This window comes from Schistocerca piceifrons, chromosome 8 (genome assembly GCF_021461385.2).
Source record: "Schistocerca piceifrons isolate TAMUIC-IGC-003096 chromosome 8, iqSchPice1.1, whole genome shotgun sequence".
Lineage (NCBI taxonomy): Eukaryota > Metazoa > Arthropoda > Insecta > Orthoptera > Acrididae > Schistocerca > Schistocerca piceifrons.
Window position 1 is genome coordinate 106,735,935 of NC_060145.1, and position 72,089 is coordinate 106,808,023.

Sequence of the window (72,089 nt, forward strand, 5' to 3'; positions counted from 1 at the left end):
AGTAAAACTGGATCAAATCTGACAGTATTTCTGAATCTCCTTTCTTAAACAAAAGCTTAGCTTCAGCATATTTTAACCATTCAGTAAATGTTCCACTGATAAATGATTGGTTGCATAAATAAAATTTACTAAACTCAGAAGCACACTTTTTAATTAACTCTGTTGGTATTTTATAGTAACCACTAGAAATTTTTGATTTTAAAGATTTTGCTGTGGACATTGCTTCTGCTGGTGTAGCGAGTGCCATATTCACAGAGATGAAGTTATTTGTAATGACTGGCCTGAGATATTTCATGGGAGCATGTACTGAACTTGACAACTCCATCTTTTCAGTAACAGTTATAAGGTGGTTGAATGGAGGTAGCATACTGTAGGATGTGCAATCTGGTTAATGATTCACAATGTTTATACAGTTTACATAATCATCTTTGTAGCATGTTCTGAGAGATTGCTTCAATAGGGATAACTCATTTCTTGGTGTTCATAATTTTTGAACCAATGATTATTCCTTTGATAATGCACTCACTATGCTATATGTAACAACCATGCCAGTTGTGTCCCACAGACAACTCTAACACTACACAGCAAAAAAAGTTCAGTTCTTTACAAAACAGGGAAATGGGATCTATGTAGACTGCAGACTACTCAGCAGTTTCACTTCCCATCACATCAGAAACAAAAGAACCAGGGTTCATTTGTTAAGTTATACAATAATGCACATCTGACACAAGAATTGCATGTACTAAGAAAACTTCCCTCACCATATGACTCATTTATTTTAAAGTACTGATTTTCTACATAAGACTAAAACTGCAAAGTTTAAATATGAGAGTTAAAATATTCCAAAGACCTCAGTAGATAGCACACACACTGAGAGACACTGTGAACATGAGTAACACCGTCAACAGTGAAAAAAACTGTGAAGTCACTGTTTGCATATAGTTTAGTTTACTTCAGTAATTTTCGTGCTTCATAGATCATATTTGTATACCACTCATATGAATAACACGTTTCTTTAGCAGATTTCCAGGCGATAGTGCTGACACATCAAACCACACCCCTTCATTTCAAAACTGAAAGACTGAGCATCAGACCTCCTCCCTTAGCCATTAAGAGGATATGAGGAGAGATAAAGATCTCTTCCCCAAGGAACTAATAATTCTGAAAGCTAAGACAGTTTTGTGTATGGTATCTATTGGCAGTGCTAAAAAATTCACCTTCTGTAGGCAAGTACTGGCCAGATATTCTATCTTGGCACCAGCAAAAATTTTGCATTCTGTAGGGAAGTATTGGCCAATTTTCATACCATTAACCTTCATAAACATTTTATTTTAAAAAAATGATATTCTTATGGATTACAGTGAATGCATAAGGCAGAGAAGATTTTTCAAGAGAAGATATTTATGAGGAAGGATTGGAAAGCAACACACAACAATTTTACTACCAAAAATTTTAATAGGTAAAAAACAATAAAAATTTAAAAAAACTTACACCTTTTACCTATTTTTCTACATAGTCACCAACATTCTTTTAACACGTTTCTCCGATCGTGGTATAAGTTTCAATATGCCCTGTTCTCAGAAGTTCATTTGGTTGTTCCACTTCTGCACCTGTCATAAAGCACTGGCTGGCCAGGAATTTCTTCATGGAACCAAACAGATAAAAGTCCTACAGTGCACTGTCTGCACTGCACGGCAGATGCTGGACCATCTCACACTCAAATTTGGCAGTTTTCTCACAAACAGGAGCAGCAACATGGAGGCATTGTGATGAAGAAGTCTGACACCATCAGCATTAATTTATGGTGCTTATCACAAAGGGTACAACGCAACTTAATGAAAGTTTTAATGTAGGCTGCAGCATTCCCAGTGGTCTGGTGTTGAGCAAAGTCCACCAATAATACACCATGCATATCCTGTCACAAGCACTTTCCTAACAGACTGAGTCATCTTGAATTTTTTTTCATACTGGGGAACCATGCCTACACTCCATAGCAGTCTGCTTGGTTTCAGGCATGTAGTGGTATGCCCACAACTCATCACCAGTGGTGATTCCTTTCAGGAGGTCATGCCTTTCTGCAGTGCAACTCATTAAGTGATCGAAGCTTGTCATCATTTGCTGGCTCTTGTGATTGTCAGGTTCTTAGGCATGCTGTATGAAATTTCAACATTTCATGAACAATATAATACACCACACAGGAAATGATGGACTGCTGCAATAAGATTCTCAGTTGCACATGTAGGTCGTTCAGAATTGCTGCATCAATGGCTCCAACATTCTGTGTGGTTGCAGCTGTTACCGGCCACACGGAGCATGGTGAATCACTAAGGTTCACATGGCCTCTTGGAAGAATGCACACCATCTGGAGACCTTGCTATGGTACATGCAGTTGTCCCGATACATGCCACACACGTCCCTGTGAATTTCATTTGGTTTATGACCACTGGCCCACAAATATTGAACTGCCGTCTGCTTCACGTCTGCTGTGCAGCGAGCTACCTTAATTTAAGTATTAACTGTATTTTTCTTACTTGTCACTTCTTCTTCCATGTGTTTTTGCTTTTAGGAAGCTTTAATTGTCGAGTGCTAGTAATAGTGTTCCATAGATTTCGTGTTTGTTTTGAATACAGTCAGAGAGAGTCCCTTTAGTCAGATATAGTGCCAGTAGTGTCAGTGTCGTCATAACTGCCATCTGCTTCACGTCTGCTGTGCAGCGAGCTACCTTAATTTAAGTATTAACTGTAATTTTCTTACTTGTCACTTCTTCTTCCATGTGTTTTTGCTTTTAGGAAGCTTTAATTGTCGAGTGCTAGTAATAGTGTTCCATAGATTTCGTGTTTGTTTTGAATACAGTCAGAGAGAGTCCCTTTAGTCAGATATAGTGCCAGTAGTGTCAGTGTCGTCATAACTGCCATCTGCTTCACGTCTGCTGTGCAGCGAGCTACCTTAATTTAAGTATTAACTGTAATTTTCTTACTTGTCACTTCTTCTTCCATGTGTTTTTGCTTTTAGGAAGCTTTAATTGTCGAGTGCTAGTAATAGTGTTCCATAGATTTCATGTTTGTTTTGAATACAGTCAGAGAGAGTCCCTTTAGTCAACCATAGTGCCAGTAGTACAAGTGTTTTTTTTCAATACAGTCCAGAGACAGGTAGTGCTATTTTCATTGTTTTCTACAAGAAGTGGCTAGCAATCACAGTTTAGTCAACAATCAGCCGCCTTTAGTGAATTAGCAGTCTAGTTAAAAGTTGATTAACTCTCTATAGTAAATTGATTCCTTAGGATGGATAGGATGTGTGACTGCTGTGTACGGACGCAGGAGGAGCTGGCCACTGTTCGTGAACAGCTGAGCGTGTTGATGGCCACGGTCAGCCATCTTCAGGCTGCTGCCTCGGAGTGTAGCGGCAGTGGGGAGTCTGGTGCGTCGCATGGTACACCCCAGGTGTTACATGCTTCACCCACTGTCCCTGCTGTCAAGACCTCTTCGCGGGTACCGGGCGCGGTTGGGCCACCCTCTCCCCATGGGGAGTGGCAGGTTCAGCGGCGTTCGCACAAGGCGGAGGGTAAATGTGGAGGCTGGCCGTGTGGCATCGCCCGTTCTGCCTGTGAGTGGACATGTGGCTGTTCTTTCAGCAAGGTCCGAGCAGGCACACAGGGGGAGGGGTTTATTAGTTATTGGGAGCTCCAACGTTGGGTGGGTGATGGAGCCCCTTAGGGAAATGGCGGAAAGGTCGGGGAAGAATGCCAGTGTTCACTCTGTCTGCTTGCCGGGGGGTCTCATCCGAGATGTGGAGGAGGCCCTGCCGGCAGCGATAGAGAGCACTGGGTGCACCCGACTGCAAATTGTTGCTCATGTCAGCACCAATGACTCCTGCCGTCTGGGTTCAGAGGTCATCCTCAGTTCGTACAGGCGGTTGGCGGAATTGGTGAAGACGGAAAGCCTCACTCGTGGGGTGGAATCAGAGCTAACTTTTGTAGTATCGTTCCCAGAACCGATCGTGGTCCTCTGGTTTGGAGCCGAGTGGAAGGCTTAAACCAGAGGCTCAGACAATTCTGCGGAGATCTGGGGTGCAAATTTGTCGACCTATGCTATCGGGTGGAGAAATGTAGGGTCCCCCTGAATAGGTCAGGCATGCACTACACGCCGGAAGTGGCTACAAGGGTAGCGGAGTACGTGTGGAGTGCACATGGGGGTTTTTTAGGTTAGAGAATTCCCTCCCTAGGCCCAACAAGACCCCTCCTGAGACGCGGCAAGGTAGGAGTAGGCAAAATGCAACAGGGAATAACAATATTAATTTGCTAATAGTAAACTGCAGGAGCGTCTATAGAAAGGTCCCAGAACTGCTCTCATTCATAAACGGTCACAATGCCCAAATAGTACTAGGAACAGAAAGTTGGCTGAAACCAGACGTAAACAGTAATGAAATCCTAAACTCAGATTGGAATGTATACTGCAGAGACAGGCTGGACAGTGAAGGGGGAGGCATGTTTATAGCGATAAGAAGTGCAATAGTATCGAAGGGAATTGACGGAGATCCGAAATGTGAAATGATTTGGGTGAAGGTCACGGTTAAAGCAGGCTCAGACATGGTAACTGGAGGTCTCCATAGGCCCCCTGGCTCAGCAGCTGTTGTGGCTGAGCACCTGAAGGATAATTTGGAAAATATTTCGAGTAGATTTCCCCACCATGCTATAGTTCTGGGTGGAGATTTTAATATGCCGTATATAGACTGGGATGCTCAAACGTTCATAACGGGTGGCAGCGACAAAGAATCCAGTGAAATTTTTTTAAGTGCTTTATCTGAAAACTACCTTGAGCAGTTAAACAGAGAAACGACACGTGGCGATAACATATTAGACCTTCTGGTGACAAACAGGCCCGAACTATTTGAAACAGTTAACGCAGAACAGGGAATCAGCGATCATAAAGCGGTTACGGCATCGATCATTTCAGCTGTAAATAGAAATATTAAAAAAGGTAGGAAGATTTTTCTGTTTAGCAAAAGCGACAGAAAGCAGATTACAGAGTACCTGATGGCTCAACACAAAAGTTTTGTCTCAAGTACAGATAGAGTTGAGGATCAGTGGACAAAGTTCAAAACCATCGTACAATATGCGTTTGATGAGTATGTGCCAAGCAAGATCGTAAGAGATGGAAAAGAGCCACCGTGGTACAACAACAGAGTTAGAAAACTGCTGCGGAAGCAAAGGGAAATTCACAGCAAAGGTAAACATAGCCAAAGCCTTGCAGACAAACAAAAATTACGCGAAGCGAAATGTAGTGTGAGGAGGGCTATGCGAGAGGCGTTCAATGAATTCGAAAGTAAAGTTCTATGTACTGACTTGGCAGAAAATTCTAAGTAATTTTGGTCTTATTTCAAAGCGGTAGGTGGATCAAAACAAAATGTCCAGACACTCTGTGACCAAAATGGTACTGAACAGAGGATGACAGACTAAAGGCCGAAATACTAAATGTGTTTTTCCAAAGCTGTTTCACAGAGGAAGACTGCACTGTGGTTCCTTCAATAGATTGTCATACAGATGACAAAATAGTAGATATCAAAATAGATGACAGAGGGATAGAGAAACAATTAAAATCGCTCAAAAGAGGAAAGGCCGCTGGATCTGATGGGATACCAGTTCGATTTTACACAGAGTATGCGAAGGAACTTGCCCCCCTTCTTGCAGCGGTGTACCGTAGGTCTCTAGAAGAGGGTATCATTCCAAAGGATTGGAAAAGGGCACAGGTCATCCCAGTTTTCAAGAAGGGACGTCGAACAGATGTGCAGAACTATAGAGCTATATCTCTAACGTCTATCAGTTGTAGAATTTTGGAACACGTATTATGTTCGAGTATAGTGACTTTTCTGGAGACTAGAAATCTACTCTGTAGGAATCAGCATGGGTTTCGAAAAAGACGGTCATGTGAAACCCAGCTCGCACTATTCGTCCACGAGACTCAGAGGGCCATAGACACGGGTTCACAGGTAGATGCCGTGTTTCTTGACTTCCGCAAGGCATTTGATACAGTTCCCCACAGTCGTTTAATGAACAAAGTAAGAGCATATGGACTATCAGACCAATTGCGTGATTGGATTGAGGAGTTCCTAGATAACAGAATGAAGCATGTCATTCTCAATGGAGAGAAGTCTCCTGAAGTAAGTGTGATTTCAGGTGTGCCACAGGGGAGTGTCATAGGACTGTTGCTATTCACAATATACATAAATGACCTTGTGGATGACATCAGAAGTTCACTGAGGCTTTTTGCAGATGATGCTGTGGTGCATCGAGAGGTTGTAACAATGGAAAATTGTAATAAAATGCAGGAGGATCTGCAGCAAATTGACGCATGGTGCAGGGAATGGCAATTGAATCTCAATGTAGACAAGTGTAATGTGCTGCGAATACATACGAGGGTTATTCCAAAAGTAAGGTCCGGTTATAAAAAAAAAAATCAAAACTAAAATGTTTTTTCAAAACAATTGTTTTATATACATTCCTTACATCTTTATCTATTTTTCTACATAACTTCCATACTTATTTAAACATTTGTCACATCATTCAACAAGCTTTTGAATGCCCATGTTATAGAAATCGGCCGCCTGTGACGATAACCAGTCCTTAACTGCTTCTTTCACTTCATCATCTGTGTCGAAGCGCTTGCCGCCGAGAAACTCCTTTAAGTAACGGAACAGGTGGAAATCACTTGGCGCCAGGTCCGGACTGTAAGGAGGATGGTCCATCTGTTCCCATCCAAATTTCTTGATCAGAGCTTGCGTTTCATTTGCAGTGTGGGGTCTGGCATTGTCATGCAACAACAAGATTCCAGACGACAAAAGACCACGTCGCTTATTCTGGATTGCGCGTCGAAGTTTAGTCAGGGTAGCGCAGTAGGCGGCTTTATTAATCGTTGTTCCTCTCTCCATAAAGTCGACTAACAATACTCCACGTCTATCCCAGAACACAGTCGCCATAACCTTACGTGTTGAGATTGTCTGCTTTGCCTTGACCTTGACTGGCGATGACGTGTGACGCCATTGCATTGACTGACGTTTAGACTCTGGAGTGATGTGAGAAACCCATGTCTCATCCCCTGTGACAACATTGTCTAAAAGACTGTCACCTTCCTTATGATATCGCTCCAAAAAATCAAGAGCAAAAGCCATTCTTTTCATTCGTTGGGGCTCAGTAAGCAGCCTGGGAACCCAACGGGCACACAATTTGTGAAACTTCAAATGTTCAGACACAATTCTGTACAAAGTTGTTCTACTCACATTCGGAAAATGCATGTCTACGTCTGTAATAGTGAATCGGCGATCTTCACGAATTTTTTTGTCAACCGCATTGACCAAATCGTCTGAAATCACTGATGGTCGGCCACACCGTGGTTCATCGTGCACATTATCCCGTCCTTCATTAAAAGCTCGCACCCACTTGCGCACTTTATTGTCGCTCATTATGTTAGGACCGTACACTTCAGTAATCTGCCGATGGATTTCCGCCGCTGAATTGTTTCTTGCAGACAAAAACCGTATCACTGCCCTTACTTCACAATCGGCGGGCTGATCAATTGTCTTAAACATTGTAAAGTGACACTGTGAACTACACTCAGCAACAGTAACAAAGCGAATGGCGGCGTTTGACGCGCAAGGCTTGCCGGGAGTCGGCGCGCATGCGTGTTTTGTCATTGGCGCCAAATTTCAATAGTTACGGCGAATCGGACCTTACTTTTGGAATAACCCTCGTAGAAAGATAGAGCCCTTATCATTTAGCTACAAAATAGCAGGTCAGCAACTGGAAGCAGTTAATTTCATAAATTATCTGGGAGTACGCATTAGGAGTGATTTAAAATGGAATGATCATATAATGTTGATCGTCGGTAAAGCAGATGCCAGACAGATTCATTGGAAGAATCCTAAGGAAATGCAATCCGAAAACAAAGGAAGTAGGTTACAGTGCGCTTGTTCACCCACTGCTTGAATACTGCTCAGCAATGTGGGATCCGTACCAGATAGGGTTGATAGAAGACATAGAGAAGATCCAACGGAAAGCAGCACACTTCGTTACAGGATCATTTAGTAATCGCATAAGCGTTACGGAGATGATAGATAAACTCCAGTGGAAGACTCTGCAGGAGAGACGCTCAGTAGCTCGGTACGGGCTTTTGTTAAAGTTTTGAGAACATACCTTCACCAAAGAGTCAAGCAGTATATTGCTCCCTCATACGTATATCTCGCGAAGAGACCATGAGGATAAAATCAGACATTAGAGCCCACACAGAAGCATACCGACAATCCTTCTTCCCATGAACAATACGAGACTGGAATAGAAGGGAGAACCGATAGAGGTACTCAGGGTACCCTCCGTCACACACCGTCAGGTGGCTTGCGGAGTATGGATGTAGATGTAGATGTACACTTCACTGCTCTTCACAAGCTAATGACAGTAACACACACGCTATGCTAGTTTTGTACTTCAGGCTCTTCTGTCTAGAGCTGCACGTGAAAATAAAATATCCTCTTCAGTGCAAACTTTAAACTATATCACCATTAAATTTAAACACTCTAGCTGTAATACCAAGGGAGAAAAATATTATTGTGCATTACTTTATGATCCTCCCCCATAACTTATTAATGCATGTTGTAATGGTTGCCTAGTCGTTGATATTGCTAATTGCTGTAATCGCACTATTTCACTCCCATTTACGGAGCTTGTTAGCACTTGATGTTTGGTTTGCGCCATTAAAATGCGTTGTAGTAATCGCTGCTGCGTGCTGGATCGCTGCTGTGTCTCGATGCTGATGCTGGCTCTAAATCTGGTTGTCTAGGGTTAAAAACATGAGGTCCCGTGTTTTTTATGTGCTTTTGATGATAAAGAACGAGCAAAACCAACAAATATGTAACCTTCAAATATTTATTACTCTGGTGGCCATCTTAATTCCACTGTCCACCAAAGACCATGACACAACACAAAGTAGTACTTCCATTACATGATCTTTGCATTGTTTATCCACCTCAAACAATAACACACAAACACACTTTACCAAAGTGACATTCCGACTACCCCCCTCGACCCTTCTTGCTGCTTGTATTTATAACATTGTCAAAGAACTACTAAAAAGAGATATAGTTTATAAGTCACATGTACATCTGTTATCATAATTTGTGCAGATAAGTTATTAATTTGCATCGAGTGACATAATTTAACGTTATGAAAATGACAGACAGATTTGTTGACTTGACAGAATAATTCTCTGTTACAAAAAGGCCATTTTTTAGAAGTTTGTCAACTGACTTCTCTAATTTGCATAAATAAGTAAGTAACATGAATTATTAAGAATTACATTGGTTTACGTCTAAAATAGGATTGATTACGTGAATACTGAGTGAAAACGCTCCTAGTGAACAAATAGGTTTCACTGGGTGATTTTTATTTAAGGAGATCCAAAATACCTAAGTTGGCTACTATTTTTCATACTTCATATTAATTATTTAAGATAAACTTAGTGTTTTTACATGATGACATTTGCTGTGTCAGTGATCAAGTGATATTAACTTTTGTGTGGGTCAGTTATTCAGTATAATTTAATGGGTTGACTGTTTATGGAGACATGTTGTGCAATCATTGTTAACATACACAATAACTCTTCTATAATCATAAATACTCGTTAAACTGGTTGAATTTGGAGGGTATCACATACTTCATTAAAGTAAAGCCTTTAATATGTTCCGTTACAATGTGAAACTGTTTTATTATGCCTGTCTGAACCACACACATTGTGGAGAAAGTGGAAATCATTCTCCTCTGGAATACTATTGCATTCTTATATTTTGGGGACCTAGAATGGTTAGAGCTCTTAAGAATGTGCACTGACACATATCTATTCCTGTACACAAAATCATTGAATGTTTTATCACCAATCAGTTTGTACGTCCCTTTGCCACTAAAAGAGACAGAGGATCCAGCAGTTCTCAAATTAGCCAGCTGTGCAGACTACGATGTAGTTGCAAAGCTGTTCAGTTTTCTTAATTTGGCAGTTGTATCAGAATTTATGTATCTCTTTCCACCAATAGAGATAAACTATACTACTCTTCAATTCTATAAAGCTAGTAAATAACTTAATGGTCAGTCCAATACTACTACTTTTTCCACACTCCACACACACTCACTTCATCCATGTTAACCAACATTTTAAAAAGCGATTAGCAGCATAACAAGCCAATCAGTAGCAAAATGTGGTACAGCATTTACACAGAGTGAATATTTATTGTGAAAGCTGAAATACAGCAACTGTAGCCATACTTCAGACTCGATACTGGACTGGTTGTGTGACCAACCAGAACTGACACTAGGAAGTCAGTGTAAAGAAAACTGGAATTGGAAAACCATGTAAAAACAGTGAACATGAGACGAGAAATATAATTTATAAATATTTAGTAATTGTTTCCTGATAGGTATATTTTGTATAATATAAAACAAAAAAAATACACTCTCAAGTATAAACACACTCACAAAATTTTAAAAAGTTGCACAAGCATTACTTTGCTCATAAAATTATGACGGCATTTTCCACAAAATTCAATTGTTCAACCAAAACAAACAGTGGACAGTACCAAATAAAAATCAGTCCAAAAAAAGAGCCGATCATACCCTGCGGAAACTGACTTTGTAATTTTGATTTCTTGTATACAATTATCAGTATTCACTGTTGGAGGAGTAGGGTTCTGTGTCTACAGCTATTTCTTCATAATCCTTCTCCAGGGCACCCAGATCTTCACGAGCTTCACTGAACTCCATCTCCTCCATACCCTCTCCAGTATACCAATGGACAAAGGCACGCTTCTCAAACATTAGGTCAAATTTACGGTCCAGCTTCTCCCACGCTTCTTGGATAGCTGTGGTGTTGCTTAGCATAGACACAGCACGATTTACCTTAGCCAGATCTCCACCTGGTACCTCAGATGGGGGCTGGCAGTTTATTCCAACCTGCAAGAGATGCAGGAAGACATTCAAATGTTATCACACTGTAATCATACAAAATTCTTGGATCAGATCAGGTACTGCAATAATAAAATTCATGAATCAGATCTTGCCTTGTCCAAACTTACACAGCTAGCAGTAATGATAAAGAAAATAAAATTAATTATGATTTATGCTGTTAGATTGAAAAGGCATGAAAGAGTGGTCATTAGTGCCTGAGCTAAGTTGTTATTGTGGCATAGTAAAATATACAAATGCATATTTTCATGATGATATATACTGATAAAATTTTCTTGGGCTTCCAGCAACGTCCAGTGGTTTTATCAGGCCATAGTAAAAGTGTTACCACTACCACACACTCTACCAGTGGTCAGACTGTTATTGTATCCTCTGAAGATAGAAAACAGTCTATCTGCAATATAACATAGGCAAAACCCAAATAACTTTGCATCCAGGCACAGAAAACTACATGGTTACTCTAAACTGGATGACACCCCTCCTTTCCATTAACAAACAAGTCACAAGTGATGCAATAGCACAGTTACCTAATGCTGTAAATATGTGCAAACACAAAAGAAATAGCTATGAAATCACACATGAAGGTCAACTGACATGAGGCCAAAAAAAAGGTTCAAACATTCTCAACAAGCATTTTCTCCCACCAATTAGCACCAGCTTGCAAACAACAAGACCACTTAGCAGCTCAATGCACTGCTTCATGACGAGGGCTTTGAATCTGAAAGGCTAAATGAGAAAGATATAGGCAATATATTTCTACAGCTGTAAAACAAACATTGAAGTGGCTGGGGTGGGTTTAAAGCATAATAATTAAAATGCACAAATATTGTGGTCAAATAAATTACATATATATCTCATCAACTGTAGCATTAAATAATGTGCATTTTCCAGTACACTGAGAAAAGGAGCACAGATAAAGAAGGGTTAGAGGAGTAAGCATCAAAATATAGATAAATATGTCTGAGTCCCACGTTTAGTAAGATTCTTGAATCAGTGATGTTAGTGCAACTTAGTACCTTTTACATTAGAAACAATTTACTCACAGAAACCCAACAAGGATTTCAAAAAGACTGCAGTACCACAACAGCTGTCATAAAATGTGTACCACAAAGTCTGTAGCTTCCCAGATGGAGAGAAGAATGCCGTGGGTGTGTTTTTAGATCTCACAAAGGCATTTAATACAGTCAACCATGCACTGCTATCACAGAAACTGACTGTTTACAGTATCAGACACACATATATTGACCTCCTGTCTACTAACCTAAAAAAAATAAAGTGCACAAATGTAAATGAGACAAACTGAGACAAGCGTACTCCCAGATTGCACCCCATGGACTTTGTGGCTGTTAAAACTGCCAGAGAGCATTCAAACAGGGATGCTCACATACAAGGACACTCAACTACATTTCAAACTATGTCTCACTGACAGAATGCTAGTGTTCAGACGGCACCACTCATTGATTAATTCTCATTATAACCATGCTACAGCTGACAGCATCCCAACCTGTGCTCTCAGCCTCTACAGCACACCTCCTACTGCGTAGACACCGGTCACCCAAAGTCTACCGGGACTCGCTGAACCTTAACTAGCTGGCACCCACTATTGCTCCATGCAGTCTCCCAGGTGATGAGCATAAACAGATGCCTACAGTGCAGATTACCACCAGCACTCCTTCACCTGGTTACTGAGCTATGCCTGCCTGTCAAAACAACGTGAGTCAGCCAGGCCCTTACGCCTGCCTGCACGTACCACCTCTGCTGATTCTACACTTGCTTCAGCTCCAACACACTGCATAGCAAGCAGCCTTGCTTATATCAAAACCGATATCATGGACTGATACCAATGTACCAAGTCACTCGTCCTCTTTCAAGTTGCTGCAGATCATCACTTCACAACAGTGCCTTCAGGTTTCACACATGAGCAGGTGGCTCTCGCCACTTCATTTACAATGCACAACTGAATTCTTACCCTCTACCTGATGCCGGAGCTGACATCAGCATGATTCCACCTTTTCTCACTCCCACTACACTTTCATTTTTGCCAATGAAATTACACACAGCTAACGACTTTGCGATGCTGATGGTTGGTATGCCTCCATCACTCTTGATCCCAGCAGCCATGAAGCTATGCCCTGGATGTTCTTGGTGGCTGAAATGGTGGAACTCGTCTTAGGAGTCAACTTCCTCATACACTACTGTCTAATGCCAGATCTAAATTGCACTCTGCCCCTGCGTCATGATGGCTAATGGTCAGTCAATGGCAAGATCAGTGACTCTCTTCCTGCCAATGATACACTGCCATCTCCTATTTGCAGTCAGAAATGCCTTTCAGTCTTATCTTGAAATGTCAAAACACTTCTGGATGAGCTCTGCATGAGATCTGTTGAATGCTCCAGACTCTGGCATTCCAACTCGGATATGCGAGCAACAAACGACATTCTCTCCTCATGTTTTGCTGAGACATCTAGTGAGCTTTATATGGCTCAACAGCAACTCACTGTTCTGAAACATCTACAAGCACTGCTTGATGACAAAGATATTACTTTGGTCTCAAAATAGGTCAGTCAAGTGCCATTACCTAATTGTGCTCACCCAACCATACCCAGTGTTATCGACACTGCCTCTGTGAGCGGGTTGTCCGTGGACGATCGTGTTACGATAATACCTGTTGCTATGCCCTCAGCCCCCACTTCACATCTGCCCATCCAGCCGCATAATATTTGCACCATCTGTGATGGGACAGTTCATCGCATCAACACCACAGCTGAACCCACTGGTCTGCCATCACCTAGCTTCCCACAAACTCAAAGCAGCAAAAGCTACCATGTACTAGCTCTTGCACACTGGTATTGTATGGTCATCTGACAGTGCCTGGGCTTCTCCTATCAAGCTCATCCTCAAAAAGGATAATACTTGGCAAATCTATGGCAATTATCAGTACCCCAATGCCCAGACTGTAATAGACAGCTACCCCATACCAAACTAACAATACTTCACACACAAATTTGCTGGTGCCACTATATTTGGTGTTAGTGAATGTAACAGGGCTTGTTTCAGATAGCTATGGCTGACAAATATCTAACAAAAACTACAATAATCACACCATTCATTCTGTTTGAGTTTTTATTTATGCTGTATCATTTTAAAAAATGCAGCACAGACCTGGCAGAGGTTTATTGATGGCCTCCTACTTATCACATCCTTCTGCTATGCTTACCTAGATGATGTGATAATTTTCTCACAGTCTCCTGATGAACTTGAGATTCATTTATGCACATTGTTGGACAAGTTAGTACCATACATAATTAATAATGATAAATGCCAACTATGGCAATCATGTGTCGTCATTGTTGGACGTTTGGTTGATGCTTCAGGAATATGCTCCATGCCAGAAAAAAGGGAACAAATCTGCCTCCTCCCTACCCTCTCGGACTATCAAGAACTACAATGTTTCCCTGCAGTCATCAGTTTTTACAGGTGTCATCTCCCATACACTGATGAAACACTCTTGCCTCTGACTGATCCACTGCTCAGCAAGAACACCACCAGCAAACAATGCCTGACATGGATGCCTGGAATGCAAACTGCCCTCGACAAGACAAAATCCGACCTCACACAGGCTATCACCCTCATCCTTCTGCACTGGATGCAAACTTTGTGATCACCACAGACGCCAGTGACCACATAATTGGCACAGTACTGCAACAAGATATTGCCAGCATAATACAGCCACTGTGTTTCTTCTCTTGAAAGTTAACCGATACTCAGAAGAAGTGGTCAAATTTTGATAGAGAGCTTGTGGCCATCTATTATGTGGTCTCCTTTTTGCAGGATGACATTAAAGGATCCCTCTAACCATTTACACTGACCACAATCCTCTTGCAGATGCAATCAAAAACCCTTCTGTTAACATCAAGCCAAGTGCTTTTGCCACCTTGACCTGTCTTGCAATTTACCACAGACATCAGATATGTTGGAGCTGCAGAAAATATAGTTGCAGGCTACCTGTCCTGCTTGGTGGTCACATCTACTCAGCTGGATTTATAGATCTTCTTGCTGGCACACTAACTACAGACCCCGACTTGTAACAACTACTCACTGGACAAGACACTGGCCTACAACTACGGCAATGCACACTGCCATGGACCACCAAACCTGTTTCATGTGATGTGTCGCATGAGAGAATATAACCAGTCATCTCACAATCATACAACTGTTTTTATTTTGGCTGCTGCAAGAATCTGAGAATAGATGTATAGAATTGGTGCCACCATTCAGTTGTTTTTTATCTATGTCAGAATGAAAGTCCAACAAAGCTGAAGCAACTTGATTGCATACTCTAGAGGATTCCATCTCCAACCAGGTGTAGAAAACAGTACTTTTATTCTTTTTTCCTGAATATGGATCATGATGCACAGATTGTGTAACCATACTAGTCTCATGGGTCACTCCTATTCTGTCGAGGAGTTCCTTGAAAAATTAAAATGATTCTTATTGTATTGTTGATTGCGTTTATTTAAACTTATGGATTGACTTTTTCGGGTACATAAACATTTATTTTTATCTGTTATTACTTTTATGTTATAATTTCATGTACTGACAGGTTCCATGACCTTGAAGATTTGCTCCTCAATTTGGTCCTACGGAACTTGATGTGTAAATAAATAAATAAATAAATGCTTACTGTACGACTAAATCGCAGGTGACGTGTGTGTGCAAACAGCAAGAACTGTTCAACATGTGTGCGCATCACGTTGGGGCAGTGACGGGGCGAGGGACTTTGGTATGTTGAACTGACAGCCATAATACTGCCCGTCAACCGACGAAAGGCAACAGGCAGTCCCACGGCCAATCGGAGCGGGTGGCGCCAAGTTTCCGTAGTTTAAAAATGGTGCGAGTTCGACCTACACAACATTAGTAATTTTGTTTTCTACTAGCATCAGCTATCCAGGTTTAAAATGTCGTGACAACTTTTCTCCACCCTGTATATTGACCATCACTAGGGTATGTGCATATGAACACGTTTGTACGGGCATGACTGGCAGGCTCAGCGAAACCGACTGAGATTTGATATAAGAAGTACATTGGTTAAAAGTTTAGCACAGTGACAAGTACAAAAACTCAGGGCTTTCGATGCTTTAGCGTTGTGTCAAAATTTCATTTTTGCTAGAGCATCAAAATAGCAAGTGAGCAGTGAGGCCAATGACACAGAATAAGTTTATTTACACAAGGATTCAGATTAGATGAACCAGTACATAGGCATAACGACTAACAATTCCTGTAATATTGTTCATCAGTTAAAGTATGCTCATTTCTGATTTATTTTTTATTCACACAGCTGAACATAGTACGAACAGAAACTTTAGGGCAGCAAAAGTACTGGCTGGAGGGACTACGTATCCTCTCCACCTGTTCCTCTCGCTCCCTCCACCTTCGTCACTTGCAGTAGTCCTCAGCTTTCGGCAGGGCACCATATTTGCTTCAGCAACTGCACGTCGACCTTTGAGATACTACAAAAACTTAGCATGCATTCTTGAACACGAGCGAGCCTTGCAGGCGTAAGATGTGTGAACCGAGTGCACTGTTACCACACAAGCCATCTTAGAAACAGACGTCTCTTCGGTACTATAGCGGCCTTCACGAAAATAGACACGTCGAAGTCATGTCGTCGTCCTATAGCATTGTCAGTTAGTGGTACTTTCAAATGCCAGTAAATTCTGAAAGAAATATTAGATACCTTTATTTTTAGTGTAGAATATGAAGGGGTATTTTTCAAAAGATAATTCTTGCCAGGTGCTGAAAAGATTAGACAAGGGTAGGAGGACTTTTTAAAGATAAATATTATTTTCACTTCGACCTGTCGAAAAAACAGAACTGAAAATAAAATATGAACATGCTCGTTGTTAACAGCCGCATGTGAATCATTTTTATCGTGAGAACATAACAGTAGTCAGAGATAAAAACTAAAGTACCGTCAGAGGTGTGAAACTGTTCCGCGTGTGAAACGAAAAGTGTAGTCGCTATTGAATTTGCGTTTTGTTGGACGTTATAGAAACTTCCAGCGATAAAGTTGTTAAGAAAACTAAAGTGCGTTTAAAATTAGTTGTGAGTTTTGGCGTTTAGCTCATCAGAGGGGCATGACGCCGTTGCCCAGGTAACGCAAATGGTTAGCCGTCTTTCCCTACCACGCCACCAGCAATTCGGTCGGTAAAGCGCCCCTGTTGACACTCCGTGGATAAACAGTACTGCGTGGTGTTGCGCGTTAGAGGCACCTACGTTCATTAGCTCTCATAGTAAAGTGACATTTTTTGGCGTTGAAGTGTTCTACAGTCGTCAAGTATTGTGAACAAGTGTTTCGTGTTGGTGCTGCATTAATAATAACAGTGTGGCACGTCTGAACACGAGATTCGCAATAAAAGTGGTCGTCCAAGAACACGTTCACCAGCTGTGAAGATAATGTTCTAGAGCAAAATATTCCCCCAAATCAGACAATAGTAATGGAAAATTTGCAATATCACTCGGTTGTGATTGATGCAGCTTCAACAATGCAGCGGAGGAAAGCGGCTATTTTTCTGTGGCTACAGTTGGATAGCTTGTGTAAGGGGAAGCCAGAAACTCCACGCTACCAGGTCGACCAATTGGCTAAGGCCAAGGGGCATACTTTAATCAGGCTTCCTCCATATTATGCTCATTTAAATCCGACTCAGAATATATGGGCCTAGGTGAAAAGTAATGTGGTAAAAAACAACAAGAAATTTACGCTTAATGGCGTTGAAATGCTGACAGAAGAAGTCATTACAAGTGTTACATCACAGGACTGGTATCAAGTCGTCAGCGATACCAAGAATGTAGTTGAGGAGACATGGATTTATGAACTGTGTCGAGTTTTGATTAATACGTTACTTCTTTTGTTGCTCTGTTAATATCTGCTTCTTTTGCCTAAACACAGCCGAGTTTACAGATACACATTTCACTAACATTCCAATGCAGTTGAAATTTTGACAGAATCCTAAAGCAGCGTATTATTAAACTAGCAGCTGAGGGCGAGATGTATCAGTAGTTATGAGAAAGCCCTTTCTCAGCATAAAAATCGGGTTGGGGATTTTCGCTGCCCGGAGACTGGGTGTTTGTGTTGTCCTCATCATCTCATCATAATTCGTGACAGTGGCTAGATTGGACTTTGAAAAAAAATTGGAGTGCGTAAAAATTTGGACTTTGCACGGGCGCTGATGACCGCGTAGCTGAGCACCCCACAAACCAAACGTCATCATCATCAGTATAAAAAAAAATTGCAGTTTCTTCACTTACATTGTTGCAAAACTCACAGCAATTCTCGTTTCACAGGCTATTGATGCTCCTTAAAAATTACATTATTTCATTTTTTTTTTTTTTTTTTTTTTAAATCTGTGGTTGCTTGAATATTGCGGTAGATAGGGAACTCGCAACTAATTTTAAACGCTCTATATAAAATTAATTTTGGTAACATCTCACTCATCATTACTGTATCATGCCACGTATGTACGCATTTTATTTATGAGAGACTTCGTGAGCGACAACGAACGACTACTAATATGCCGCCGCCATGGTTATAGTTATGACAGCTCGCTCGCATTAATACGACCGAGAATATTCCCCGAAAATGCTTTATTTGCTGCTGTTACAGACCCTTCGTCAGTGTACCCGTCACCCAGATCACAGATACACACTATAAAAAAGTAACTATAGGTACTTTGAGCCAGCCCGGCTAGCCGCGCTGTCTAATGCGGTGCTTCCCGAGTGGGAAGGCGTGCCGGTCCGATGCACGAATCCACCCGCAGATTAGTGTCGAGATATGGAGTGTCGACCAGCCTGTGGATGGTTTTTAAGCGGTTTTCCATCTGCCTTAGCAAATGTTGGCTGGTTCCCCTTATCGTGCCTCAGTTACGCTATGTCAGCGATTGCTGTGCAAACACCATTTCCACGTACGTGTTCACCATAATTACTCTATCATGCAAACATTTCGGGTTACACTTGTCTGGTATGAGACGTTCCCGGATGGGGTTGGGGGGGGGGGGGGGAGTCCACCGGGGGCCAAACCGCACAATAACCCTGGGTTCGGTGTGGGACAGTGGTGTGGGGTGGGTGGACTGCTGTGGCCTGTTGGGGGGTTGTGAACGACAGAGGGCTACAGCGGTATGAAGCATCTCCGTCATTTCTAGGTCCCCAGTTCAAATACACAATACACAATAGGCACTTTGAAACCCATATTTCCGTTGAAGTCGAGCAAAATACATTTCTTCATATGCTTTTGTGTACCTCAACTACAAGATTATTGTCCTCAGCACACAGCAGGTGCATATAAACAAAACTTCTTTCTTGCAGCTGTAATTTCTCCACATTCTATTAAAATTTTTTCTCCATTATTATACTTTCTGAATCAAACACCAAGAGAGCAGAGAAGGCAAAGAACGGAGATCTGTGACTCAAAATAATTATTGTTTTCAAAGAGATGACACTGAATTATTCTAGCCATTGCATACTCTCCTCTGTTGTAGTATCAAAGTACAGTACTACGCACTAACCTTTTGTCAAAATCGTCAAATTACGTAATTTCCGTTTTCATTTATATCCGTTCCATAGAGAATAAAGACATCTCCATCACCAATGTAAGTGCATTGTTAATACAGAGTATAGTCGATTCGGAAATACCACAAGGTTTTATTGTCATATTATGAAAATGGGCAAGATTTATATTACTTCTTGCTTCTTAACAGTTGGCCGGATCAGTAAAAAACCTTCAATACGTTTCATACGACAGTTTTAGGTGTTCCTCGAGTGTGCTTTCACCTTTTACGCACACAACCAGAGCAGCACTACACGTAAGCCTTTGCTCCTGCATTCTGCTCACTACCAAACATATGTCAATGTGCAGTTCCACGGAAGACTAAATCCGCACACGAACACACGATATCGCAAGGAAACAGAGAACATTCAGCTAGCGCTGACCTACTGCACTGTCCACTGGGCACATGCGGCAACAAAGCTATGGGGTGGGCGAATCACAGTGCTTAGCACCTGCGAACTGCAGGGAGTCGGTGTGACGTTGAGGTGTCTGGTTTCCTGACAGCCACTCTGCTCGTTTCTGTATGGAGCTGATCGAACGAAATGACACTGCGCAAATGACTGTGATAATAGTCGGCATTTGCAGTCGCAGGCTTTCCTATTTGTCTTCTTTTTGTAGGCAGACGATAGGAACACAAGGAATAAGAAAATTCACATACATATCTCAGTCATTTTTTAAACTTTCTCGCTCTTTCCTTCTTCTCTTTTTTGCCCCCATAGCCCTGCCTGTTCCCTTGGCGGAGGCCTATCTCACCACACTCTAAGCACGGCCCTGAAAAGACTAAAATAACATGTAACCAAAACATCAAAAAGAATATAGTACAAATTATCAATAAGAAGGAAAGTTGCTAGTCACCATATAGCGGAGATATTGAGTCGCAGATAGGCACAACAAAAGACTCTCACAATTAAAGCTTTTGGTGATTAAGGCCTTCGTCAACAATAGATAAACACACACACGCACACACACAGAAATGCAACTCATGCACACAAATGCAACCTCAGGTGTGAGACTGCACCCGTGTGTGTGAGTTGCATTTGTGTGTGTGTGTCTATTGTTGACAAAGGCCTTAATGACTGAAAGCTTTAATTGTGGGAGTAATTTTTTTTGTGCCTATCTGTGACTCAGCATCTTCTCATAATAGTATTATATTCCATCCTGGATTTTCCATTCTTAAATTAACAATGAGGTCATAGAAGCAGGCTATGAGTTTTTATAAGTGCCTGACAAAAAAGTGGAACACCCAGAAGACATTGTCGAATGTTGGTTAACTTCGTCCACATACACACCATCGAGTATGTAAATGATTAGAGTTGAAATTCTCTGTAGCAGGTAGAACGGCCACCACAGTGCATTAGTGTTGTTCGTGTTTTGTGTTGTTACCAGTCCTCGTAGGATGTATGAAGGGCGAGAACAGCGTCAGGTGTGAATGGCTCGGGGATGTCATGTGCTCGTATGAGGTGGCGTTATCAGCGCCTGACAGTTGAAAAGGGGCCTCACCATGGGCCTCAATTTGACCAGCCGGTGGAATTGTGCAGTACCCATTTTTTCAGACATTCGGTTGTGACAGTGGCACTCTGTGGGAATGTGATGGCAGGCATACCCGTCATACAGGCCTCAGTTGACCACATCTGACCACAAGGGAGCATGCCGTACCTCGCACCGTGCACATTGCCAGCACTTCCCATCTGCAGTTGCCATACGAGAATAAGTAATGGGCTCCCTGCAACATTCTGTCATCCCGTATCGTTGGTGGGAGACTAGAAGCAGCCACACTAAGCAGTTACCATCCCACACATATGTGGGACATGTGACCAGGGGAAGGGGTGGCAGATGGATAAAGGAAGTTGTGTATTTTATGAGTTCCAAGAGAAAGGAATGGAATGTGGGTGAACATGTAGCAACAGGATGTATGCGTACAGATGAAGACAATAATTCGTACAGATGTCTGGAAGAGGTTTTATTTAGGAGTAGATGCCGATTCGATGTCTGTTTGCAGTAACGTAACAAAAAGTAAAATGTAAATTCAAAACCAATTACCTAGAACGAAAAATAAGCGTCTGGCTTTAACACCTTTGGTTGTGTATGTGTACCACTATAAAGCAAAGAAATCATAGCTGATGACAATCTTTTAGCGAACAAGACAGTCCTTCTGCCAGTCGGTTGTAATTTTCTAGTCTTCTGGCTCTGATACACCTACTCATGCAGTTCTGTGCATCATGCAGCGTCCAAATAGTATACAGGGTGTTACAAAAGGGTACGGCCAAACTTTCAGGAAACATTCCTCACACACAAATAAAGAAATTATGTTATGGGGACATGTGTCCGGAAACGCTTAATTTCCATGTTAGAGTTCATTTCAGTTTCGTCAGTATGTACTGTACTTCCTCGATTCACCGCCAGTTGACCCAATTGAAGGAAGGTAATGTTGACTTCGGTGCTTGTGTTGACATGCGACTCATTGCTCTACAGTACTAGCATCAAGCTCATCAGTACGTAGCATCAACAGGATAGTGTTCATCACGAACGTGGTTTTGCAGTCAGTGCAATGTTTACAAATGCGGAGTTGGCAGATGCCCATTTGACGTATGGATTAGCACGGGGCAATAGCCGTGGCGTGGTACGTTTCTATCGAGACAGATTTCCAGAACGAAGGTGTCCCGACAGGAAGACGTTCGAAGCAATTGATCGGCGTCTTAGGGAACACGGAACATTCCAGCCTATGACTCGCGACTGGGGAAGACCTAGAACGACGAGGACACCTGCAATGGACGAGGCAATTCTTCGTGCAGTTGACGATAATCCTAATGTCAGCGTCAGAGAAGTTGCTGCTGTACGAGGTAACGTTGACCACGTCACTGTATGGAGAGTGTTACGGGAGAACCAGTTGTTTCCGTACCATGTACAGCGTGTGCAGGCACTATCAGCAGCTGATTGGCCTCCACGGGTACACTTCTGCGAATGGTTCATCCAACAATGTGTCAATCCTCATTTCAGTGCAAATGTTCTCTTTACGGGTGAGGCTTCATTCCAACGTGATCAAATTGTAAATTTTCACAATCAACATGTGTGGGCTGACGAGAATCCGCACGCAATTGTGCAATCACGACTTCAACACAGATTTTCTGTGAACGTTTGGGCAGGCATTGTTGGTGATGTCTTGATTGGGCCCCATGTTCTTCCACCTACGCTCAATGAAGCACGTTATCGTGATTTCATACGGGATAATCTACCTGTGCTGCTAGAACATGTGCCTTTGCAAGTACGACACAACATGTGGTTCATGCACGATGGAGCTCCTGCACATTTCAGTCGGAGTGTTCGTACGCTTCTCAACAACAGATTCGGTGACCGATGGATAGGTAGAGGCGGACCAATTCCATGGCCTCCACGCTCTCCTGACCTCAACCCTCTTGACTTTCATTTATGGGGGCATTTGAAAGCTCTTGTCTACGCAACCCCGGTACCAAATGTAGAGACTCTTCGTGCTCGTATTGTGGACGGCTGTGATACAATACGTCATTCTCCAGGGCTGCATCAGCGCATCAGGGATTCCATGCGACGGAGGGTGGATGCATGTATCCTCGCCAACGGAGGACATTTTGAACATTTCCTGTAACAAACTGTTTGAAGTCACGTTGGTCCGTTCTGTTGCTGTGTGTTTCCATTTCATGATTAATGTGATTTGAAGAGAAGTAATAAAATGAGCTCTAACATGGAAAGTAAGCGTTTCCGGACACATGCCCACATAACGTATTTTCTTTCTTTGTGTGTGAGGAATGTTTCCTGAAAGTTTGGCCGTACCTTTTTGTAACACCCTGTATAAAAGTTTTTAACTGTAGGTACCGGTCATTCAAATAGATATTTCGCATACGTTACACAGTAACTCGTCAGTGTACGAATGAAGAAACTACAAAAGGAACCCCCACTGTTTACCTGTAACACACATTCCACTTATTGTCCTCGATTTCATCAATCATTTTACAAGTACAATAAGATCTCTCTCATTTTGTTACACACGAATTATGCGTAAAGAATGATAAGAGTCGAACGCTAATCAGAAAAAGATGCGATATTTCTTTAATAGTTGGCGTTTTCTAAAGTGTTTGCGTATGCAACAATTCGGTAAGTGACACCGTTGCGATCAAAAAGTAGTACAAATAGTCATGTCGGTTACAGATATTTCTTATCTGAAGTTCGCGTTTTCGCGCAATAAGAAGACAATCTTCTGACCTTCACTGTGAACGGGCGCTGATGTAAAACTTTCATTTCTCTCAAACGATCCAGAGATTTTTCAAACTTTGTCAATACTATTTTGTCTGGGTGGATGTGGATAGGTTTATAAATTTCCATTTTCAATGTTAGTGGGGCTCAATTTTTAAGTAACGGAGTGCAGACCCATATGTATGGGGTTCTGTCCCCGTACAGTTCTAGAATTTTTGTATCACTTACTGCATTTTTAGCTTTCGGAATGAGTGTGACAAATGACGAGATGCACGGTGAATCTGAGTCTCTCTATAATTAGCTGCATAAGCCAATTCAGAGGTCTGAGGAAAGGAAAGGAAAGGAAAGGACACTTCGCTTTTAATAGGACCCTGCGTAGTAAAGCACCGTGGTGTTCAAACTAGTCGTTGAGTTGATGACTGCTTGAGGTTTACGCACCTCTCTGTACACCTCCGAGAACCACAAATGAAGTTCATGCATATATTTAAGGCGTGTACGTAACTGAATAGACTTGGGGCGAAGGGGAATTTGTGTCACAACTTAACTAGACGAAGGTATCGGCTGGTAGGACATGTCCTGAGGCATCAAGAGACCACCAATTTAGTTCAAAATGGTTCAAATGGCTCTGAGCACTATGGGACTCAACTGCTGAGGGCATTAGTCCCCTAGAACTTAGAACTAGTTAAACCTAACTAACCTAAGGACATCACAAACATCCATGCCCGAGGCAGGATTCGAACCTGCGACCGTAGCGGTCTTGCGGTTCCAGACTGCAGCGCCTTTAACCGCACGGCCACTTCGGCCGGCACCAATTTAGTACTGGAAGGCAGCGAGGAGGGTAAAAATCGTAGAGGGAGACCAAGAGATGAATACACTAAGCAGATTCAGAATGATGTAGATTGCACTAGGTACTCAGAATGAGATTTTCACTCTGCAGCGGAGTGTGCTTATATGAAACTTCCTGGAAGATTAAAACTGTGTGCCGGACCGAGACTCGAACTCGGGACCTTTGCCTTTCGCGGGCAAGTGCTCTACCAACTGAGCTACCCAAGCACGACTCACGCTCCGTCCTCACGGCTTTACTTCTGCCAGTACCTCGTCTCCTACCTCCCAAACTTTACAGAAGCTCTCCTGCGAACCTTGCAGAACTAGCACTCCTGAAAGAGAGGATATTGCGAAGACATGGCTCAGCCACAGCCTGGGGGATGTTTCCAGAATGAGATTTTCACTCTGCAGCGGAGTGTGCGCTGATATGAAACTTCCTGGAAGATTAAAACTGTGTGCCGGACCGAGACTCGAACTCGGGACCTTTGCCTTTCGCGGGCAAGTGCTCTACCAACTGAGCTACCCAAGCACGACTCAAGCCCCGTCCTCACGGCTTTACTTCTGCCAGTATCTCGTCTCCTACCTTCCAGACTTTACAGAAGCTCTCCTGCGAACCTTGCAGAACTAGCACTCCTGAAAGAAAGGATACTGCGGAGACATGGCTTGGTAGAGCACTTCCCCGCGAAAGGCAAAGGCCCCGAGTTCGAGTCTCGGTCCGGCACACAGTTTTAATCTGCCAGGAAGTTGCACTAGGTACTTGTAGATGAAGAAGCTTGCAAAGGATATGGTAGCATGAACAGCTGCACCAAACCAGTCTCTGGACTGAAGACCACAACAACACGTTTCGAGAAGTAAAACAAGTATATTGTATGTGCGGTAGATGTAGCCAGTAAATGCCGCTGGAGAGCGTTGCGGTCGCAGAGCACGTCGGTGAACGTCCCCCGCCCTCTCGTGAGAAAGACTCGACTGCGAGAAGATGGAGCCGTCACTCACCTTGAATCCCGTGGGGCACCAGTCGACGAAGCGGATGCCGCGCTTGTTCTTGATGGCGGCGATGGCGGCGTTCACGTCCTTGGGCACCACGTCGCCCCGGTACAGCAGGCAGCAGGCCATGTACTTGCCCGCGCGCGGGTCGCACTTCACCATCTGGTTGCAGGGCTCGAAGCAGGCGGTCGTGATCTCGGCCACGGACATGCCCTCGTGGTAGGCCTTCTCGGCCGACACGACGGGCGCGTAGGCCGCCAGCGGGAAGTGTATGCGCGGGAAGGGCACCAGGTTGGTCTGGAACTCGGTCAGGTCGACGTTGAGCGCGCCGTCGAAGCGCAGCGACGCCGTGATGGACGACACCACCTGGCTCACCAGGCGGTTGAGCGTCGAGTAGCGCGGCTGCTCGACGCCCAGGCACCGCCGGCAGATGTCGTAGATGGCCTCGTTGTCCACCATGAACACGCAGTCCGAGAAGTCCATGGACGCGTGCGTCGTCAGCACCGCGTTGTACGGCTCCACCACAGCCGTCGACACCTGCGGCAGTGCAGTTTAACAGAACACTTCAGCTCGACCACACTTGTACTACACTACTGGCCATTAAAATTGCTACACCACGAAGATGACGTGCTACAGACGCGAAATTTAACCGACAGGAAGAAGATGCTGTGATATGTAAATTATTATCTTTTCAGAGCATTCACACAAGGTTGGCGCCAGTGGCGACGCCTACAACGTGCTGACATTAGGAAAGTTTCCAACCGATTTCTCATACACAAACAGCAGCTAACCGGCGTTGCCCGGTGAAACGTTGTTGTGATGCCTCGAGTAAGGAGGAGAAATGCGTACCATCACGTTTCCGACTTTGATAATCGTCGGATTGTAGCCTATCGTGATTGCGGTTTATCGTATCGTGACAGTGCTGCTCGCGTTGGTCGAGATCCAATGACTGTTAGCAGAATATGGAATCACTGGGTTCAGGAGGGTAATACGGAACGCCGTGCTGGATCCCAACGGCCTCGTATCACTAGCAGTCGAGATGACAGGCATCTTATCCGCATGGCTGTAACGGATAGTGCAGCCACGTCTCGATACCTGAGTCAACAGATGGGGACGTTTGCAAGACAACAACCATCTGTACCAACAGTTCGACGATGTTTGCAGCAGCATCGACTATAAGCTCGGAGACCATGGCTGTGATTACCCTTGACGCTGCATCACAGACAGGAGCGCCTACGATGGTGTACTCAACGACGAACCTGGGTGCACGAATGGCAAAACGTCATTTTTTCGAATGAATCCAGGTTCTGTTTACAGCATCATGATGGTCGCATCCGTGTTTGGCGACATCGCGGTGAACGCACATTGGAAGCGTGTATTCGTCATTGTCATACTGGCGTATCACCTGGCGTGATGGTATGGGGTTCCATTGGTTACACGTCTCGGTCACTTCTTGTTCGCATTGACGGCACTTTGAACAGTGGACGTTACATTTCAGATGTGTTACGACCCGTGGCTCTGCCCTTCATTCGATCCCTGCGAAACCCTACATTTCAGCAGGACAATGCACGACCGCACGTTGCAGGTCCTGTACGGGCCTTTCTTGATACAGAAAATGTTCGACAGCTGCCCTGGCCAGCACATTCTCCAGATCTCTCACCAATTGAAAACGTTTGGTCAATGGTGGGCGAGCAACTGGCTCGTCACAATACGCCAGTCACTACTCTTGATGAACTGTGGTATCGTGTTGAAGCTGCATGGGCAGCTGTACCTGTACACGCCATCTATGCTCTGTTTGACTCAATGCCCCGGCGTATCAAGGCCATTATTACGGCCAGAGGTGGTTGTTCTGCGTACTGATTTCTCAGGATCTATGCACCCAAATTGCATGAAAATGTAATCACATGTCAGTTCTAGTATAATATATTTGTCCAATGAATACCCGTTTATCATCTGCAGTTCTTCTTGGTGTACCAATTTTAATGGCCAGTAGTGTATTGTTGTTGTGGTCTTCAATTCAAATACTGTTTTGATGCACCTCTCCAGGCTAGCCTACCCACTGTAACCATCTTCATATCTTTACAGCTACTACATACAACCTATATCCTTTTAAGCCCCCTTAGTGTAGTCAAGCCTTGGTCTCCCTCTACAACTATTCTTACCCCTCACAATTCCCTCCATTTTCACATCATGCCTAAGGATGTGTCCTGTCAAGGGATCCCTCCTTTCATTCAAGTTGTGTCATTAATTTCTTTCCTCTGTGATTCGATTCAACAGATCTACTTCATTAGTTATCTCGTCCATCCATCTAAACTTCAGCATTTTTTTTTTCAACGTCACAACTGAAAAGCTTCTGTTCAGTTGTCTGAGCTGTTTTTTGTCCTCGTTTCCCTTCTGTACAAGGCTGCATTCGAGTCACATATTTTCGCAAAACACTACCTAATACTCAGAAAAAAAAGAAATGATTGAGTGGCATTGTTGGCTGGGAGACCACATCCGGGGAAGTTCGGCCGCCGGGTTGCAAATCTCATTTCAGGTGACGCCACATTGTGCGACCTGTAGGTCGGTGACGATGACGAGAAGATGACGAGGACAATAAAACACCCAGTCCACAAGGGGAGAAAACCTCCAAACACGCTGGGAATCGAACCCTAACTCTCTTCATGGTAGACAAGCACGTCACAACGCAGCTAAGGAGCGGACACCTAGTACTTAAATTCACATTAGATGTTAAAATATCTTTCTCGGAATCACTTTCTTTCTGTTGCTAGTCTGGATTTTATGTCTTCTCTACTTTGGTCATCATAGCTATTTTACTTCCCAAACAAGTACTTGCTCTCAAGCACATAAATCCAAAATATTGGTAAAACAGTATGAGTTTAAGGATGTACTTATTGGAATATGAATAGACGTCCATGAAAGGCACAGATCTGAAACAGCTAGCCCAGAAATTTTGGCTGGCTGATCACTTACGTAATAACTGGATGGACCAACCAGCTTCTGCACACACTAACAGTGGCAATGGCTGTCTGTGAACTTCACAGGTCCCAAAAATCATGTTATTTCACGTTGCGTTTTAACAAACTCTTAATGAATATTGAAACTTACGTAGTAATCTTGGGGTTATTTACACTAATGGGTCCAGGCAACCACTGGCAGTAACCGCTCGAATATTTTCCCTGACAGTCTTGTGAGGTTTCGTTTGCTGGAAACAAAAATCAAAGAGTTCCGGGACTGTAGGAGTTGAGGAAGAACGTAGCACGGATACGACTCATCTTCTCCAGTACCGTCATCATGCATGCTACTGAGTACCACGCGCTGTGATTATTAGGACGTTACCTGGAGAAACCACTCAGCAGCCAACTCTATAGCGTTAGGAAGTGTTTTATGTTTAATGTGAACTAACCGAAGATGGCGTCGTTATAATTACATTCGATTGGAAGTTTTATTCAAGTACGAATAAGATACTGAAGTAATGGGACAAAGAAGCGTGAATTAGTTTACTAACAGAACAGTATTGTCAACATACGACCAAAAAGTTTTGTAGCAAGAGGAAACTGAACGTCAGATAAGTAGAAATATGAGGATTGCAACTTAAATAGTGGCAACTATTTATTCACAACATATACAAAAGAGTTACATGTTTGCGCCTGTTACTGTCCTTCAAAGTATTCACCAGCGTTGTGTAGAACCCGTTGCCAGCGATGTGGAAGGCGTAGTACACCGTTAGCATAGCCTGTTGTGTTCTTGGTGCGAATGGAGCGGTCTACTGCCTGTCGAATCTCTGGAACAGTTCTGAAGCGAATGACACGAAGCGGTTCCTTCATCTTTAAAATCAAATCAAAGTCACAAGGAATCAAGTCCGTAGATGGTGGATGGTACAGTACTTTCCAGTCCTATCGAACGAAAAGAGCAGCCATAGCTTGCGCAGTATGCGCCCACGCATTGTCGTGCAAAATGATGGGTGGGTTGTTAAGAAAGCGTCGCCGCTTCTCTCGCAAAGCTCGTCACAGCTGATGCTCCAAAAACTTACAGTAATACTGTGCGCTGATGGTCTACCGTGGAGCAACGTAATGCGTTGGGATAACACCATCACAGTCACACACGAGAATCACCGTAACTTTAGACCCCTCCAATCGCACCATCAACACAACGGGCTCTCATAACAGTATACTACGCCTTCCACATTGCTGGCAACGGGTTCTACACAACGCTGGGACTACTTCGAAGAACAGTAACAGGTGAGGACAAGTAACTTTTTTGTATTGATTGTGAATAAATAGTTGCCACTATTTAAGTTCCAACCCTCGTATTATTACTTATTTCGATAAAAAGTTGAGATCTACTTCTGCGGCCGTCTCTTAATCAAGCCGAAAATCCGTTGCCTTAGTGGACAGTCGGGTCTTGTAACAATGCATCTACTGACCACGCGAAAGTCTAAACCCTTACCAGACCAAGAGATTCTTTAGTGTCGCTCACGAGTCCACTACACGCAGGAGGCGGCTGCACCGATAGCAGGGGCTGTGTGGCGTGGACTGGGCGGTTTTTCAGGTTAGAGGGTCTCGGGAAAACATAAGAAGGGCTTCAGTCACAAAGGGTGCAGGCCGAACTCAGGAAAAACGTAGATACAGAACTATCGGTATAAAAGTTGTAAACTGTCGTAGCTGTGTTGGGCAAGTACCAGGGATCCAAGCACCAATAGAAAGGATTGATGGTCAAATCGTTATAGGCACTGAAAGCTGGCTAAAGCCGCAGATAAGTTCAGCCGAAATTTTTGCGAAGCAGCTAACGGTGTTCCGAAAGTACAGGCTAAACACAGTTGACGGTGGAGTGTTTGTTGCTGTTAGAAGCAGTTTATCTTGTCGCGAAATTTGTCCCTGTGAGCCAGTAAGGGCAGAGGCCATTCTTGGCAACCGGAATAAAATAACATTTGGATCCAGAATGAGATTTTCACTCTGCAGCGGAGAGTGCGCTGATATGAAACTTCCTGGCAGATTAAAACTGTGTGCCCGACCGAGACTCGAACTCGGGACCTGTGCCTTTCGTGGGCAAGTGCTCTACCAACTGAGCTACCGAAGCACGACTCACGACCGGTACTCACAGCTTTACTTCTGCCAGTACCTCGTCTCCTACCTTCCAAACTTTACAGAAGCTCTCCTGCGAAACTTGCAGAACTAGCACTCCTGAAAGAAAGGATAAGGTCCCGAGTTCGAGTCTCGGTCGGGCACACAGTTTTAATCTGCCAGGAAGTTTAACATTTGGATCCTTTTACCGATATCTCAACTCATGATACAGTTGCTGAACGGTTCAAAGAAAACTTGAGTTTGATTTCAAACACGTACCCGACTATACAGTTATGGTTGGTGGTGACTTTTAATTTACCCACGCTATGTTGGAGAAAATACATGTTTAATTCCGGAGATACGCACAGAACATCATCCGAAATTGTCCTAAACGCATTCTCTGAAAACTATTTCGAGGAGTTAGTTCAAGAGCCCACGCGAATAGTAAACGGTTGTGAAAACACACTTGACCTCTTAGCAACAAATAATCCTGAGGTAATAACGAGCATCAAAACGGATACAGGGAATAGTGAACACAGGGTTGTCTTAGCGAAATTGAATATTGTAACCCCCAAACCGTCCAAAAACAAACGAAAAATATACCTATTCAAAAAAGCGGATAAAAATTCACTTGACGCCTTCCTGAGAGACAATCTCCACTCTTTCCAAATTAATAACATAAGTGTAGACCAGATGTGGCATGAATTCAAAGAAATAGTATCGGCAGCAATTGAGAGATTTATACCAAATAAATTAACAAACGACGGATCTGATTCTCCTTAGTACACAAAACGGGCTAGAACACTATTGCAGAAACAGCGAAACAAGCATGCCAAATTTAAACAGACGCGAAATCCCGAAGATTGGCGATCTTTTACAGAAGCTTGAAATATAGCGCGAACTTCAATGCGAGATGCTTATAATAGTTTCCACAACGAAACTTTCTCGAAACCTGGCAGAAAATTCAAATAGATTCTGGACGTATGTGAAGAATGTTAGCGGCAAGAAACAATCAATGCCTTCTCTGCGTGATAGCAATGGAGATGCTATCGAAGACAGTGCTGCCAAAGCAGAGTTCCTAAACACAGCCTTCCGAAATGCCTCCACAGAAGAAGACGAAGTAAATACTCCAGAATTCGAATCAAGAACAGCTGCCAACATGAGTAACGTAGAAGTAGATATCCTCGGAGTAGGGAAGCAACTTAAATCACTTAATAAAAGCAAGTCTTCTGGTCCAGACTGTATACCAATTAGATTCCTTTCAGAGTATGCTAATGCAATAGCTCCATACTTAACAATCATAGACAACCGTTCGCTCGACGTAAGATCTATACCCAAAGACTGTGTGTGTGAATTCCTAATGGACCAAACTGCTCAGGTCATCGGTCGCTAGACTTACACACTACTTAAATTAACTTATGCTAAGGACAACACACACACACCCATGCCCGAGGGAGGACTCGAACTTCCGGCGGGAGGGGCCGCGCAATCCGTGACATGGCGCCTCAAACCGCACGGCTACTCAAAGCGGCCACAAAGACTGGAAAGTTGCACAGGTCACACCAATATTCAAGAAGGATAGTAGGAGTAACCCACTAAATTATAGGCCCATATCATTAACGTCGATATGCAGCAGGAATTTGGAACAGATATTGTGTTCTAACGTTATGAATTATCTCGAAGAAAAAGGTCTATTGACAGACAGTCGCCGCGCGAAGTGGCCGCGAGGTTCGAGGCGCCATGTCACTGACTGCGCGGCCCCTCCCGCCGGAGGTTCGAGTCCTCCCTCGGGCATGGGTTTGTGTGTTGTTCTTAGCATAGGTTAGTTTAAGTAGTGTGTAAGTCTAGGGACCAATGACCTCTGCAGTTTGGTCCCTTAACAACTCACAAACACATTTGACAGGCAGTCAACACGAATTTAGAAAACATCGTTCTTGGGGGACGCAAGTAGATCTTAGTCGCTGAAGTGTTGAGTGCTATTGGCAAGGGATTTCAGATCGATTCCGTATTTCTGGGTTTCCGGATACTGTACCACGCAAGCGGCTTGTAGTGAAATTGTTTGCTTATAGAATATCGTCTGAGCTATGTGACGGGGTTCGTGATTTCCTGTCAGAGAGGTCACAACTCTTAGTAACTTAAAGTCATGGAGGAAAACATAAGTGATTTCTGTCGTTCCCTAAGGTAGTGTTACAGGCCCTTGGCTGTTCCTTATCTATATAAACGATTTGGGAGACAATCTGAGCAGCCGTCTTAGGTTGCTTGCAGATGACGCTGTCGTTTATCGACTAATAAAGTCATCAGAAGATAAAAAAAGCTGCAAAACGATTTAGAAAAAATATCTGTATGGTGAAAAAATTGGTAATTGACCCTAAATAACTGAAGTGTGAGGTCATCCACATGAGTGCCAAGCGTAATCCGTTAAACTTCGATTACGCGATAAATCAAACAAATCTAATGGCCGAAAATTCAACTAAATACCTAAGAATTACAATTACGAACAACTTAAATTGGATGGAACACACAGAAAATGTTGTGGGGAAGGCTAACCAATATAGGCAGGACACTTAGAAAATGTAACAGATCTACTATAGAGATTGCCTACACTACTACACTTGTCCGTCCTTTTTTGGAATACTGCTGGGCAGTGTGGGATTCTTAGCACACAGGATTGACGGAGTACATCGAGAAAGTTCAAAGAAGGGCAGCACGTTTTGTATTATCGCGAAATAGGGGAGAGAGTGCCACTGAAATGATACAGGATTTGGGATGGACATCACTAAAACAAAGGCGTTTCTCGTTGCTGGGGAATCTTCTCACGAAATTACAATCACCAGCCTCCTCCTCTGAATGAAAAAATACTTTGTTGATGCCGATTTACATAGGGCGAAACATCACGATGGTAAAAGAAGGGAAATCAGAGCTCGCACGGAAAGTTACAGGTGTTCGGTCTTTCCGTGTTCTATAGTAGATTGGAATAATACGGAACTGTGAAGGTGGTTCGATAAACCCTCTGCCAGGCACTTAAATGTGATTTGCAGAGTATCCATGCAGGTGTAGGTGCTACAGCTTCCAGTAATCGTTAAGCTTGTTCAAACATACGGGCGGACAAAAACTGCAAAACTCAAAGTACATCACAGAGGATCCTAGTTGTTGTAGTTACACAGAGATGAAAACGTCTCTGCACAATATGAAAGGTCCCAGGGCAGTATCAAACGCGCAGGAAGAGTACTGTCTCATTTTTATAAATTAAAAGCGTAAAACAATGGATGTTCTACAGTATTAATTTATTTCTTTAACCGGTTATTGGCTTGAAAGGCCATCATGAGACTATAAGAGGATGCAGTATGTTCAAATGTGTGTGAATCTCTAAGGGACCAAACTGTGGAGGTCATCGATCCCTAGACTTACTCACTACTTAAACTAACTTATGCTAAGAACAACACACACACCCATGCCCGGGGGAGGACTCGAACCTCCGACGGGAGGATGCAGTACCGGAGAACAAAATTGAGAAAGATGTTATCCACGTACCGTGCAAACGAAATATAAATGTCATCTGTGACAGGGCAATAGTACGAGGGTAATCCCAAAAGTAAAGTCTCCTATTATTTTTTAAGTACATAGACCTGTTTATTTCTACAATGGTTTACATCAGTTTACAGCTTCAACATTTAGCTATTTTTCGACATAATCACCATTTCATTCGATGCATTTTTGTAGATGCTGTGGTAGTTTTTGTATGGCCATGTCATACCAGCTCGCCGCCATGCTGTTCAGAAAGTTATGAACCTCTTCTTTCACCTCGTCGTCGGAGCTGAATCGCTGGGACCACAATTAACGCTGACAGATACTGTGAGACTCTGAAAAAACTGAAACGGGCAATTCAGAACCGCAGGAGAGGAATGTTGAGCAAGGTCGTACACATTCTCCATGACAACGCTCGCCCACACACCGCTCGGCAAACCGTTGCTCTCCTGCAACAGTTTCAGTGGAACATAATCACCCACCCACCCTATGGTCCTGACTTGGCGCTCAGTGACTATCACCTGTTCCCCGGCTGGGTTAAAAGAACATTTGGCCAGAAAAAACTCAAACGGGCAATTCAGAACCGCAGGAGAGGAATGTTGAGCAAGGTCGTACACATTCTCCATGACAACGCTCGCCCACACATCGCTCGGCAAACCGTTGCTCTCCTGCAAGAGTTTCAGTGGAACATAATCACCCACCCACCCTATGGTCCTGACTTGGCGCTCAGTGAATATCACCTGTTCCCCGGCTGGGTTAAAAGAACATTTGGCCAGAAAGCGATTCAGCTCCGACGACGAGGTGAAAGAAGAGGTTCATAACTTTCTGAACAGCATGGCGGCGAGCTGGTATGACATGGGCATACAAAACCTGCCACAGCGTCTACAAAAATGCATCGACAGAAATGGTGATTATGCCGAAAAATAGCTACATGTTCAAGCTCTAAACTGATGTAAACCATTGTAGAAATAAACAGGTCTATGTACTTATAAAAAAAATTGGAGACCATACTTTTGCGATTACCCTCGTAGCATAACAAAGTGTTTAGCGAAACAGTAAATAAGTGTGAAGGGAACAAACCAGAAAAACGTTATGACTGAAACAATAAAGAGGATGAAGCAGAAGGGGAGGAGGACAACACAAGCACAGAATTGCACTCAACTGAAGAGAAGATGTACATCTGATAAAACTACCTAACGGCCTATTCAGCGATTTGAATTAAACTGACAACCGCAATAAAATGAAACAGAACAAGAGATCTGAAGAATTTTTTGAAAATGTTTTACATTTGGAAGGTGATACAGTAAAAGAGTGAAAGATATATTACCCAAGAACAGCAGAAGTCCCTCTCCTTAGTTGAGTGGTCAGCGCGTCTGACTGCCATGCAGTGGGCCTGGGTTCGATTCCCTGCCGGGTCGGAGTTTTTCTCCGCTCGTGGACTTGGTGCTGTTTTCACCTCATTATCATGTCATCTTCATTTACACGCAAGTCGCATAATGTGGTGTCACCTGAAAGATTTGCTATTCGGCGGGGCACTCAGGCCATCAATGCCATACGATCATAATCACAATAAATACAGAAGCTGAGTTATAATTAGTGCTGTGAACAATTACTGTCACTGTAAGAAAGATGTACCGTAACAAAGAACCAGACTATATGGAATACGCACAATGTCACAATAAAATGAACACGAGTAACTGTAGGGAAAAGTGGAGGAATAGAATGGAACCGACAGTTTGAGAAGACTTGGGGAAATGTGAAACTTAAGTGAGGTTTAGGAAAGGGAAAGTATTAAGGCGTGGGTAATCACTTAACATCGCCAACGGCCTTGCCGCAGTAGTAACACCGGTTCCCGTCAGATCACCGAAGTGCTGTCAGGCTGTGAACTGTTGACAAGTGGGTTGCACACAGCCCTTGTGGCGCAAACTGAGGAGCTACTTAATTGAGAAGTAGCGGCTCCGGTCTTGTAAACTGAAATACGGCCGGGAGAGTGGTGTGCTGACCACATGCCCTTCCATATCCGTATCCGGTGACGCCCGTGAGCTGAGGATGACTCGGCGGCCGGTCGGTACTGTTGGGCCTTCATGGCCTGTCCGGGCGGAGTTTAGTTTATTTTAATCACTTAATATCAAGTGAGGACTTTGTGCCTGATGCTTACTGATACGTATAATTTCCAAGAGATTCAGTTTTGTCTCTTGCTGTTCGAGGACATGCGACTGTGTCTGGCAACTGTGATCTACATTCGGTACTTGTTTAGCTGCTGTGGAGTCAGAAGTTTGCAATCTCTTTGATGACAATACTACGAGGGTGGTTTGAAAAGTTCTCTGAATCACCACGAGAGGTCAGCGCTACCGCAGCGAATTGTTCCCGTGATATTCATAGGACAGTCGCCTGTAAACAAGTGCCACAGCGTTGCCAACCATACGATAAATTATCGCGATATACGACAATTACAACGTGAACTCACCCCCCATGAACCATGGACCTTGCCGTTGGCGGGGAGGCTTGCGTGCCTCAACAATACAGATAGCCGTACTGCAGGTGCAACCACAACGGAGGGGTATCTGTTGAGAGGCCAGACAAACGTGTGGTTCCCGAAGAGGGGCAGCAGCCTTTTCAGTAGTTGCAGGGACAACAGTCTGGATGATTGACTGATCTGGCCTTGTAACACTAACGAAAATGGCCTTGCTGTTCTGGTACTGCGAACGGCTGAAAGCAAGGGGAAACTACAGCCGTAATTTTTCCCGAGGGCATGCAGCTTTACTGTATGATTAAATGATGGCGTCCTCTTGGGTAAAATATTCCGGAGGTAAAATAGTCCCCCATTCGGATCTCCGGGCGGGGACTACTTAAGAGGATGTCGTTATCAGGAGAACGAAAACTGGCGTTCTAAGGATCGGAGCGTGGAATGTCAGATCCCTTAATCGGGCAGGTAGGTTGGAAAATTTAAAAAGGGAAATGGATGGGTTAAAGATAGATATAGTGGGAATTAGTGGAGTTCGGTGGCAGGAGGAACAAGACTTTTGGTCAGGTGAATACAGAGTTATAAATACAAAAGGAAATAGGGGTAATGCAGGTGTAGGTTTAATAATGAATAAAAAGAATAGGAATGCGAGTAAGCTACTACAAACAGCATAGTGAACGCATTATTGTGGCCAAGATAGACACAAAGCCCACGCCTACTACAGTAGTACAAGTTTATATGCCAACTAGCTCTGCAGATGATGAAGAAATTGATGAAATGTATGATGAAATAAAAGAAATTATTCAGGTAGTAAAGGGAGACGAAATTTAATAGTCATGGGTGACTGGAATTCGTCAGTAGGAAAAGGGAGAGAAGGAAACATAGTAGGTGAATATGGATTGGGGCTAGGAAATGAAAGAGGAAGCCGTCTGGTAGAATTTTGCGAAGAGCATAACTTAATCATAGCTAACACTTGGTTCAAGAATCATAAAAGATGGTTGTATACATGGAAGAACCCTGGAGATACTAAACGGTATCAGCTAGATTATATAATGGTAAGACACAGATTTAGGAACCACGTTTTAAATTGTAAGACATTTCCAGGGGCAGATGTGGACTCTGACTACAATCTATTGGTTATGAACTGTAGATTAAAACTGAAGAAACTGCAAAAAGGTGGGAATTTAAGGAGATGGGACCTGGATAAACTGAAAGAACCAGAGGTTGTACAGAGTTTCAGGGAGAGCATAAGGGAACAATTGACAGGAATGGGGGAAAGAAATACAGTAGAAGAAGAATGGGTAGCTTTGAGGGATGAAGTAGTGAAGGCAGCAGAGGATCAAGTAGGTAAAAAGACGAGGGCTAGTAGAAATCCTTGGGTGACAGAAGAAATAATTGACGAAAAGAGAAAATACAAAAATGCAGTAAATGAAGCAGGCAAAAAGCAATACAAACGTCTCAAAAATGAGATCGACAGGAAGTGCAAAATGGCTAAGCAGGCATGGCTAGTGGACAAATGTAAGGATGTAGAGGCTTATCTCACTAGGGGTAAAATAAATACTGCTTACAGGAAAATTAAAGAGACCTTTGGAGAAAGGAGAACCACTTGCATGAATAACAAGAGCTTTGATGGAAACCCAGTTCTAAGCAAAGAAGGGAAAGCAGAAAGGTGGAAGGAGTATATAGAGGGTCTATACAAGGGCGACGTACTTGAGGACAATATTATGGAAGTGGAAGAGGATGTAGATGAAGATGAAATGGGAGATATGATACTGCGTAAAGAGTTTGACAGAGCACTGAAAGATCTGAGTCGAAACAAGGCCCCCGGAGTAGACAACATTCCATTAGAACTACTGACAGCCTTGGGAGAGCCAGTCCTGACAAAACTCTACCATCTGGTGAGCAAGATGTATGAGACAGGCGAAATACCCTCAGACTTCAAGAAGAATATAATAATTCCCATCCCAAAGAAAGCAGGCGTTGACAGATGTGAAAATTACCGAACTATCAGTTTAATAAGTCACAGCTGCAAAATACTAACGCGAATTCTTTACAGACGAATGGAAAAACTGGTAGAAGCCGACCTCGGGGAAGATCAGTTTGGATTCCGTAGAAATTTTGGAACACGTGAGGCAATACTGACCCTACGACTTATCTTAGAAGATAGATTAAGGAAAGGCAAACCTACGTTTCTAGCATTTGTAGACCTACAGAAAGCTTTTGACAATGCTGATTGGAATACTCTCTTTCAAATTCTGAAGGTGGCAGGGCTAAAATACAGGGATCGAAAGGCTATTTACAATTTGTACAGAAAGCAGATGGCAGTTATAAGAGTCGAGGGGCATGAAAGGGAAGCAGTGGTTGGGAAGGGAGTGAGACAGGGTTGTAGCCTATCCCCAATGTTATTCAATCTGTATATTGAGCAAGCAATAAAGGAAACAAAAGAAAAGTTCGGAGTAGGTATTAAAATCCATGGAGAAGAAATAAAAACTTTGAGGTTCGCCGATGACATTGTAATTCTGTCAGAGACGGCAAAGGACTTGGAAGAGCAGCTGAACGGAATGGACAGTGTCTTGAAAGGGGGGTATAAGATGAACATCAACAAAAGCAAAACGAGTATAATGGAATGTAGTCGAATTAAGTCGGGTGATGCTGAGGGAATTATATTAGGAAATGAGACACTTAAAGTAGTAAAGGAGTTTTGCTGTTTCGAGAGCAAAATAACTGACGATGGTCGAAGTAGAGAGGATATAAAATGTAGACTGGCAATGGCAAGAAAGCGTTTCTGAAGAAGAAAAATTTGTTAACATCGTGTATAGATTTAAATGTCAGGAAGTCATTTCTGAAAGTATTTGTATGGAGTGTAGCCATGTATGGAAGTGAAACGTGGACGATAAATACTTTAGACAAGAAGAGAATAGAAGCTTTCGAAATGTGGTGCTACAGAAGAATGCTGAAGATTAGATGGGTAGATCACATAACTAATGAGGAGGTATTGAATAGAATTGGGGAGAAGAGGAGCTTGTGGCACAACTTGACTAGAAAAAGGGATCGGTTGGTAGGACATGTTCTTAGACATCGAGGGATCACCAATTTAGCATTGGAGGGCAGCTTGGAGGGTAAAAATCGTAGAGGGACACCAAGAGATGAATACACTAAGCAGATTCAGAAGGATGTAGGCTGCAGTAGGTACTGGGAGATGAAGAAGCTTGCACAGGATAGAGTAGCATAGAGAGCTGCATCAAACCAGTCTCAGGACTGAAGACCACAACAACAACAACAACAACGTGAACACGATATACGATAGTACATTGCTGATAATTGCGGAATCTACGATAATTTTTGTGAAGATTTAAAATGAAAATAAATTGATACTTGTAGTAGTTTCTTACGTTAATAATCTGTTTTCATATATTTAAGTTCATACGCCATTCAATATAAGCAATTTCCTCTTTTTCTCTCGTCCACTCCCCGCAACAGTCCAACGACTCGTTTAACACTGTATATTCGCTTCCGGGGAATACCCTTACCGCCTAACAAATATTGTTTCACAACAATATGGGCTATTAGGGTTAGGCCATCGTCATCAGTTGAGGTGAAATTGGGATTTGAATGCACGGGTGCTCTTAAAAGAATATTAATTTGTTTTCTTAAGGGAAATTAAAGTGTGGTGTTCTTTAAATAAATACTGTAGTAGTGTATTCAAATATAAATAATGGAAAGTGACAACAGCGATGTAGATTCTCCGCTGACCCCACAGAAGAAACTGAGGCTGCGTGGTGAGTTGAAATTAAAACGTTTGAAACAAAAGTTCAGAAAGGAATGGTTGACTGATTTATCTTTCAAGGATTGGCTACAACCTGTTAGTGATGATGCATATAAAGCTCGGTGTAAAGTTTGCAGATGTGAATTCAGTGCTGAGTTGACTGTAGTGAAAAATCACGCTAAAGGGAAAAAACACTTAAGTGCCGTAAAATGTGTCGGGCCTCTACAAAAGAAACTTGACTTTTCATCACAATCAAAATCGTCTGATACATTTGATAAGCAGGGCAAAGAGGGCTGAAACATTGCTATGTGGATTTTTGGCAAAACATAACATCTCTATTAATACGGCCAATCACTTACCAGATGTAATTAAAAGTGCCTTTCCCGATTCTAAAATAGTTGAGAACTTCCAGCTGGGTAGAACAAAAGCAACAGGGGTGATAAAGAATGTCATAAGTAAATGTCATTTGGATGAACTGAATGAAGTTTTATGGAGACAAAAGTTCAGTTTCATAATTTAAGAGTCTGCCGACATTTCCGCTACGAAAAATTTGTGTATTTGTGTGCGGTATTTTGATGAAGACAGCTGCAAAATACATACTAAATTTTGGCAGTTGTTACAGCTGTTTGACGAGAAAAATGCAGAGGCCGCTCATGAAGGTGGTACTGCTAATCGTTTGTACGATCTCGTACGTAAAGCCTTGTCAGTACATAATATTCCTCCTGAAAATTTAGTAGTATTTGCTTCAGATGGGTGGAACACAATGATGAAGAAAGATAATTCTGTTGCTAGTCGAATAATTAGAGATTTTCCTGGTATTTTTATACAGAAATGTATGGCTCTGAGTACTATGGGACTTAACATCTATGGTCATCAGTCCCCTAGAACTTAGAACTACTTAAACCTAACAAACCTAAGGACATCACACGACACCCAGCCATCACGAGGCAGAGAAAATCCCTGACCCCGCCGGGAATCGAACCCGGGAACCCGGGCGTGGGAAGCGAGAACGCTACCGCACGACCACGAGATGCGGGCCAGAAATGTATATGTCATTCATTGCACCTATGTGCAAGTGAGGCTTGCAAACAATTACCAAGACTATGTGAAGACACAGCAAGGGATACATATTCATTCTTTAAGCATAGTTCAAAAAGAATAGTCCAGTTCGTGGAATTCCAACAGTTTTGTAATGTCGAACCTCACAAGATACTGATTCCGTCTCAAACAAGATGGTTATCTTTGTTAACTGTTGTTTCACGTATTCTAGAACAATGGAATGTGTTGCAATTATTTTTCACTTGCAAGTGGGAAGAAGAAAGACTGTATGCAGCTGAACAGTTAGCAAAGGCATTCAGGGACAAGTTTGTACGTGTAATTTTTATTTTTCTCCAATGGATTCTACCGAAATTTGTATCTCTGAATCAATATTTTCAAAGCGAGAAATTAGTAATTTGCTCTTTGCATGATAGAATGTGCAAAACGTACAAAGAAATCCTTCTCTGCTATATGTCTCCTGATTATATCAATAAGACTGATTTGACAGAAATAGATCCAGCAAACCCAGACCAACTTGTGCCTTAAACGCAAATGTATTTAGGTGTAGGTGTGATGGATTTCATGAGCCAATCTGAAAACATCTCACAAAAATCTAAAGCGACTGATTTCTACTACAGAGTGCAACAGTTTCTTATAGTATCTTGTTGTGAAATAAAAAAGCGGTATGATTTCAACAATTCTGTTCTAAAAATGTTGAGTTGGTTAACACCAGAAATAGCATTGTCAAAAAGTGCTGCAAGGCCGTCAACGCTTGTTCCACTTATAAAGTCGGTTCAGAGGATTTCTCCAAAAGACAAAAGGCTTATGTAAATGATTGATGATCAGTGGAGAGCATTGCCACATGCAGAATTTCCCGAAAATCTACGGTCTAAAGAGGTGGACGAATTTTGGGTGTTCATAAAGAACGCTAGGGACCTTAATGGTAATCAAGAGTTCCTCCAAACAGGAATCTTTGTGCTAGATATATTAGTTTTACCACATTCTAGTGCTGATTGTGAGCGGGTCTTTTCAAAAATGAATCTAGTGAAGACACCATTGAGAAATAAGTTACATTCGGTTACAGTCAGCGCAGTAATGCTCACTTCCCAGCATGTCAAGAATTGTGTACAGTTCGAACCAACCAGTGGGATGATTGCATCAATGAACACGTCTAACATTTATGCTAAGAAGAAGGAATCTCATCGGGATAGTGACGCCGATTTCGTCGATGTGGAGTTCGACAACAATGATAATTAGGGTGAGTTTAATTATATTATTATTTTTAATTATATTACGTACACAGCGCTACTTTTCGATTGGGGTTAGCGAATTTTCCTTGCATAAAATCTGTGATGCTTTGAACACTTCGAGTTTATCTGGTTCTGAACATATTTTTAGTACTTAGCATCGCGATTAGAGACGTTTTGGTTCGTAATTAGGAGGTATTATGGATAAAAATTTTAAAAGATGAGAAGACTTTGCCATTCGCGATTGAAAACAAATATTATCAGCATTTTTGTTTTTGTTTTTTTAAGATTATCAGTATACGATAATTTTAGATAAAAAACGATAATTTTAAATTCAAAATGCCATAATTTTATCTTCTGGGGTTGGCAACGCTGACGTGCCACGTCATTGCTCTTTGAAGAGAGCTGTGGCGGTGACGTGGTTCTGTTGTTGTTCCCGCGTAGTGAATTGCGAAGACTGAAAAAATCGAGATTTGATCAGTGATTAAGTACTTCGCAAAGAAAGGTATGAAAGGAAAGGACATTCATGCCGATTTCCAGAATACACTGGGAGACTCTGCTCCTTCATATTCAACTGTTGCTAAGTGGCCAAATGAATTTAAATTTGGTCGGAAGAGCTTAGATGATGATCCGCGCAGTGGTCGGCCAAGATGTGTCGCTGCTCCAGAAACCATTGCAAAAGTGCACAAAATGGTCATGGAGGATCGCCAATTGAAAGTACGTGAAATTGCTCACGCTTGCCAGATATCATCTGAAAGGGTATATCTATCACATTTTAACTGAAGAATTAGAAATGAAAAAATTATCTGCAAGATGGGTGCCGCGACTCTTGACGCTGGATCAAAATCGCATGAGAATGGATATGTCGGAACAATTTTTGGCCCGTTTTAGGAGAAACGAACAAGATTTTTGCACCGGTTTGTGACCACATATGAAACTAGAGACAAACAACAGTCAAAGCAGTGGAAACTTGCTGATTCTCCGCCACCATAGGAAGCAAAGACAGTTAAGGTCACGGCATCAGTGTTCTGGGATGCAAAGAGGATTCTGTTCGTAGATTATCTTCCCACTGGACAAACAAATACTGGAGAACACTATGCTAACCTCCTGAACAAAAAATGGTTCAAATGGCGCTGAGCACTATGGGACTTAACTTCTGAGGTCATCAGTCCCCTAGAACTTAGAACTACTTAAACGTAACTAACCGAAGAACATCACACACATCCAAGCCCGAGGCAGGATTCGAACCTGCGACCGTAGCGGTCGCGTGGTTCCAGACCGTAGCGCCTAGAACAGCTCGGCCACCCCAGCCGGCCCTCCTGGACAAATTGCAACAAAAGATACGCGAAAAAGGATAGGTTTAGCAAGGAAGAACGTCATCTTCCATCAAGAAAATGCGCGCCCGCACACATGTGCCGTCGCCATGGCAAAATTACACGAACCAAGGTATGAATTAACTCTTCAGGCTTTCCCGGCGAGATCTTGACATGTGGAATAATCGGGTCTACTGCCGGATGTTTGTGTCGTGGCCGACATATTGTGACAGAGCGACACAATTATCCGGTAGTAGACCCGATTATTCCACATGTCAAGGTATGAATTGTTTCCACACCCGCCTTGTTCACCTGATATGGCTCCGTCAGACTTCTGTCTCTGCCCAAAACTGAAAATTTTTCTTGGTGGACGGAGATTCAATTCAAACTAAGAACTGATAGCCGGAGTTGACAACTATTTTGCAGGCCTGGAGGAAACTCATTTTCGAGATGGGATCAAGGCACTGGAACATCGTTGGACAAAGTGCATTAATTTACAAGGAGACAACATTGAAAAATAAAAATAGTTTCAGTGATGTAAGTACTTTTTTTTCTATTGCGTTCCGATAACTCTTCAAACCACCCTCGTAGTGTGGTAAGGTGCGCCCGCCCAGTTGGCCGTGCGGTCTAAAGCACGGTTTTCCGGGTGGGAGGAAGCGCTGGTCCCCGACACGAATCCACCCGGCGGATTTGTGTTGAGGTCCGGTGAGCCGGCCTGTCTCTGGATGCTTTTTAGGCCGTTTTCCATCTGCCTCGGCAAATACGAGCTGGTTCCCCTTGTTCTACCTCAGTTACACTATGTCGGCGATTGCTGCGCAAACAAGTTCTCCACGTACGTGTACACCACCATTACTCTACCATGCAAACATAGGGGTTACACTCGACTGGTCTGAGACGTTCCCTGGGGGTCCACCTGGGACCGAACTGCACAATAACCCTGGTATTGGGCGGCGGAGGGGTGGAGTGGACTGCGGTAGTCGTCGTGGGGTTGTGGGCCACTGCGGCTGCGGCCTGGACGGAGCCTCTTCGTCGTTTCTAGGTTTCCGGCTAACATAACATAACATAACATGGTAAGGTGTACCGTAGGTCTCTAGAAGAGCGCAGCGTTCCAAAGGATTGGAAAAGGGCACAGGTCATCCCCGTTTTCAAGAAGGGACGTCAAACAGATGTGCAGAACTATAGACCTATATCTCTAACGTCTGTCAGTTGTAGAATTTTGGAACACGTATTATGTTCGAGTATAGTGACTTTTCTGGAGACTAGAAATCTACTCTGTAGGAATCAGCATGGGTTTCGAAAAAGACGATCGTGTGAAACTCAGCTAGCGCTATTCGTCCACGAGATTCAGAGGGCCATAGACACGGGTTCCCAGGTAGATGCCGTGTTTCTTGACTTCCGCAAGGCGTTTGATAGAGTTCCCCACAGTCGTTTAATGAACAAAGCAAGAGCATATGGACTATCAGACCAATCGTGTGATTGGATTGAAGAGTTCCTAGATAACAGAACCGAGCATATCATTCTCAATGGAGAGAAGTCTTCCGAAGTAAGAGTGATTTCAGGTGTGCCGCGGGGGAGTGTCGTAGAACCGTTGCTATTCACAATATACATAAATGATCTTGTGGTTGATGATGCTGTGGTACGTCGAGAGGTTGTAACAATGGAAAATTGTACTGAAATGCAGGAAGATCTGCAGCGAATTGACGCATGGTGCAGGGAATGGCAATTGAATCTCAATGTAGACAAGTGTAATGTCCTGCGAATACATAGAAAGAAAGATCCCTTATCATTTAGCTACCATATAGCAGGTCAGCAACTGGAAGCAGTTAATTCCATAAATTATCTGGGAGTACGCATTAGGAGTGATATAAAATGGAATGATCATATAAAGTTGATCGTCGGTAAAGCAGATGCCAGACTGAGATTCATTGGAAGAATCCTAAGGAAATGCAATCCGAAAACAAAGGAAGTAGGTTACAGCACGCTTGTTCGCCCACTGCTTGAATACTGCTCAGCAGTGTGGGATCCGTACCAGATAGGGTTGACAGAAGAGATAGAGAAGATCCAACGGAGAGCAGCGCGCTTCGTTACAGGATCATTTAGTAATCGCGAAAGCGTTACGGAGATGATAGATAAACTCCGGTGGAAGACTCTGCAGGAGAGACGCTCAGTAGCTCGGTACGGGCTTTTGTTGAAGTTTCGAAAACATACCTTCACCGAGGAGTCAAGCAGTATATTGCTCCCTCCTACATATATCTCGCAAAGAGACCATGAGGATAAAATCAGAGAGATTAGAGCCCACACAGAGGCATACCGACAATCCTTCTTTCCACGAACAATACGAGACGAATACACTCCTGGAAATTGAAATAAGAACACCGTGAATTCATTGTCCCACGAAGGGGAAACTTTATTGACACATTCCTGGGGTCAGATACATCACATGATCACACTGACAGAACCACAGGCACATAGACACAGGCAACAGAGCATGCACAATGTCGGCACTAGTACAGTGTATATCCACCTTTCGCAGCAATGCAGGCTGCTATTCTCCCATGGAGACGATCGTAGAGATGCTGGATGTAGTCCTGTGGAACGGCTTGCCATGCCATTTCCACCTGGCGCCTCAGTTGGACCAGCGTTCGTGCTGGACGTGCAGACCGCGTGAGACGACGCTTCATCCAGTCCCAAACATGCTCAATGGCGGACAGATCCGGAGATCTTGCTGGCCAGGGTAGTTGACTTACACCTTCTAGAGCACGTTGGTTGGCACGGGATACATGCGGACGTGCATTGTCCTGTTGGAACAGCAAGTTCCCTTGCCGGTCTAGGAATGGTAGAACGATGGGTTCGATGACGGTTTGGACGTGCCGTGCACTATTCAGTGTCCCCTCGACGATCACCAGTGGTGTACGGCCAGTGTAGGAGATCGCTCCCCACACCATGATGCCGGGTGTTGGCCCTGTGTGCCTCGGTCGTATGCAGTCCTGATTGTGGCGCTCACCTGCACGGCGCCAAACACGCATACGACCATCATTGGCACCAAGGCAGAAGCGACTCTCATCGCTGAAGACGATACGTCTCCATTCGTCCCTCCATTCACGCCTGTCGCGACACCACTGGAGGCGGGCTGCACGATGTTGGGGCGTGAGCGGAAGACGGCCTAACGGTGTGCGGGACCGTAGCCCAGCTTCATGGAGACGGTTGCGAATGGTCCTCGCCGATACCCCAGGAGCAACAGTGTCCCTAATTTGCTGGGAAGTGGCGGTGCGGTCCCCTACGGCACTGCGTAGGATCCTACGGTCTTGGCGTGCATCCGTGCGTCGCTGCGGTCCGGTCCCAGGTCGACGGGCACGTGCACCTTCCGCCGACCACTGGCGACAACATCGATGTACTGTGGAGACCTCACGCCCCACGTGTTGAGCAATTCGGCGGTACGTCCACCCGGCCTCCCGCATGCCCACTATACGCCCTCGCTCAAAGTCCGTCAACTGCACATATGGTTCACGTCCACGCTGTCGCGGCATGCTACCAGTGTTAAAGACTGCGATGGAGCTCCGTATGCCACGGCAAACTGGCTGACACTGACGGCGGCGGTGCACAAATGCTGCGCAGCTAGCGCCATTCGACGGCCAACACCGCGGTTCCTGGTGTGTCCGCTGTGCCGTGCGTGTGATCATTGCTTGTACAGCCCTCTCGCAGTGTCCGGAGCAAGCATGGTGGGTCTGACACACCGGTGTCAATGTGTTCTTTTTTCCATTTCCAGGAGTGTAGAAAGGAGAACCGATAGAGGTACTCAAGGTACCCTCCGCCACACATCGTCAGGTGGCTTGCGGAGTATGCATGTAGATGTAAATGTAGATGTAGAAGGTGCTCGCAAGCCGCAGCCTGGATAACGAAATGATTTAATGCTGTGGAACACAACGATGAGGTAAGTAGTTGCGCCCACCTGGGGGGCCGGATAGACGGCGAACTCGAGCAAGCTCTTCTTGGAGTACTCCTGGCAGAGGCGGTCCATGATGAGCGAGGTGAAGCCGGAGCCGGTGCCGCCGCCGAACGAGTGGAAGACGAGGAAGCCCTGCAGGCTCTCGCACAGGTCCACCATCTTGCGGACGCGGTCGAGCAGCGTGCCGATCATCTCGCGGCCCACCGAGTAGTGGCCGCGCGCGTAGTTGTTGGCCGCATCTTCCTTGCCCGCCACCAGCGACTGCGGGTGGTACAGGTCGCGGTGCGTGCCCTGGCGCACCTCGTCTGCAAGCGCCGAAATCTTCCTCATTCACAACTAAATCAAATTCACTGTAACACTATTTCCTAACAAGAGAACCTCCCCATCGCACCCCCTTCAGATTTAGTTATAAGTTGGCACAGTGGCTAGGCCTTGAAAAACTGAACACAGATCAATCGAGAAAACAGGAAGAAGTTGTGTGGAACTATGAAAAAATAAGCAAAATATACAAACTGGGTCGTCCATGCCTAAGATAGGCAATATTAAGGGCGATATGAGCCGAGGAGCGCCGTGGTCTCGTGGTTAGAGTGAGCAACTGGGAAGTGAAAGGTCCTTGGTTCAAGTCCTCCCTCCAATGAAAGTTTTACTTTCTCTATTTTCGCAAAGTTACGATCTGTCCTTTCATTCATTGACGTCTCTGTTCACTGTAATAAGTTTAGTGTCTGTGTTTTGCGACCGCACTGCAAAACCGTGCGATTAGTAGACGAACGGACGTGCCTCTCCAATGGGAACCGAAAACATTTGATCGCAAGGTCATAAGTCAACCGATTCCTCCACAGGAAAACACGTCTGATATATTCTATACGACACTGGTGACGGCATGTGCGTCACACGACAGGAATATGTTGTCGACCCACCTAACTTGTACACTTGGCGAATGGGTAAAAAGATTCTCCTACCTTGCCCGATTTAGGTTTTCTTGTGGATGTGATAGTCACTCCCAAAAAAGTGATGAAAACGTAAGAGTTTGTCACATAAACCGCAACAAATGAATGCAACAGTTTCACAGTCGCACAGTTTTCCCTGTGCTCTGTCAAAACATATGTTTTTAACGTTTTCAATTTTTTCCATGCGTAGACCTTCAAATCCTGCATATGTCCAAGCAAATCTGAACATGTCCTGGAATTTTGGAAAGCGAAGTTGATTATGTGTGAGTGCCTGAACTTTGATAATTGTCTGGAAATAAAAAATTAAACTTTTAACTCGAGGGAAGACTTGAATCAAGGACCTCTCATTCCGCAGTTGCTCACGCTAACCACGGGACCACGGCGCTCCTGAGCTCAGACTTTCCTTGATGTTACATATCTTTCACATGGACTACTTAGTTTGTATAATTTGCTTATTTTTTTCATAGTTCCACACAACTTCTTCCTGTTTTCTCGATTGATCTGTGTTCAGTTTTTCAAGGCCTATCCACTGTGCCAACTTATAACTAAATCTGAGAAGGGTGCAATCGGGAGGTTCCCTTGTAAGTAATAGCTCAGTTTATTTACAGACAAACATTTTTGGAAGGTGACTATCAATAGCCGTCAAGTAATGTATAAAATGCATGTTTGACCATCAGTTACTTTTATTTTAAACCCAAATATCGACCGATTTCACTCGTGGACCATATTCAGGAATAAGGGTTAAAATGGTTTAAACCACAACATTAACATTTGTCATTACTTAAATAATGTGTGGAGCAAGTCATGAATGTCAATGTACGGCACAGGACTTTTAGAAGCAAACATACTAATAACAGACGTAAAGACCCGCCAGGGTAGCCGAGAGCGCTAATGCGCTGCTTCCTGGACTCGGGTAGGCGCGCCGGCCCCGGATCGAATCCGCCCAGCGGATTAACGACGAGGGCCGGTATGCCGGCCAGTCTGGATGTGGTTTTTAGTCGGTTTTCCACATCCCGCTAGGTGAATACTGGGCTGGTCCCCAAGTTCCGCCTCAGTTACACGACTCACAGACATCTGAAAACGTTCGCACTATTTCATGACTCATACTAGACGCAGACAGTTGGGGTACACTACTTCAATCCCGGAGGGTTCGGCGTGGCGTCAGGAAGGGCATTCAGCCACCCTCTGCAATTAACACTGCCAAATACGTAATAACAAAGCCGACCCCACGGCCGGCCGGAGTGGCCGAGCGGTTCTAGGCGCTACCGTCTGGAACCGCGCGACCGCTACTACCGCAGGTTCGAATCCTGCCTCGGGTATGGATGTGTGTGATGTCCTTAGGTTAGTTAGGTTTAAGTAGTTCTAAGTTCTAGGGGACTGATGACCTCAGAAGTTAAGTCCAATAGTGCTCAGAGCCATTTCATTTGAACCGACCCCGCGTTGGAGCGGGACAAAGGCCCCGAGAAAGAAAGAAATAAATACTAATAACAGACGTAAATAAAGCAGTACTGTTCTTCGTACACTTGGTATTAGTATGTTTGCTTCTAAAAGTCATGTGACGTATACTGATACTCATGACATGCTCTGCACATTATTTAAGTAATGACAAATGTACTGTTGTGGCTTAAACCATTTTAACCCCTATTCCTGAAGATGGTCTACGACTGAAACCGGTCCTCAGCTCGTGGTCTAGTGGCTAGCGTTGCTGCCTCTATATCACGGGGTCAAGGGTTCGATTCCCGGCCAGCTTGGGGATTTTCTCTGACTAGGGACTGGGTGTTTGTATTGTTCTCATCATTTCATCATCATTCGTGACAGTAGCTAGACTGGACTTTGAAAAAATTGGACTGCGTAAAACTTTGGACTTTGTACGGGCTCTGATACCCGCGCAGTTGAGCGCCCCACAAACCAAACATCATCATGACTGAAACCAATCGATATTTGGGTTTAAAATAAAAGGGGCTGATGGTCAAACATACATTTTCTGTATCTTCAAACTGTTGCAATCGGCCAATTAATTTCTTAGTGGTATTTTCAAAGCAGATATGAGGACGTGACTAAAGGCAATTTCACACGAATTGATGCTGCAATATAATTCTGTTGAACTAGATGCTCTTTTCATAAACCTGACATCGATTGCGACCAATCGATCAACTCCAATCGATTGCTCCAGATGAAAACTTTTTTGTAAACTATAAGCTAAAATTCTGCGTAATAAAAGCTGGTTCTGATTTGAGGTTACAGACACTTTCCACTACTACAAAAAATTTCTGAAAGATTTACGCCTCTTCCAAATCGTCGATTTTACTTGCATTCTTCGTGTGGTTCAAGTTTTCGTATTTGGCTTCGCGTTCAGAGATTATCCTCAGCTTAACTAACACATATTGGAAGTCAGAACAATCCATTATTCGCAGAGGCGTAATAGGTTTTCTGGCAGCTAGGTTCCATCATCTATTCCTGGAACGTCTGATCAGAGAATACTGATTATCTTAGTGTTGGAATTTTCTCAGAAAACCTTTTGAAGGAACTTGTATGTTAATAGAAGAAGGAGTTCCAAATACCTCTACTATGACAGCTTCCTTTAAAAAGCGATACTTCAGTTACTATTCGTATTAAAACATCGATAAAAATACATGGGCAATTCTAGTTACACTTAGAAAAATTCAGTTTCATTTTCGTAAACCTCTGACCAAACAGGATCGTCTGATATGCATCACACTAACATTGTGTAATTTTTATTTTGGTATTTTTCTAGTGATTTTCGTTTTTGTTTGTTTTCAGCTCTTCCATCCCCTTTCAGACTGTTTCACTCAATTTATTATACACACAATCTGCATGCAATCTGAATCCGAAAATTGTGAGTGACTCGCGATGTCATTAAATGCATTGAATGTTCATCATAGCTTAAAATTACACCAAGCTTAAATTCAGTTGATAGGACATATAGCAATTCTGACGTAGGACTTGTCCGTCGCCATGGGAATGACGTCACAAGCCAACAGAATAAAAACAGCAGCTTCAGCTGAAGGGGGTCACTTGGGCTGCAGTAGAGCAGTATTTGTACGGGCAGTCTTCGCACTCTTGTCTAGTTTTCGAGAGGGAGCTGTATTTTTTTCGCCTAGCATCGAAGTGGCAACACCGAAACACCGAGACAGTTGCGTACGCTTCACCAGCGTTATTATTATTTTTGATGCAAATAAAAGACCACTGTCTGAAACTGTTGTTTGTTAGTTATAGTGTTAAGATGTGAATGCAGCTCTAGTCGGTCGTGAAGCACGTACCATCGTGAGTTCCCTCGAGCGCCCAGACATCTACAAGCCACATGGTGACAAATCTGAGGTGTAGACCTGATATTAAAGGAATAACAGCCAACGTCTCCTTCTTCACTCCCGCGGACACACACACGCAGTCTTGAGTGCTGTGGCTCTTTGAGTAGTGGGCAGCTCCAAGGCGACGAGTGAGGTGGCAGTAGCAGGCTGCAACAACGGTCCGACGTTCCTGCGGGAATCCGGCAGGGCAGAACGCCTTTATAATCAATCCCACAAGAGCGCAATGCTGACGTCACTGGGCGACAACTGTGCCCTGTCATTCACCTGTGTCTCCTCGTCACTCCACAATGGTCGGCTATCTTCAATTTGGAGATGTCATGGTGGGTCATATGCAACTATGCAGAAATAAGATATCCTATTCCGTACTTACATTGAGGTGACAAAAGTCATGGGATACCCCCTGTTATCCTGAAGGATGATGGAGAGGGTTGTATGGGCGCACGACGGCAAGGTCTTCAGCGCCCGCTCAGTAACAGATTGAGACGGGTGTCAAGAAAATACTCAGAACAATAAGTTAAAACAGAACGTAAAACACAGGTAACAAGGTTGGAAATACACCGAAACGTGGGACGAAGCATGCCGTCAGCAGTAAAACATGGACAACACAAGAAGAAAGTGGTAGAGGGAGCTAAAACAATATAGCAGATGGAAGTGGCTGGCTGACAGCAAGGAAAAAAGGGAGGTGTCAGCCACTTTGCAATACACTAAAACCTCCAGCCTAAAAGTTTAGGCCAGAGTCCAGACACATCACAAAACTTAAAAACCCTAGACACACACGTCTCATCATTAGCTAAAACACAGGGCAGATCTCAATCAACTTGTGCTTCTGCCCTTGCATCACGGTATAAAATGCAGTCTGTTAAAATGTGCCGGACAGAGATGTGCACACCACAAGCATCACAAAACGGGGGATCCTCCCGCCGTAATAGAAAGCTATGTGTGAGAGGACAGTGCCCAGTCCGAAGACGCGTGAGGGTCACTTCCTCCCGCCTAAGCAACCAGCAGGAGGAACGCCACGGCCCAGTTGTTGACTTCACCAACCGCAATTTATTGGCCGTCCCCGCCAGCCATTCTTCCTCCCACAACTCCATGCACTTCTTGTGGAGTGCAGAAATGACACACTGTAAGGGAATAGGACACTGGACCACATCCTGCCCTCTGCAGACCGCCTTGGCAGCCCGATCGGCCTGTCCATTTCCCCATATTCCTACATGACCAGGCACCCCGCAGAAGGACACCTCCTTACCCCACCGTTGGAGCCAGTACAGTTGGTCATATATCAGCTGGAGCGTCGCCTCAGTTGGGTACAGATTCTGCGATGATTGTAAGGCACTAAGAGAATTGGAGTAGAGGAGAAATCGATTGCCCCGAACACGATTCATCTGCTCCAGTGCCTTCAGGATCGCGTGGAGCTCCGCTGCGAAAACGGTATATTCATCATGGAGGCGAATCCGGGTAACATGATCAGGGAACACTACAGAACAGCCAAGGAAATTCTCTTGTTTGGAGCCATCAGTGTAAACGACGGTAAAACCGTGATGCACATCTAAAATGTTAAAAAACAGAGATTGGAACGTAAAATCTGGTGTACTATCTTTTTTAAAATTAGTCAAATCCTGTCGGACCTCCTTTTGCCCGGCGTAGTTCAGCAGCTCGACGTGGTGTGGGCTCAACAGGTCGTTAGAAGTCCAGCGAAAGAATATTGAGCCATGATGCCTCTATAGCCGCCCATAATTGCTAACGTGTTTCCAGTGCAGGATTTTGAGCACGAACTGACCTGTCGATTGCGTCCCACAAACGTTCGATGGGGTCCATGTCCGACAATCTATGTGGGCGAACCATTAGTTCGAATTGTCCAGAACGTTCTTGAAACTAAACCATTAGTGAATAAACGTGGCCCTGTGACATGGTGCACTGCCATCGATAAAAACTACATCGTTGTTTGGAAACATGAAGCCCGTGAATGGCTGCAAACGGTCTCCAAGCAAACGACCATAACCATTTTCAGTCAATGGTCAGTTCAGTTGGACCAGAGGACCCAGTCCATTCCATGTAAACACAGTCCACACCGTTATGGACACAGTACCGGCTTGTACATACGGATGGGTTGGGTTGGTTTGGGGAAGGAGACCAGACAGCGAGGTCATCGGTCTCATCGGATTAGGGATGGAAGTCGGCCGCGCCCTTTCAAAGGAACCATCCCGGCATTTGCCTGGAGCGATTTAGGGAAATCACGGAAAACCTAAATCAGGATGGCCGGAAGCGGGATTGAACCGTCGTCCTCCCGAATGCGAGTCCAGCGACTAATCACCGCGCCACCTCGCTCGGTTGGACGGATGGCTTCTCGGTATCCGCGCCACTCGAACCATACCATCAGCCCTTACTAACTAAAATTGGGACTCATCTGACCATTCCACGGTTTTTCAGTCGTCTAGGGTCCAACCGATATAGCCACGAGCGCAGCAGAGACGCTGCAGGCGATGTCGTGCTGTTAGCAAAGGCACTCACGTCGGTCGTCTGTTGCTATAGTGCAGCCGCGCGGGATTAGCCGCGCGGTCTGGGGTGCTGGAGTCATGGACTGTACGGCTGGTCCCGGCGGAGGTTCGAGTCCTCCCTCGGGCATGGGTGTGTGTATCTTTGTCCTTAGGATAATTTAGGTTAAGTAGTGTGTAAGCTTAGGGACTGATGACTTCAGCAGTTAAGTACCATAAGATTTCACACACATTTGAAACATTTGCTATAGTCCATTAAAGCCAAATTTCGCCGTACTATCCTAACACAAACGTTCATCGTACGTCCGACAGATTTCTGCGGCTATTTCACGCATAATTGCTTGTCTGTCAGCACTGACAACTCTACGCAAATTCCGCTGCTCTCGGTCGTTAAGTGAAGGCCGTCGTATTCTCGGCACAGTCTTGACGCTGTGGATCGCGGAATATTGAATTCTCTAACGATTTAGAAATGGAATGTCCCATGCTTCTAGATCCAACTACCATTTCCCGTTCAGCTTCTGTTAATTCGCGTCGTGCGGCCGTAATTACAGCCCCAGACACCTCTAAACATGACTCACCTGAGTACAAATGACAGCTTAGCCAATGCATTGTCCTTTTATACCTTGTGGACGTGGTACTAACGCCGTCTGTATATTTGTATATCGCTATCCCACGACTGTTTGTCACTTCAGTGCAACACAAAAATGAACTTGCTGTTGGTACCTGCCATGTGCTGTAGAGCTGTACTGAGTACACCACAGTTCTCTCAAAGAGTTAGTTCAACCAAGAATTTATTTATTCTTGCACCAGAAGGAGAAACTAAAGATATATAATCAAGTTTGTTGTGAAAATAACAATTACTATGGATTTATGAAATGTTTTAGTTTATAATTTGTCTAATACATTATTACACTACTGGCCATTAAAATTGCTACACCACGAAGATGACGTGCTACAGACGCGAAATTTAACCGACAGGAAGAAGATGCTGTGATATGCAAATGATTAGCTTTTCAGAGCTTTCACACAAGGTTGGCGCCGGTGGCGACACCTACAACGAGCTGACATGAGGAAAGTTTCCATAGGCGCTGATGACCACGCTGTTTAGCGCCCTTAAACCTCAAACACACACACACGAAAGTTTCCAACCGATTTCTCATACACAAACAGCAGTTGACCGGCGTTGCCTGGTGACACTTTGTTGTGATGCCTCGTGTAAGGAGGAGAAATGCGTACCATCACGTTTCCGACTTTGATAAAGGTCGGATTGTAGCCTATCGCGATTGCGGTTTATCGTATCGCGACTTTGCTGCTCGCGTTGGTCGAGATCCAATGACTGTTATCAGAATACGGAATTGGTGGGTTCAGGGCGGTAATACGGAACGCCGTGCTGGATCCCAACGGCCTCGTATCACTAGCAGTCGAGATGACAGGCATCTTATCCGCATGGCTGTAACGGATCGGGCAACCACGTCTCGATCCCTGAGTCAACAGATGGGGACGTTTGCAAGACAACAACCATCTGCACCAACAGTTCGACGACGTTTGCACCAGCATGGACTATCAGCTCGGAGACCATGGCTGTGATTACCCTTGACGCCGCATCACAGACAGGAGCGCCTACGATGGTGTACTCAACGACAGACCTGGGTGCACGAATGGCAAAACGTCATTTTTTCGGATGAATCCAGGTTCTGTTTACAGCATCATGATGGTCGCATCCGTGTTTGGCGACATCGCGGTGAACGCACATTGGAAGCGTGTATTCCTCATCGCCATACTGGCGTATCACCCGGCGTGATGGTATGGCGCGCCATTGATTACACGTCTCGGTCACCTCTTGTTCGCATTGACGGCACTTTGAACAGTGGACGTTACATTTCAGATGTGTTATGACCCGTGGCTCTACCCTTCATTCGATCCCTGCGAAACTCTACATTTCAGTAGGATAATGCACGACCGCATGTTGCAGGTCCTCTACGGGCATTTCTGGATACAGAATATGTTAGACTGCTGCCCTGGCCAGCACATTCTCCAGACCTCTCACCGACTGAAAACGTCTGGTCAATGGTGGCCGGGCAACTGGCTCGTCACAATACGCCAGTCACTACTCTTGATGAACTGTGGTATCGTGTTGAATCTGCATGGGCAGCTGTACCTGTACACGCCATCCAAGATCTGTTTGACTCAATGCCCCGGCGTATCAAGGCCGTTATTACGGCCAGAGGTGGTTGTTCTGGGTACTGATTTCTCAGGATCTATGCACCCAAATTGCGTGAAAATGTAATCACATGTCAGTTATAGTATAATATATTTGTCCAATGAATACCCGTTTATCATCTGCATTTCTTCTTGGTGCAGCAATTTTAATGGCCTGTAGTGTACTTCTAAAATCACTTCAGAGGAAATTCACCTGGCGAGTTTTTGGAGAGATACGAGAGCTACAAGCGGGAGGCTAGTTGAGGACAATAACAAAGGCATAAGGTACTGACCGATGGTGGTGGGCTCGAGGTCGACCATGACGGTGCGGGGCACGATCTTGCCCGCCTCGGTCTGTGAGAAGAAGGTGGTGTAGCACTCGGTGTCGACGGCCACCTTGTCCGAGGGAATGCGGCCGTTGGGCTGTATGCCGTGCTCCAGGCAGTACAGCTCCCAGCAGGCGCTGCCGATCTGCACGCCCGCCTGCCCGATGTGCAGCGACACGCACTCCCTCTGAAACATGCGCGTATGTGTATGCGCGAATCGAAACACGACGAAAAAGATCTCGATCGAACAGTACACGGGTGTACCGACGATACACAGTGTGCAACTATGGACTGTCAGTATACCCGTGGACTGTTAAATCAACAAATACACCGGGATAAACTGAAGAATCGCAAAAAGAACTTGAATGTTGGTGCGAAGAAACTTCCGCCAGGCACTGCACAGCTACTTGCTGTGTATGTACAAGGTGAAATAGAATAACGGGAATGTTTGAAATGAGTAGTGGCAGCCATGAGCAGGTGGCAGCACAGAGGATTCGTGACGGGTAGCGAGTAAACAGTCCGCCATTTCAGTAACCATGGATCAGTGGAACGGACAACAGTGTACGTTAGCCATAAAAATGTTTTATAAAAACAATGAAATGAAACTTCCTGGCAGATTAAAATTGTGTGCCCGACCGAGACTCGAACTCGGGACCTTTGCCTTTCGCGGGCAAGTGCTCTACCATCCTCTTTTTTTTTTTTTTTTTTTTTTTTTTTTTGGTTTAGTTCGTTGTGTTTGGTCGTTGCGGACGTCACATGACATCCCTTCAAGTTCGTTGTTGATCCTTTCACTCAGTTTTTTATTACAGAGGCCAACCAGCTCTCTGACCGAACACGCTGAGCTACCGTGCCGGCACCATCTGAGCCACCGAAGCACGACTCATGCCCGGTCCTCACAGCTTTACTTCTGTCAGTATCTCGTCTCCTACCTTCCAAACTTTACAGAAACTCTCCTGCGAACCTTGCAGAACTGTTCTGCAAATTCCGGCACGGTAGCTCAGCGTGTTCGGTCAGAGGGCCAGCTGCCCTCTGTAATAAAAAAAAAACTGAGTTAATGGATCAACGACTAACTGAAACGGGTGTCTTTCGACGTCCGCCCAGAGCAGATACAACGAACGAAAACGAACAAAATGAGATTAAAAAAAAAGAGAAATAAAAGATGGTAGAGCACTTGCCCGCTAAAGGCAAAGGTCCCGAGTTCGAGTCTCGGTCGGGCACGCAGTTTTAATCTGCCAGGAAGTTTCATATCAGCGCACACTCCGCTGCAGAGTGAATATCTGATTCTAAAAACAATGATAGTTTGGAAGTGGCGCAGAGGGAGTTGCGCCTTTTTTATCATTTAGAACGTCATGATACCGTTCCGTCGAAACACGCTTCAAAATTTTGGATTAATAACTTTGAAGAGACTGGATCTGCCCTCAAGAAGACACCAACAGGACGACCAAGAAGTGTGCATTCTCCAGCGAACACTGATGTGGGAGCCCACGGCGTTCAATTCGTAAGCAAGCAGCAGTGGTTGGTATGTCCTGGGAGAGTGTTCGCAGAATTCTTCATCTTGATTTAAAATTTCATTCGTAAAAAATACAGATGGTGCAACGATTGAAGAACAACTATTACCGGTTACGATTAGGATTCTGTCAACAAATGATAATAAAAATAACCAATGACGATGAATTTCTAAACAAGTTGTTGATGTCAGAGGAGGCAAATTTTCATCTTACAGGTCATGTGAATAAACAAAACTACCGCTAATGGGCAAACAAAAATCCTAATGACGTTCATGAACCCTCTACACGCTTGTAAAGTGACAGTATGGTGTGGTATTTCATCACATGGGATTATTGGTCCGTATTTTTTCGCAAATGAACAGGAAAACACAATAACTGTCAATGCCGATCTTTACGTGGAGATGTTACGAACTTTCGTTACACCTGCATTGAACAGCTTTCCAAGTGTTCAAGAAGTCTGGTTTCAATAGGACAGAGCGACATCACACACTGCACGCCAATCAATGGCATATGTGCGAGAATTTTTTGGCAACCATGTGATCTCACGATTCGGTAACATTCCCTGGCCCCCTAGATCGCCAGATTTATCCGTTTGTGATTTTTTCTTGTGGGGCTACCTCAAGAGAAAAGTCTACACAACTCGACCAAGAACTCTGGATGAGTTAAAACAGAGAATTCGGGATGCAATTCACAGTATCCCAGCAGAGATGTTGCAGCGGTCAATGAGGAATCTCAACAGCAGATTTCACGGATGTATTCGTACAGGAGGGCGGTATTTAAAGGACGTAATTTTTAAAAATGTAAATGCCATCAATGTTTCGCAAATGGCAAAGTTGTAAAGTTCATTTACTATGAATGCAATTTCTTTCCTTCATCACTTCTAGTTTTATCGTATTGTGGAAATGTTCCCGTTTTTCTGTGTCACCCTTGGCAAGTAGATCCTAAAATTAAAACGAGGCTGTAAATATTTTGCTTCAGCAGGAAGAGGTCAGAGAAGTCATAACAGGCTACTGACTGACAAACATGCTCTCCGTAATTTATAAGACGTTCACTTCAGTTACCACCGGCTATATAGATAAAAGCGTTAGCTCCTGATCTGGCAAAGGAATGAGCAGAGTTTAGAAGTAGAAAAAGCGCAATGGGCCATTTCTATGGCGTGAAGGGACGATGAGTAGGCCTACCTACTCGTATTACCACATTATCGGTCATTGTTACTATTAGGCATGGTTTGTATATGGGGTGCGTCGTAATTAGTAATGAAAACTGACACGCGTGGAAGTCCATGACAATAGAAAGAAAACTTTCTAGTCAACAAAGCCTCACAAACTAACCGTTTCCCAGATTACTGCCGATGTGTCGTTACGAGTTTCCTAGCTGGTATAACAGCAAAACCCCGATTGCTTGAAGAATCGAACTTCCACGTACAAAACAGTTTCAAACGTTTGATTACCTTATAAATGAGTTAATATGTTGAATATTTGAATTTAAGCATGTAAGCGGGAAAAGAAGTTTAGGAAAGTTTAGAAAAAAATTGTCCTTAAAGTCTGTTGGAAGTCGCTAATCCTTTCATTGTGAAATACTGGGTAATTTACTCTCTTCTTTAAGCAAAAGCTTGTTTTTACGCATCTCAGTACCTACGACGTCATATCTCCTGAAATGTGTGTTCTATAATGATTTACCTCCACAGGTACATTTCGTGATGTATGTGGATACTACTTGCGTAGTGTGTTGCGAATAGAATCGGTAGTAAAGAAGTAATAAATTAGAATGACTTGCCTGATTCTAAAGTTTTACTGCATGAACAGCGAAAATTTATCAACCGATACAAATTTTCCGTTTCAAAATTTTGTGAGGGGTGTCAGAGAGAAAATGTTTCGTCACGGTATGAAAGTACGTCCAAAATTTGTTGGAATTCACCAAGCTCTCTCATTGCCAATTACTAGATGAGTAGATATCGGGCATTTGCGTAACGTCAGATACAAAGATAATCTTAATACTTGTCTTCTAGGATGAGATTTTCACTCTGCAGCGGAGTGCGCGCTGATATGAAACTTCCTGACAAATTAAAACTGTGTGCCGGACCGAGACTCGAACTCGGGAACTTCGCCTGTCGCGGGCAAGTGCTCCACCAACTGAGCTACCCAAGTACGACTCACGAGCCGCCCTGACGGCTTCAATTCTGCCAGTACCTCGTCTCCTACCTTCCAAACTTCACAGAAGCTCTCATACGCACCTTGCAGAACTAGCACTCCTGGAAGAAAGGATATGCAGAGACATGGCTTAGCCACAGCCTAGGTTAGCAGAAGAGCTTCTGTGAAGTTTGGAAGGTAGGAGACGAGGTACTGGCAGAATTGAAGCTGTGAGGACGAGTCGTGTGTTGTGCTTGGGTAGTTCAGATGGTAGAGCACTTGCCCGCGAAAGGCAAAGGTCATGAGTTCGAGTCACGGTCCGGCACATAGTTTTAATCCGTCAGGAAGTTTCTTAGTACTTGTCTTATTGTGATGAATCTTTAAAGCAAGATTATACCGCTTAATGAGTACATTATGATATCATTTTAATTTCTTTGATTTGGCCAAAAATGGAGCGGATTATTAAAATTCATATTTTTGTTATCCCTGGAAGCTGTTACACAGGCAGCCAGCAAATGGAACTGAGTTCGAGGATGGAGGTTTAGTGTCTCCTAAAAGTCGTCAGACGCATTTTCTCTGGTGTTACGAGACATATCTGCAATTTTCAATTCCACACTTCACGTCTTTCATGTTACGTCAACCATCGATGGAAACGGTCGGTTTGTTTGCCGTTACAGACAAAATTATTTTTAAAGCGGAATTTTACTTCCCATTCAGTACAGCGGTCCCAGATCAGCCTAGTACGACATTCGTTTTATCGATATGTATTAACAGGGACATTAAAACACAAGGAATAACAAGTAGCTCATCAGCGACTGAGCAGCGCTGCATGCTTGGCCCGTAGCAGTCAGGCGGTGCTGTGGCTGTTGGGGTACTGGTTATTATTAGAGTTTTACTGTCCCTGATGATACATAACGATGAAACGAATACCTCACTAGACTGATCTGGAATCGCTCTACTGAATGGGAAGTAAAATTACTCTTTGGAAATAATTTTGCTTGTAACAGCAAACAAACGCTTTCCGTCCACGCTGGTTGCCCCATGAAAGACTTGATGAGTACAGTTTGTTTGGAATTATACCAGCTACGCAATGCAAAAACGAAACTTGCAGATATCTACGGAAACACCAGAGAAAATGGGCCCGATGACTCTTAGGAGGCATACTCCGTGTATGCAGAATTTTAAGTTCTGGACTATGTTCCCATCACACTTGGCTCAAATTGCACTCAAGACCTACATTAACATGAAATATAAAACGTTACGTACCACATTTTACTACCTCCTTGTACAGAGCCATTCAATGTGGCGTCCTCACATCTGGAAGCAACACTTGTGAGTTAACGAACATTGCGCTCTCATTTAAATATATGGCCGAAAGGAATTGTGAAACGAACCCTGTCGTCCAGGACCGTGTGCCACAAAGGGCACATATTCGCCATGAGATGGGGAAACTCACAAGCGTCTACTGTGCTGTAGTGCGCAAGTGAGACAGACGAGAACCTACGTCATAGGGAAACCCCGCAGACGCCTTTTGTGGCCAGGCGGAACTAAGATCGGCCATAAAGGTTAACATTTATGAAACCTATTTAATTCCGTAGTAATGCAGGGAATGAAGCCAAAGTAATTTTTATCTGCCATGCTCCATAAAATTTCATGGTGATCCCAATAAAACTTGAATATAGATCAAATATATAATAGTTTAGGATTTACTGTTAAAGTGAAATTAACAAGTTTTGTAACAAAGACCTGAATGCTAAAATCTGAACGCTTTGATCGATCTTAACGATTGATATTTCATATATAAGCGCATCATTAAAATGCCAAACGTTGTAAATATCAACTCTGTAACTTTATTTGCGTAAAGGATATGGTGAATTTAAGTTATCACTATTTTCGCTTAAGCATCAGATCATCATTTGCTCCACACAAAACACGTTGAACGATGGCAGCATGACACCTTACTGAATCATTGAGTAACAGAATTTTTTATGTAAAGTTTAGTGCGTAATAGTTACTTTTCTTCTTTATTTATTTATCAGAAAGCACATTGGTGCAAGGCTACTGGCCGTGACATTCAAAGTTAAGAAGGGCATTGTATTGATTTTATGTAAAAGAATTTAATGTTTATTATCCAATGGGTATTATTGTTACTTTATCTACAAGTGAAAGTGGTCAAGCTTTGATTATTTAAATATGTTAAAATGTAAAATAATGTAGAATAAGCTGTAGCCAATCAGATGGGCGGCTTCAGGAAAGGGAATTGTCCTAGTCAGTTGAGCGAGGAGTATGTTTGCCGGCAGGAGTGGCCGAGTGGTTCTACAGTCTGGAATCGCGCGACCGCTACGGTCGCAGGTTCGAATCCTGCCTCGGGCATGGGTGTGTGTGATATCCTTAGGTTAGTTAGGTTTAAATAGTTCTAAGTTATAGGGGACTGATGACCTCAGAAGTTAAGTCCCATAGTGCTCAGAGCCATTTGAACCATTTTGGGGAGTATGTTTGGCGCGGAAGCGCAGCCAGGGACGGGCAGAGGGACAGTGCTGATGCAGACGCGAAAGCGGACAGTTCGGCTGGAGGCACCAAACTGGACAGTTCGGATTGAGACGCGAAAGCGGACAATCGGTCTTTAGGCAGCAGCTAGGAAGTGAAACGACTTAGAAAATTTCGCATTGCGTGGTATCGCGAAACTTAGTCTCTGAGCGGTGAGCAACCGCCCGCCTGGTGTTAACTCTAACTTTTCGTGTAAATAAGGAGGTGGAGTATTGAGCTTGTGTTTCACAATGAGATTGTGAATGATCGAACTGTGTCAAATGGATATGAGCTCGAGTGTAACAATAATTCTAAATACGACCACTTTCGCTATTAGTTTGAACATTATTCTAACCAAATCGCAACTGTGTGGCCTACATCATTTATGAGTCGGGTCATTAATTTAGTTCCTGATATTATTATTACTGTTATTATAAGTTATTTTAACTTTGTATCTCGCAAACTTGCCATCAGGCAGACAATTTAACCAAAGGGTCACAAGTGTCTAATATATGTCGTGTAATGCGACACGTGCGGTTCAACCCCTAGACGAGTTTGAGCCAAGACATTTAGACGAGGAGGAACCGCATGTGAACGCGAACATCTTTGGGACGTTAGCTCGCACACTGCACTCTTCTGTCTAGTGAGTTAACGAGTTTTTTCCAAACACCCTCACATTATATCATAAATCTTACAAGACTATACTACCGGCTGTACCAGTTCTTAAACCGCATCAACGAAAATGCTGAACAGTTCATTTGAGAGGTTGCTGCAGACAAAAATCCAGCGGGTTGGGGTGAGATTATAACAGTGTTAATCACTTACCTAAATTCATAAAAATATTTTTACATTTAAAATTTGTCACTACATGACTTGTGATACGCAAGGACTGTATAAAAAATGTGATATACCTGATGTTAGAGTGCTTTGCTGATGTATGTTTGTAACTTGTGTAAAGAAATATGTGAAATGTGTAATTTACTAAATAATATTTTGTCATGGATTAATGAAATAGGAATGTTCATGTATGTAATTTTATATACTTGTGCAAGTTGTCATTTGTATAAAATGGTGCACGCTTAGGGACAATATGTAGGATATGTATTGTGTAAAAGATTGAGTCCTTTTGTACTGTGTGGACTCCTGTGGGAATCGTAAAAGGTGGCTTGGGTTTTTGGCGCGCTAGCTGCAGAGGTCTTTGGTACAAGTTATGGGGCTATGTAATGGACATTAAAACGACGCCAAGAAGAATTAATTAGCCCATTCTTCAAGAAACCTGTACGCCGTACCATAAGAAATATAGCTGCCGTTACTATCCGCCACATCCGACGCCTACAGGCAACAGGATACGAACAGTATAATTAGAATTGTAGAAGCGAGAACCATTAATTAAAAATTAACTTCTTTGCTTAATTATTGCGTTAAAACATAAAATTTGGTCTATCATGTTTTTTTATTCCTAATTAGTCACCTATATGGGATCCTTATTCCGAGTAAACTCGTTTTAAAAATATTTGAAGTGCTTTGTTCAGTATCTACAAGCACTAATTTTCATCTTCAAATATATGTCTGAAGATAATTGTTGTGAACTAATTTTTAAAGTGATAATGAGTAAATAAGTTTTGAGTAAAATATAGATAAAACTCTGTCAGTTGTAAATGAAATTCAGTAAAGTACAAAGAGCTATGAAAAGAAAATTGATTATGTGAATCAATAACACATAAGCAGGGTTGCATAAAAATCCTGAATGACAATACAGAGTGACCACACCGTCCCTTCCTTTGGCTTTTGACAGATAATTTGTCAAGAGAGAGATGTAAACAAATTGTCTTAATAAATTTAAATGTGTGTATTATGCTATTAGAGTATGTAAGTTTTTAATGTGTCAGTTATACAAAATGCAAACATAGAAGTCCGCCCTGGATAAAAGTTTTTTAGCGCATTGTAATGATTAGAAATTCGTGGCCTTTCTATATCAATACCACATAGGTATGTATGTGGGTGTAGTAGCTAAAAGATTCTTGTGTCTTTCACAGGGCCATATCCACAAAGTTATATTTGTTTGTGAAGGTATATTAGGGAACAGAAGAAAAGTAGGTCAAGTTTACTTCTGCTTTTCTGAAACTTAACCACTTCTTTGTTGCCTAAATAGATCGGCGGCCGTAAATCCATTAAACAAACCGCTTAATGAACTTCCCAGATTCAGTATTATTCCATTTTATTGCGTTTCTTTCTAAAAGCTAGAAAACTCTTAGGAGAAGGAACTAATAGTCTCATTTCCATGACCTTTAGTCATGCATCACGGTCAAATATTGTGAAAGGAATAACATTAAACTGGCTTTTCCATTAGCAAGACTACTTTTTCTGTTGAAGTATGGTGTTATAAGGTGACCTTGGAGTCCAAGATATGGGCTGTGCTCACCTCACCACCACGGATCCATATTCGTGCATTTGATGGCGTCCTACCTCACATCAATTTATGCCTGTCCCCTCATCATCATGCATTTAACATATTTTTCAACGTTGCGGAAGTGCGGAAGTTACTGTAGGTCATGGATAAAATCTGACCCTTAGAATGTGACTTAATGGAAAAGCTTACATTTCAAATACATTTGTACTACTAATAATAATTTCGTGTGGCTCAATGGCTTGGTGAAACTCTTTCACCTGGGCGCTGTTTCGGAAACTAGCGTATCCCTAACATACTGCAGTTATTTGGAAGACTTGCTTAAGACGAAGATTGGAAAACCCGTTGTTCGACTGAGATTCGATCCCGAGATCTCTCGGTTTGCAGGCACGTGCACCACCGCTCCTTTTTAGTCTCAAAATAAAAATATGAAAATCAAATTTATCCCTTCTTGGCACCGCCAGTTTTACACTAACATAAAAAAAAAGAACTCTCTCTCCATGAGGCGTTGCCCCTAACTGTTCTCAAAAATTCTCCCAAGGCGATGGGGTCCACGGGTCTATAATTTGTTTTTTTTTTATTAGTTTCTTTATTAAATGATTATGATTAGTAAATGTGTACAATGAAAATTCAATAAAACAGGATGCTATAAAAATATGATTCAAAGGATAAACTATAATAACTTTATATATTACTTGTGCTGTGTTCAAATGTGTGTGAATTCCTAACTGACCAAACTACTGTTTTCATCGCTCCCTAAACTTACACACTACTTAAACTAACGTATTCTAGGAACAGCACACACACACACACACACACACACACACACACACACACACACACACACACACACACAATGCTCGAGGGAGGACTCAAACTTCCAGCGGGAGGGGCCGTGCAATCCGTGACATGGCGCCTCAAACCGCACGGCTTACTTGTACTACTTCAGCTAAAATTATCTTTCTTCAAGAAATGGTGCAAATGAAGTTCTTGTGTCCAATGCTGCTGGCATTTTCTTTCTCCATCAATGCCGCCTGAATTATCTACAAACAGATAAATGCTGCATTGCTAATGCCTTAATGAATGTGTTTTTACCATGAATCAGTCAGTCTCACTGCTTACACTTCAGGTAATTCTGTCTTGGATGTGGTGCTGCGCGAAGGTCACACTGAGCCTGGTACTCACCAACTAGAGAGTTCACGAAAACACTGCATAAATAATTTACAAAGAGCGTACGGTGCCTCGATATGGGTTCAAGAGCGTTGTAAGCGTTCTGCATGTACCACCAATACTCAAGCTTCACTTTCTGCCCTTCGTCGGAGACCGCTAGACCACGAGGCCAGTCATTTTTACTAATTGTACTAATTAGCAGCTGCGCGAGATTAGCCGAGCGGTCTGAGGCACTGGAGTCATGGACTGTGCGGCTGGTCCCGGCGGTGGTTCGAGTCCTCCCTCGGCCATGGGTGTGTGTGTTTGTCCTTAGGATAATTTAGGTTAAGTAGTGTGTAAGCTTAGGGAATGATGACCTTAGCAGTTACGTCCCATTAGATTTCACAAACATTTGAACATTTTTTGAACTAATTAGCACAACATTTCATACTGAAATCAGTTGTGAATTGTAGCCATACATTCCCAATTATCTCGCAAACGCCTCATTTGCGAGGACATGTTGACTGAACGTTTTTGCTTCGGTTATCGTCTACTTTCACACGTGTCAGTTTTCGCAGTTAATTATAATCCAAAATATTTATCACTGTGGTTACAAATAAATAATTTAAAAATCTCGTGTGGCTCACAGCTTGGTGCAAATATTTTATCAGACGGGATGTCAGTAACGAGCGTGTCAGTTTAAATTGATGCTGCCAACAGTAATGGCACAAAGGCCCACGGCGTGAAAAGCGTGACCGCTGCTCTTCCGATACACTGGTGGATTTCAACGTATATGACACGACTAAACTGCTTCTGATTGGATATCATTAGCCCTCAGGACATTTTGTCTAATGAAATGCACAGAACCGCGCTTCTTGTCCAGCTACGTCTATTCCCTCTTCTCCTTCCCCACTCGACACCCAACCATGGCGGAAAGTTCTTCTTTGGTTTTCGAGAATACTTTTGTACCATATAGGCGGGTTGTTCTGTGGACGCTCGACCAGCCCTTTAACGAACTGACGAAAACATACACAAAAGAAAAGAAAATTATCTGAAGCATGTTATGAAAAGTATCAGGAAAAAGAAAGGAAGGGAAATGAAAAACAAGCTAGGGCCATGAAAGTTAAGTGTCGCCTTCTACAAGCAGTAAAAAATCTTGTAGTTGTCTTTTCACCAGAATGTCGTGAATTTCTGTGATGATCTTGCTACATCTACAACCGTCTCTTCCAAGAGTTGAACCGTTGATGGTTCAGATAGCAGCTTATTTTTTCACTTGTTGCCAAACTTAGTTTCACGCTTCTAGAAAATTACGAATTTTCCTTATTGAATTTCATTAGTGTAGTTGTTTATTATTACTATCAGCAGACAGCTTTGTAATTAAGTAAGTAATATGATCTTTAAGAAATGACAGTACAGCAATCTCGACTATCTGGCTCACGACTAACCAACCCTCCATACTATACAGTCTTCACAAAAACCCAGACTAGTTAAACCATTACAGGAGGGCATCTACCACGATTCACTGTGTGCTAATTTCAGTTTCAGCATGAAAACTGACGATTTCATTAAGTAGGATAATGCATCATTTCGCGTTTCCTTACACATTGTAATAATTGTCTTAAAATAGTCTTACCAAGATCGCAAAGAAAGGCAAGACATATCTGAGAGAGTGAAGGAGGGCGCCAATTGATATATCGCTTGTGTGGAAAAATGTTCTCGAATCGGCTCTGGTCAAACCAATAATATTTCGTAGTACGTATTTTTCCAGAACAGTTAGTATTTGCAGCGTACAATTTTATGTTGCTAACGAACAAAAAAAACATTATTTTACTTCAAATAGTCATCATTTTGTAGTCTTATTGTTAACAGTATACAGATTGTTTAAGTCGTTCCTCATGACAATGATGCTCATGGATAATTATAAAAAAATGAGTTGCGACTTTTGACAGTTCAGTGTGGAACATATGGAGAGAAGTGTAGTTACAATAAAATGAATACCCCTAGCTGCATACAGGCGTTGATATAAATCAACGGGGACAGTTGAAAATGAGTGCCCCAACTGGGACTCGAAGCTGGGGTCTCCTGCTTACATGGCAGACGCTCTATCCATCTGAGCCACCGAGAACACAGAGGATAGTGTGACTGCAGGGACTTATCTCTGGCACGCCTTCCGTGAGACCCACATTCCCAACTTATTATCCCGCACTATATTCATAGTGGCCCTGCCCATTGTATTCATTACTCGCGGCTTGTTGCCGGAGATGTCCGAAAGAGCAGATACCATCCTCATAAATATGTATAGTTAAGGTTCACCTGCCATTTGACCATCTTCTTCTGTGCGGATGCACAAACAGTGCCCGAACTCTTACGGGAATCGGCAAAAAGCCGTGAGTAATGAGTATAATGGGCAGAGGCATTATAAATATAGTGTGGGACAGTAAGTTGGGAATGTGGGTTTCACGGGAGGCGTGCTAGTGATAACTTCCTCTGTCACACTATCCTCTGTGTCCACGGTGGCTCAGATGAATAGAGCGTCTGCCATATGCAAGCGGGAGAGCCGGGTTCGAATCCCGGTTGGGGCAAGCATTTTCAACTGTCCCCGTTGACTTATATCAACCCATGTATGCAGCTAAGGGTATTCATTTCATTGTAATTTCATTCTAACGAGCTGCATGGTGACCGATGGTAACTGTTCTTTCGGATATGTCGCCTTTATCTATCCTCATCGCTAGTTACCCACAACTCGCAACGGCTTCGAGAAAAGGGTACCTTCACAGTCAGCAGGTATGACTATGGTGCTCCAAGGAGGCACCGAACATCCAACTGGAAGAAGTCGTACTGCTTCACGTTAAAGAGAACCCGTCAACGAGTACACGAGGAATTCCGCATACGATGGATGTTGTTGTCATTTGGTATGTTCTGCATGAAAATACTTGAAAAAGTGATCCGTTACCACCATGTTTTCAAATGGATGTAACACTAAAAGTGTACGTTTTCGGACATGGGTTTCATTCAAAATATTATCTATTCACTCCCCTCTAAAAATCCTAGAAGTTTGTAACGGGAATTTCCGAACACTTTGCACAGCATCTCCCAGGATAAATGGTCAATTTTCACGCATATTGCAGAAATGATCATTCCAAGTGTTCGAGGCAAAGAAGGCTATAAGAAGTATGAGCACTTCATCTACGACACTGTGAAATAAATCTCTCCTTTTGCAAGCTCTTTGCTTTCAATATTTCAAGAGGTGGTAGTATGGACCAAAACAAGAAAAAAATGTCCAGTAAACGTGACCGCTAAAATGCATACCTTAAGAGCTATGAGTACTTGTTCACTAGAAGAGAGGTATTTCACAGAAGTGAAGAAGAACAAGTGTTATTTATATGTATATATTTATTTTATTACATATATATATATATAATTTTTATTATATATTTATATGTATATGCGTGACATTTTTTGCTTGTTTTGAACCATACTATCACCTTAGAAACATGGAAACTAAAGAGCCTATGGTGGAAGAGATTTGTTGCACATTATCCCACATGAAAAGTGCTTAAGTTCTTAAGGGGATAGGACGTCAAATGGGCCAACTTAGAGCAAGAGAGGCACCACAGGACATGTTCATTTCCACTGTCTGTACTTTTACAAATAAATTCATAAAACTTTGTCGGCATGACTAGAAATGATTCAGAATTCACACTCACAGCAATGGAAGTTCAAAAACATAATAAAATAAATTTTTTTACATGTGAAATTTCATCATTTTTTCGTTTACTATTAGCTGCATTTGTTGCTAAGGGTACACTTTTCTTCAAAAGTAAGAGAGATTCTTCAATATAAGGGGGTTGTCTGTGTTGTTGCCCCAGATGATAATGAGACGAAATATTTGTTAGGATTTGTAAGTGGTGGGTCCTTGAGGTACGGCAATACGCGAACATGAGAAGTAAGTTTAAACAGTTTTATTAACAATGGCTGATTATAAAACACGCATACTATGCGCACCCATCATCACTGTCTGACATCCGAATTGCGGTCGTATCGAAAGGCTCCATGGTGAGCTAAGAAAAGAGACCTATTCGCGCTCGAGGCCACACTAGTTAATACGGCGCGCTGCGGACGGCGGCCAGTGGCTTACTGCCTGCGTTGCACTGCGGCCGACACACGTGTACTGACCAAGCAAATTGTCAGCATTCCAGACAGGTCGGCTGGCGAGCGCGTGTTACATACCGTACGTCTGCGTGCAACCCGTAGACTCTTACATCGATGAATTTTGCACCGCATACAAACCATACATGTATATGAAACTCTAGAATTTATTTAATTTATGAAAAAATGAATGAGCTGTTACATTTTAAACTTCATGTTTAGAAAAAAATCAAATTTTATAGTTAATTATCTCAATTTTTACCAAAGTTTTTAAAAGATTTAGAAAATTCTACAGTTCCATACACCTGTAAATATGGTTTGTATGCTGTGCAAAATTCATTGAAGAATCTATCTTACTTATGAAGAAAAGTGTACCTATAGCAACAAATGCAGCCAATAGTAAGTGAAAAAATGATGAAATTTCATACTAACAAAAATTAATTTTGTTATGTCTTTTTTAACTTCAACTGCTGTGAGTGCGAATCCTGAATCCTTCCTGCTCATGCTGACAATGTTGTATGAATTTATTTCTAAAAGTATAGACAGCGGAAATTAAAATGTCCTGTGGTGCCTCTCCTTATCTAAGTCGGCCCGTTTGACATCCTAACCCCCCCCCCCCCCCCCCTCCTTTAGGTATGCAGTTTAAGAGTCCATGTTTACTAGACCTGTAGACCTGCTGAATGATCGTTCTTGCCATATTCCTCAATATTGGCCATTCCTCCTGGGGCACCCTGTATTATTAAATAGTATCAAAATGAAGCACTTACAACACATTGCTCACACTTCGAGAGGTAAACGCCAATGTAAAAATAAACGTAAAGTCTGTGGTGCCTAGCCCGGTCTGCGGATGTAGTGCCGTCTTTCTTCGCCTCGGTACTAGAAGGGGCCCGTCGGCCCTACCGCTGTAATACCCCAGCAAAAATTACCTGTGCTTA

General features: G+C 43.3%; 1 protein-coding gene across 1 annotated transcript; it reads right to left on the reverse strand.

The window, feature by feature from the left end:
* Positions 1 to 10,693: 10,693 nt before the first annotated feature.
* On the reverse strand, positions 10,694 to 57,482 carry LOC124712106 (tubulin alpha chain-like). The gene is made up of 4 exons (XM_047242403.1): positions 57,254 to 57,482; positions 47,997 to 48,298; positions 25,641 to 26,168; positions 10,694 to 10,984 (listed from the first exon to the last, which is right to left on the reverse strand). The coding sequence occupies exons 1-4, from the start codon at positions 57,480 to 57,482 to the stop codon at positions 10,694 to 10,696; spliced, it is 1,350 nt and encodes a 449-aa protein (XP_047098359.1).
* Positions 57,483 to 72,089: the final 14,607 nt, after the last annotated feature.

Coding starts and splice junctions, on each gene's coding strand:
- LOC124712106 (XM_047242403.1), bottom strand. CDS start 57,482: ATGTTTCAGAGGGAGTGCGTGTCGCTGCACATCGGGCAGGCGGGCGTG. Junction 48,299..57,253: donor CCTCGAGCCCACCACCATCG/GTCAGTACCTTA, acceptor CGGCGCTTGCAG/ACGAGGTGCGCCAGGGCACG. Junction 10,985..25,640: donor GGTGCCCCACGGGATTCAAG/GTGAGTGACGGC, acceptor CATCTCTTGCAG/GTTGGAATAAACTGCCAGCC.